This window comes from Miscanthus floridulus, chromosome 9, assembly GCF_019320115.1.
Source record: "Miscanthus floridulus cultivar M001 chromosome 9, ASM1932011v1, whole genome shotgun sequence".
NCBI classification, from domain to species: domain Eukaryota; kingdom Viridiplantae; phylum Streptophyta; class Magnoliopsida; order Poales; family Poaceae; genus Miscanthus; species Miscanthus floridulus.
In genome coordinates, this window is record NC_089588.1 from 87,178,748 (window position 1) to 87,250,836 (window position 72,089).

Here is a 72,089-nt window from a genome sequence, read left to right on the forward strand (position 1 = left end):
ATTTCAAAAGTTATTTGAATGAAACGTCTTTGGGACCTCGCGTTTCCTCAGCGTTTTTGTAGTGGTACCAAATTAAGCCTGACCTGGGTATCAAAATAATAGTATAGAATTGTTGTTGGCAAAATAATTTGATAAATAGAAGTATATATGTATAAGTCCATTAAGTTTTATGGATGCATTGAACGAAGTATGTGATGATATGGAAAGGTTAGAAAAAATGATCGATGTAGAAAGATATCAGAAATATACTTTAAAAATAAGGCCTCAAAAAATATATCATAAATTAAGTGTATTAATTAAGAAAACCTGTTCAACTGAGAATTGTTCTTGACAAAACAATTTGGTAAATAGATGTATATATGTCTCTTTCTCTTTATATAATTAATTAATACGTATGGTTTCAACCTTTCATTGGAAAGAATAATTAATCAATCGCTTTCTTTTCTTTTTATTCCACGCTGGCTTTAATTTGCAGTTCTGGCGGAAGACCGCTCAATCATCTGCTATTGCTGCCCCGAGGGCCAGTGGACTGCGGGCAAGTGTGATTTGCTAAGTGCGGTTGCAAAGTGCGATTGCAGCAGCCTGACTCTGTCTGTGGCTGCTTCTTAATTCGATCTCTCTACGTCTTTCAACTTGAGCAGCCTGACTACGGATATGTATGAATAAATGAGTCGGACTCATTAGCTCTTCCTTGAATAAATGAATGAATGACGAGCCTATGCATGTGTTTCAACTTCAACGATTGATGAATGAATGAATGAATAAAAGAAGGCAACGGCCCATGCATGTGTGAAAACTATGGTTTCCATAAAAAAATCATAATAAAGCCATAAGTACCACGATTTTACACTGCATTAGCTCTTCCATCTATGAGGCGTGGAAAGCGACTCGAGCAATGAGTTGTCAACTCATAGAGAACACAGAACTCCTATGCTATGCTAGAAACATGTGAAGAAGACACTATATCAGAGACAGACCACTATTGCATGTCTCTAATAACTAATTCACCGGTAGAGAATAGATCTTCCGTATTTACCTTTAGTCCCAGCCAGAATTGGGCCCGGGACTAAAGGGAGCATTAATCCCGGTTTGAGACACTAACCCGGACTAAAATCCCGAGCCCAACGGTTTTGCAGGAGGAGACTTTAGTCCCGGATGCACGTCTAATAGGATTCTACGAGGTTGTATGGGACGTGGCACCTGCTGGCTAGTTGTGTTCAAGCTCCTCCGTGTAGTCATTGTCCTCCTCAAGCTGCTCCTCCAGGGCTATCCTATAGATGATCACAAAGAAGCAACAGAAATCCAAAAGATCCAAACGTACAATACACAATCCTATGACGTAGAGCTCAATTTTAGAAAAATTTGGACACTGGTTTCATATCTTTTTGAGGTCCGATGAATTTACTACGAGTTTCCTAAGTTTAATTCATTTTCTAAAAAAGAAAAGGCAGGGGTGAACAAGGGGGTGACAAGTGTCAGGCGATGATTGGGCAGCTGTGCCGGAATCATTGACAAGTGGGGTCTAGGGGTCAACAAAGATTGATGTGTGGGACTAGGTCAATGGTCTGTGTTGAACGGTCAACAATCAACGTTGACCGGGCCCTCACTAGGCCTAGCGGGCCAGATCATGGGCCGCGCCAGCCCAGACACATGTCGGCTTATCATGAAGCCACATGGCGGACTAGGTATGATGTGGGCTACGTCTATCGGTGGACCAGGGCTTCACTGCATCGTGGTCCCATCTCTCAGTTTACGATGGACCAGATCTACGTGGGGGCTTGCGCGAGGGGTGCATGGTGGACCAGATCTCTCAGTTTACGATGGACAAGGCGCTCGGCTCCATGTTGGTGCTTTGACGCGAGTCCCCAATTGGACTTCACCGGTAATAAGAGCTCGGCGAGGCTACGTGGTGGTCGGCGTGGGCATCTATTGCCTCCTAGGGCTCCATGGTGCTCTAGCGGACATGACAAGGCCAAAAGTGGCAACTTGGTGCTCGACGCAACTGACCTGTGTGGAATACGGTGGGTCCGACGAGCATGGCGGCCTCCGCAGCGTGCGACTAGCGCTTGACAAGGCGTTCACGGCCTCTCGAAGCTTCAAGGCACTCTAGGGAACGTGGCTAAGGGAAAAGGTGGCGCTTTGGTGGTCTGTTGGCGTTGGTCATGGTGATGGAGGCGTGGCGGACACAGCGGCACGGTGGCTCGCATGGCCAGATCTCAAGGTTGCCCTTTAACACGCAAAAGATGTCATATGTGAGCTATGGAGGGCTACGACGGCGACCATTTGGCATGGTGGAGTCCGCATCGTGGTTGAGGCCACAGCGGTGCTCCGTGAGGTCTCGGCTCCGGTGATCTAGGGGCTATGGTTGGCTATCGGGCAAACCAACTTTGTGGCTAGATGCGTGGTGCTATGGTGGACACCATCAGCCCTTCCTTGACCATCGAGGTGGCCGGTATCAGTTGGAAAGCCTTCGAAACGGCGATGGCAAGGGGGCGTGATGGCTCCAGCAAGGCAGACAAGGCCGGTGGGTCCTGGGGTCTTTCCTCCTTCAATAGCTAGCACAAGATGTGTTGCTCACCGAGGGAATCTCGTCATGGTAGGCTCCTTATCCCTATTGGCTTGGTGTGGGTGGAACGACCTCGCCGTGGCTGTGCTTTGGCCATGGCGAGCGTCCTCAGGTGCTTGTGAAAGGCACTAATGTTTTCAGAGGCTCAGCAAGGTCATGGCTTGCTCAGGTATGCGCTGGTGAGAGTGCTGCACTATATGGTGGCCAAAGGCACTTCCTTTTGGCCTCCCAGGTTGGAAGATCACATCGGCGACCATGGAAAGCGCACGACGGTGAGCAGAGGGGCTGGCAAGGCTCAGCATGGGCTTGGGGCAGTAGGATGGCGTTGCAGTGGTGAGTCGGTGAAGTTGGGAGGCGAAGCAGTGCCGTGTCGAACCACTATGGCAATGAAGACGATTGAGGAAATGTCCTTGCCTTCGGCGGCGGCTCCACAACAGTGCTCTCTGGCCTCCTTCTCCTACCTTCTCGGCCCTTCTCTCGGACATGGTGAGTGATTGTGATGCCACCAGAGCGGCGGAGTGGGTTAGGTGTTTGTGGAGAATGGGGCTTGGCTTTTATAGCCATTGGCCGGCCACAGTGGGCGGTAGAAGGTGGGGAAGGGGCAAGGGCCACATGTAGGGTGATCTAAGGATCTAGGCTAGGGTTTTGGGGTGAGCGAGAAGCTCATGCAGGCACTGATGCTCCAAATTTCGAAAGGTGATGGTCAAGTGTGGTTGGAGAGGTGACGCCAACATCGCACGATGGGACCACGTGCGCGGACGTCAAGGCGGCAGCTAGCGCAGGCGAGGAAGGTGTCGTGGATCATGACCGTGGCATTCATCCGGTGGGGGTGTGCTAGGCCGGTGGGGTGCGGACGACTGAGATGGCCCTAGGCCTCAGTGCTCGCCAACGAGAAAAGCAGAGGGAAGAAGAAAAGCAGAGGTAGAGGGAAAATACAGAGGATGACTAGCGGGTCCTATGTAGCACCCAGTTTTAAGAACAAAACCATATACGCACTATATGTGAGCCCAGGAAGTCAAATATCACATATAGCTACAAATAAGGGTAATATCAAAAGACAATGCTCAATATATAACATACTTAGTATAAAGGATATAACCTTAGACAACCAACAATGGAAAGACAACTCTGATCTTCGGGTGAAGACTCCAATCTACAGGAACAACTAACTGGTTGATCACAAGCCTAATTCCTCCAAACTCTAGCAATCTGGTACCCATCCGGTGTTTTTTTCCAAATATGTGAAAAATAAAGCAAGCATAAGTACATATCGTACACAACAAATATAACATGGGGTTCATGAAGCTCAAAAGGTTGACACTGGTTTAACTACGATTAGCTTTTATTGAGTCATGATTTTAGCAATAGGGTGGCAACAAAGTTATCATAAGCCCATTAACACATGATCAGGTAAACATGAATAATGAATAACATAAATAGTATTCATTAGTGAGCATCTTTATCATCAGTATCATCAGTGTTCTTCATCATTAACCATTAATGATCATCTATTCCATAAATGTTCCAAGGCCGCTCATGGCCATCAGAACACCTGATATACCAGTTTTACACTCTGTAGAGGTTGTACACTTTCACTGTGAGTCATGATTTACCCTTTCGCCTGAGGTAGCTAATCTCTTGACCCACTTTCAAGAAAGGTCGGCAGGGTTCACTATGAAGCCTTTCAAAGGTTCATCTAACAAGTTAGGACCATTAGATTCACTCGGCAAACAGATGTAGGAACCCTCCTTCCCGATGGCATAATGACACGCAGCCTATACACAAGGGGACAGAGGTTGTCCTATACCTGATTTGGCAAGCCATTCTTACTCCAATAAAGGTAACATATAACAAAGTAGAAAAGGTCCTCATACTGAGGTAAAGCCAGAGCCATAGAGCCCTCATAGTTGTACTATAAGTCCTGGATGATCACTTACAGATAAATCCTTAGGAACAGGAATCTAGAGCACCATAAAAACAACCCAATGCTCTAGCCCCCTGATTCAATGTTGCTAAAAAATCATCTTTTAGTGTTTATTGCATATACCATTAGTCAAGTTACAAGATCATGGTTTCAGTTGAGCACTAGCATCATACTAACCAATGCAATACACCATAGGTGACAAGGAATCCAGGATATTAAATAGCTAGGAAAATTACTACAGTTGCCAAGGTAGACACATGCAATATGAATTAAATGATTAAAGGTGTATAGGACAAGGAAGATCCCATGCTATACTTGCCTTAAACTTAGATCCTTCTTTCAATCCAAATCTTTAAAGATCTGCTTCTTGATTCACCACGTATAGCTCACCGACTAGACAAGATCATAAAACACCACACATGCATCCATGCAATCATACACGAAGCAAACAATAGATCTAAATTAGAATAGTACACCAAACAAAATGAATCAGGTAAAAAGGTTTTAAAGATGTTCTACACGTTACTTCACTCTAATCGGAGCTATAACGAAAAAGTTATGAATTAAACAAGATTTCCTTTAATAAAATAATAGATTAAATCTAACCTTGAATTTCAAAAGTTAAAAATATATTTAACAGTAGGATGAACATGTAGATTACTCAATTACGAATCTAACGCAACTTGAATGGATCAAAACGGAGTGAAAACAAAGATTTTATGGCCTAAATAAGACTAGTGGCATAACTATAAATAGATGAAAGCGTATTTTCAATCTAATCGAAGAAACTACATTTTCAAAAGAATAAAACGTATTTTGAATCTAACAGAGGAATTTTACGCTTTCTGAAAAAGAAAACGTGTTCTGAATCTACTAGTAAGAAATTACGCTTTCGGAATAGGAAAACGTATTCTGGAAGTGCGCCATGGACTGCGGGTTATATTACGCGAAACTACCGGGGCTTTTTTGCAAATAAACCCGATGAAGGGGTACGAGCGATCTTGGACCATTGGATTGAATCTGGACAGCCCAGATTAGAAAGGAGCGGGATAGAGAGTCACCGACCAGATAGAAAAACCGATGCGGTGGAGCTCCATTACCGGCGGCGAGAAGCTCCCCGGAGCGCTTGGTTTGGGACCTAGGGGTCACGGTTGAACGAGCCGAGAGCACAGGGAATAAGAGGAGAAGACGACGAACTCACCTAGGGCCTTCTTGCGGTCAACGACGGGTCTACGGCGTCGGGTAGCGTGGCGGCGACGGCGACGGCGACAGCGACGGTGACAGAAGGAGGAGAAAAATCTAATTTACTACACAAGGGATTTCCCAAACTAGGGGCTCCCCTTACGGTAGTTTTGGTGTGCATTGCCCAAGGAGTTGGTACATATTTATAGAGAGAAAAACTCCCCACATCTACATCAACTAGCAATACGGTACTAATTGATGTTGCACCCTCCACATTTACTAATGGACCTAAATAATCATTAAAGCCCATTAGTAAATAAATTCAAGGGCCTTTAGGAGTTATTAGGATTATTGCACATGGGCTTTGAGAGTGGTTGGAAAATGAGATATATTATTTATTTTCGGAATTAATTAATTTCATGAATAAAATAATTCTAGAAAAGTCCAAAATTGGTATTTAAGTCACGAAAAATACTCCGAGACCTCTAAAAATTTGGGAAAATTCCCAGAGACACTTTGGAACATGATGAACCCAAATAAAGTATTTGGAGCAAATGAAAAGATTGTTGGGAACTTGAAACATAAAGATTAAGGTGAAGGAGGTAGGAATTAAATTCCAGAAAGAAGCTAGAAAATTCCTACAGATTGGTATTCGTCTCCTAAACGTATTTTTTAAAAAAAATCACATTTTGCACATAGAAACACAAGGTGCGACCGGCATAAATGCAACAAACATGTTTCTACCTTAAGATAAATTTTAATCTAATGAAAATTTATTATTTTCTCATATTTTTCATGAGCATAAAAATACAAAATTAAATCATTTTAGCTCTATTTCAAGAGAAGCAAATTTTAGGGTGTTACATCCCATGGGGTGACATGTCAACAACCAACAAAGGGAGGGTAATGGGGCGCGGTGGTGGCATATTCGGCATGGGAGCCTTCAACGGGGCGGGCGCGCGGGCGGGGATGGGCTGGCTGGCCAGCTGGGCCGGAAAACGGGAGCAGGGGCAACGCGGGTCAGCTGGGCTGGCTTGGGTCCGGGGCCTCTTTCCTCTTTCCCTTTTCTTTTATATTTCTATATCCTTTTCTATAACCTCCTCTATTCTTATTCCTATTCCTTAGCACTTATACTTGTATACATGTATACCTCCTCAGTGGGGTCCACCTAGGTCACCTTAGGTGTCTTTTGGGTCTAGCCAGGGCTAAGGCCCACACACACAAGCATTTATCTTAAACGTAGATCAAGTTTTAATTATCATCACATAAGATCAAGAGAAGCAACTCAAGAGTTGTGTTAATGCAAATGCTCACTCATCTAGATGTAGGTGCTAGTTGTGCAAATAGGGTGGCTTCCGAGCATGCATCACTTGTCACACAAGGGTTTTTGGAAAAAGTTTTTGAAAGTTGGTATTTCTGGGAATAGGTTTTTTCGGGTTGTTATAGCGAGCGAGCGACGACTACTCCGCTCGGCCTTGGCCAACGTCCAGGGTGGAAGCGCGCTGCAGTGCCGACCGTGGCACACTTGCTCTTCTACGCATGAAACGAGAGGGGCACGGGCCTAGGCGAACAGGCTAGACTAGCTGGTGGCGGCACCACACGGCAACCCGCATAGCCAAGGGCCAGGACGGGAACCAGGAGACTCGGCAGGCCGGCCGACAAAGGCACTGCATGACTAAGCGCCAACGACACCAGGCCGTGGCTGCAGCTCTTGGCAGGCCGTAGCTGGTGGTGATGTTTGAAATTCCAAGACCAGCAGCGTTTGACTCTATGCTCCCAGCAGCAGGCCCACACCCTAGGCCAGCTGTGGTGCATCCGCAAGAGATAAGGTGGTGGAGGTGATCGCCCAGACATCCGGCCGGTGGCGTTTTCACCCCTCCCCGACCGACGCCTGATGATGCCCTATGAGCAGAGACGCGGCGGATCCGGCACCGGCCAGTACGGCCACGACAGCAACATGCGTGGTGGCAGCGACGACGGAGCGACTCCCGCAAGGACATCGTTGAGGACGACGATGACAAGGCAACGACGGTGTGGTCTAGCAAAAATCTGTGAACAGCCGGAGGCTCAAGACGAGGGCAAAGAATACATTCCCCCATCTCCTCTCTCCATAATATGTTATGTTGTTTATGTGAAGGCCTATGAGGCACTCTTAAAACTTTAATTTATATAGAATTACTCTCTAAAAAAGAAACTTTAATGTTGAAATGAGGAAGGCAGCCAAAGTGGGCTCACTAAGATAATCATGAGCGGAGCCAGCTATCTGGCCGTACCTAAAGTACGTAGAAAATACTAAATATATGTAGTGTATATATATATGATATATGTCAAAAATACATGTGATCTGTTGTATCTGGTGGCCGGGTTGGTGATGGACCTATATAGCGATTAGCAAACCGAACAGAAAGAAGCTAATCTCCTCTAAAAAATAGAAGAAAGCTAGCTAGCTAATCTGTCCGGCAACTACTAGAATGATGTGTTCGACCAGGACATAAAGCCAATGCAAAATCGATCGACCACGGCTGTCGCCAACTCGCCGTGCATTAGGGAGTACAGTGCGTTTGGGCATGTTTCAAGGAACATAATGGGTGATGAATGGATGAATAGTAACAGGATATGCTATATTAAGCGGGATTTGCTTGTATGTGTTGAAGAGGAAAAACTCTAAAATTTCAATCCATAATATGTTATGTTGCTTATGTGAAGGACTATAAGGCCTTCTTGAAACTTTAATGTGTGTAGAATTACTCTCTAAAAAAGAAAACTTTAATGTAGAATTGAGGACGGCAGCCAAAATTGGCTCACCATGATAATCATGGGTGGAGGCAGCTATCCGGCTACCGTTGGCGACCGTCCTACCTAAAATATGTAGAAAATACTAAATATATGTCGTATATATACCACAACCAGAATTTAAAATTTCTCCTAGTGACGTGCGATGCTGTTCTATTGCATCTGGTGGCTGGGCTTGTTTAGTGACTAGTATGTTACGCGCTTCTTTGCGCGCGTCGCAAGTTAGGCGGAAGTGCATCCATCGAGCTGATATGTACATATGTTATATAGAGAAGCTGGAACGTTGGTTTGAATGACAACGTCAAGAATATTCACTTAATATTGTGCTAAACTGTTATACAACCGAGAAAGGTATCTAAATGGGAAAAGAAAGTTTCTATTTTTGCCGATGGTAAACACACGAGAACAGTATTGCTGGATTGCTTCGCGGATGTCTTCTGAAAATATATTGCAACTTTGCTTCCTTTCATCTTCAATATAAATGCGTATGCTAGCTGCATTTCCTCTCAACGTAGCATTATGACCTGCAGGGTACAGGATAGAAAGAGGAGAAAAGACAATTAGCTACACACAGAAGGCGCACATAAGCAACTCGTTTTATTTTGCACCACGCGAGGAATACACAATGCTCCCAAGGTGCCTAAACAAAATAAGCAATGGACTCCGAGACAGTTTGGCATCCTTCATGAAACCCCCTAGAGAATCACATAAGGTCATCGTTGGGGTTGATTATATATTGGAGCATCTCCGAGAGAGCTATCTAAAACCACACTAAAAATCCGAGACAGTTTGACATCCTTGCTTCCAATCTTTTCGCGCTCGATAAAATCCGAGGCAGAGGCAGAGCCCTCTTTTTTCTTTTCTTAGCAAACTGAAAAGATCGCAGAAAAATAGTTTGGCGCAAAGAGAAGAAAAAAGAAGAGGCAGGTGCTTTGATGACACACGAAACCTCTTTGGCATCAACACAACATTCTATACACATAAAACGTAAGCAGATGATTTCTCTATAGCCAAGGCGGCCATTGTCAAGTAGTCATAAATAGAGAATGTATGTATTAAAATACTAAATAAACAGGTTGACAATGAAGTACATAAATAGACTAAGAAACTTGCCTTGGGATGAGTACATGGCCGTATCATAGAAGAAGTGAGATATAGTTTGTAGCAATTCTTTGAAACCAAAGCTGGTGCAAAAATAATTAGCTACATGCTGGCAAGTATATATTTTCTTTGGTACACAGAAACAGAAGAGGGGACGAAGAAACAATAACAAAGAATTTTAGCTAATATGGGGACGACATTAGGAAATCAATTTAACAATTTGAACATATTAGTCATGCAAAGCAAGTACCTTTAGGTTTATACAGGTAAGATACACATGTTGCATACAGCGCGCGTTCATAAATACAGATAATTTTGTGTGATAGTAGAAGATGAAGATATATTTTAATTTATGGGCTCAAAAGCATCTAAGAGTTACATATAAATATATAAAGAGCTTTGTATATGCATTACAGATGGTGTGTACCACTTGGAGAATCCAAAAGTTGAGTACATTATGATACCAACACCTGCATTTACTGATGCAGCAGGGTACAAAGTGCAGTAGCTGTTAAATTCAAAGGGGGTGTGGAGCTGATTCCTGGTGTAGTACGGAAAGCACAAAGATATACATACACAAAATACACAAGAAGCTCTATTTATTCTGCATACAGCAACAACTTTTGATAAAGTCAGACATGTTACATACGCATACACGCCACACGCCGCGAGATTGAGATAGGATCCAGCTGGTCCTCCACTGAATTTGGAGTGCGCACATCTCTCCATGCCTGTGACAAGACACAGAATTAGGGACAACCTGTAGAATATAGGAAGAGTACCAAAACAATTAATTTTATTTGACATCTCCGATCTTGAACGAAAGCAGATAAATAGTATGTTGTTCTGATTGGAACATTATATGTCGAACGGTTATGTGAAAAGAAACCTATGTTCGTGTGTGTTCCCTAAACTCATAAGATATAGTTATGACAAAATAGGATAATGTAAGCCACTAATATATCCGCGAATTTACCTATGTTAGTCATACCTACAGCTGGGAATAGGGAAAAAATAAAATAGCACCTAGTTATGATAAAATAAACATTAATTAGACAGGTTATTGTAAACTATAAAAAATTGTGAACTTGTAGGAGGTTAAGGTCAGTGTCATAGGTATTATCAAATGCTGCAAGTTGACAGTAATTTGTGTATGGCATACATGTATTTGAAATCATAGATACGAATCTGGAAGGGATACCTACGTCATCACACGTGTGTAGATTTAGAGCTGCAACTATTAAGATTTTCTGTTTTTTGTTTCACGAGAGATCAATCTAGAAATAGCTAACAATTAAAAAGGAGGGTAAAAAAGATATTAGTAACAGACTAAGGAATTTAGCGGAACCAGTTAAGTAAAGCCTAAGGTGTGATCACACAATGGGTGGAGGCAGAGGATCTGTACCTTGGGCAATAAGCGCTACAAAGGTTGATGATTTTGCCATTTGATCGGAGCGCTGTCCTCAGTAAGTAGCTGTTGTTGCTCTTGGAATTTCCAGAGTTTGAAAAAGGGGTAGTAATCTGGAAACATTGATAATCGGGGGTGTAACAAAGTGTACGGTGAGATGTACTATGCGTAGTGTACGAAGAGGAAATCAGTGAATATGAGATTAGTTGTTAGTCATATAGTAGTTTCCAGGTAAGCAGCAACCAGTAAATGTAGTGTTTGACATGTAAGAAAAATATATATAACAATTGTTCTTGAGAGGTATCTACTTAGTCATTTAGCACAGATTTCTGAAGGACATAGATGGGTTGCTTCTAAATCATGCGCCTCTATAATGGTCATGGAACATCCACATAAGGATTCAGATAGTTTGCTGGTTCTGAGCTACGAAAATAAGCGGTACTTAAACAGGGGCATTCAAAGTTGTGGTGATAAGCACATTAAAAATACAGAAGAGAATTACTGTGCAAAGCTGCTAACCAAGTGGAAGCACATTTTCGAGTGTCCATTGTTATATACAGGCTGGAGGCAGTGTACAGAGCTGCTATATTTGTGAGTAAACTTACAGGGTTTTTTTTAAGCAGACAATGAACAGTATCGATGTTGAAATCCTTAGCTTGTGCACCCCCATAAGGTTACTTGGAGCTTTGTGTCCTTGCAAAATATGGGAATAGCATTTTTCCCCCATACGTCGATTTAAAAAAAACAAATTATTATGAAGATGCAAGGCGGTGACCAAGTACTGAGAGCTCTTTTTAGGTAAAAACACTTACCACAGATCCTTTATGAGCACCTCTCTAAGGGTAGTTAGCTTGTCCTTGCCTCTGGAAATTATATAGGAATTGGTGGCTGAATATCAATGATGAAACCAATGACATCTGCAAATATCTATGTTAAATAAAGAATCGATGGTGTGCATGTATAACGATAAATAAAAATAGGATGACAAATGGCATCACAGGATCAGCATACTTATCACAAGGGAGGATTGTGCATGCTGTATGTGAGTGCACCGAAATTGGCATGTCTGTGAACTGTGTTCCATGGAATTTTAGTGGTATCAGGTGCCTGCAATTAGAATAGCCATGTTTTGATTAGGAAGGAAAAGATGAGAAGAGGAAGCAGGCATAAACAGGTGCAGCTAATGCGAAAATATTTTTGAATTGGTAGCAGAGGCTATATCGAGTCACGGTCTCATCGCATTGCACAAGCGAGAGTAAGGCTTACCACTGACACAATTCCCCAGACCCCGCACAGAGCGGGAGCTCTCTACACTGGGTACACCCTTTTAGAAGAGGCTATATGAAATTTCTAGATCATGTTTGTGCTGTGATATAATAATTCAGGGCATAATTTCCAGAGGCTATATTTACAGGTTTCAGATTATAGCAGAGGCATAATTTTCAAAACCTCTATGCTACCCCAAAGCATACATGAAAATTTCCCCTGAACCTCTGTGCTACCCCAACCCTTCTTTCAATGGGGGCACCTATCATGATATATCAAATTTGCAAAACTATAAACTGTATATATTAAATAAATGTGGTGATAACAATTAATACTCAATTGAAGATGTTATAAAAGGAAAAGGGAAAAACACACATAGAATTCCCATGACTTAAATGGTCCCATTTTTTTATCCATAAAAAAATGGCAAACATCTTACTTTTGAGGATGACAGCTGCAGCTTCACCTGTTAGGATAGTAGGTGTATACTGCGTTTTGATTTTTTGCTTTAATTAGCATGATCTCTCCCTCAATGCAGAGAAATTAAGACTCGGCCATGACCTGCAACAAAGAAACTGTAACAGAGACACATGGTGTGGTAGAACAAAAGACAAATGGAACAAGGTCAAGTCATAGCACTGAAGAATCACAAGTGCCATGGGATACCGGTGGTTTGACATTTTTGCATCGACCTGAGGGCAAGTCAATTTTTATGGAGAGGAGAATGTGAGGAATCATCCTAGGTATGAACTGGAGTTGTGCCATGGGCCATGTTGCCTACTGGACCAACCAGCTGAAGGGCAACACCACAAGAAGAGCAACTGCATCAGAAAGGAAAATTCAATGAATTGAATACAGAGACATGTCTTGTTCATCTCCTCCTCCGGTTCCTCTCCTTCTAGCCCTTCTCCCTAGGTTCAGAGCTATCTTCCTTCCGCAATTCCGATTCTCCATTCCTCCATCCAAATTGCTTGCTAAACTCGAGACATCCCTCTTCCAAGAGGTTGTCTAATCCAGTTTGTACCCAAACTGTTATGCCATCAATGGAGGGGTACGCTAACACATAACTCCCAATCTCAGATCAGAATCACCCAATCCACGAATTAATCATAGGTTGAAGTGGTTAAAGGAGAAAAGAAGGAATGAAACGTACTATTCTTGGCCTGCAGCAAGCTCCTCCCTGTAGATCTGGAGCTCGGATGGAAGACGCTATCTGCTCATGCAGAGCAAACAGAAGTACAGAACCAGCCCATCAGCTACGAGACCGGAAAGCGAAACAGACAGCAAGAAACACCGGAGCAAAGAGGTCGTACCGGACAGGAAAGGACCATTCGCCGCAGAGGTGAGCCCAGCCACCACGGCGGTCGAGATGAAGAGGACCAAGAGCCGACGGCCGGCCACCGCCATGCGCCCAGACACAGCAAGCAAGAACTCGCCGCCGCTGTTGATGAGACACCGGGATGGCTGGCCTAGAGGAAATGGAGCTCGTGAGGCTGTCGGATCTAGGACGACGACGGCAGCGGCGGTGGCGGTGTCTATGACGACATGCGCACTACGACGTCTTGGCTGGCGGTGACTCCTTGCAGCTGGAATTAATTAGCGTGGTGGGGCGGAGTGGAGGAGCTGCACGGGTAGCTTGGAGACGCGAGACGCCAGAGCCGGGGACAGCCGAGAGACTCGACGCGGACGCGGTTTGTTTGGTGACGAGGATATCGATGGCGCAGCTAGGGTTTGGTCGGTCACGCCATCAAAAGGAAAGGAGAGAGAGAAAGGGGAGGGGAAAATGGAGGTGAGAGGCAGCCGAGGTTGGACGGAGGAGGAGGAGGCGAAGGAGGGCGGCGCCCGCCGCCGCACAGCAGTCGCATCCGGCGGCGCCGACATGCCGTTGTCGCCCCTCCGTGCGTCGGGACAGAGAGAGACCGATGGGGAGAGAGGAGGAAGCCAGGAGAAGAATCTGGAATGAGAAGCGGGAGCCAGCTATATATTTAGCGGTTGGGGTCCTGACGAGAAGCTGCAAAAGCTAGGCAGAGCAACTGTGACGACGAAGAGTTATAAGAAGTTGATTCTAACGGAAGCGGCTATAAGCAATCTTGGCCATACGATGACAGATCGGACGGTGGTGGGAATTTCGGCGACGTGGACGTCGCTCCTGTCGGAGGAGCATGTCCGCCTTGTTTGGGTAAATTAGCAAACCCAACGGAAAGAAGCTAAAAAACACTGTCCGACAACCACTAGAATGATATGTCCCAATCTTTTTTCTCGTAAAAGTGGGTTCTGAGGCAACAACAGGTGAAACAACTACTGCGGATACTATATTTGCGAGTTTATCATGGCGTACGCAAAAAGAACTCCTGAAGAGATCCTCAAAGTACGTTATATAAATATATTCATATATTCACAATTTCTTTTGTTGCTCATATACATAAGTAATCACGTGACCACAACACACACACAAACACACACACACACACACACACACACACATATATATATATATATATATATATATATATATATATATATATATATATATATATATATATATATATATATATTAATACTTTTCCTTTAACTTTTATTGAAGACTCTATGGTTGACGGAAAAAGTCATACAACGTGACCAACTGAAAGCAATTCAAGAGACCATAGCAGGATTTCTTAATGACCAGGTCCTCAACCCCGCCGGCGAGTTCTACAATGACATCAACGAAACATGGAAGCCAAACCAGATGGAGTGAATTTGTTATCCCAAAGATATGATAGAATATACAATGCAAGCTTTATTTGTAATATATATATATTATATGTACATAAAATAACGTACAATATATGTATATGCATGTAATATATATGTTAGTTTCATACTTTAGTTTGTACAAAATGTTCGAACATTATAAACATGTAGAATACGTATATTACTAGCAGCGTAGAATGCATATTCGAAAACCTATCCGAAAACCAAAACGAATCATCAATTGAAAATAGAAACAAAAAGAAAAAAAGGAAACCTTTAATCCCGATTGGTAATACCAACCGAGATTAAAGGGCCGCCCCACGTGGCCAGACTGGGAGGCCTCTTTAGTCCCAGTTGGTCTTACCAACCGGGACTAAAGGTGCACCTTTAGTCCTGAATTCGTGCTTCCGGTTGGGAAACCGAGACTGAAGAGGTTTCCCAACTAGGAGTAAAGCCCGTTTCTGTACTAGCGTTGCCAACAGAAACAAGCTAATCTGTCCGGCAACCACTAGAATCTAGAATTGAGGATGGCAGCCAAAGCAATGAAGGCTGTCACCAACTCGCCAAGCATTGGGGTACAGTGCGTTTGGGGATGTTTCAAGGAAGCTCTGCCTGGCATTGGATTGGAGCTATCAATAAGCAAGCCATGGCTCGCATTGGTTCTACCAAGCAAACGTATATAACCTTATGTATGGCGCCGTATTGGCTACCTATATATATGTAAAAAGGCACACCCTTGAGGTGGATATATCAGCCGCAGATCATATCGATCGAAAGCTCAGGCGCACACCATTCCGAGCGGTCAAGACCACGACGACATCGACATGGCTGGCAAGAGGGTGATCCTTGCGCTCTTCATCTGGGCCATGGCCCTGCTGCCTATTTTCATGCCTCACGGTACGTGAATCCACTCTGTGCGCGTATATGTATATATAGTCTTCTTCGCTGTGCTACGGCTGTGTGCACCAAATCTGATCATATCCGATCCCTAGTGTTGTTGTAGACGTACGCTGGAAGTTAGTATATATTTTGAATAGTGAATAGTAACTCAAATTTCAAAAGTTATTTGAATGAAACGTCTTTCGGACCTCGCGTTTCCTTAGCGTTTTTATAGTGGTACCAAATTAAACCTGACCTGGGTATCAAAATAATAGTATAGAATTGTTGTTGGCAAAACAATTTGATAAATAGATGTATATATGTATAAGTCCATTAAGTTTTATTGGTGCATTAAACGAAGTATGTGATGATATGGAAAGGTTAGAAAAAATGATCGATGTGTTGGTGTAATCCTGGTCACACTGATTGGGAACACCTGGAGCACCAACGTGGCATGGAGCAGTTGGTCAAGCAAGGCGCCAAGACTCAGTTTGAATCAAGGTGCAGCGGGAGGCTAGCGGTGACCGCGCCCACGACACTGCAGTTATCTGCATAGTGTGTTTTTAGTCATGTTCAAAGTGTGTTTAAGCAGTTGTTGCTTTTATAATCGTGTGCATTAGCTACGGTATAAGTAGCTGGGTCATTGAGGTGTCGAGTTATGCATTATAAGAAAGCCGGTTAGGTTCAGTGTTGAAAACCATTAAAAGCGAAAAGGGGCGCTGTCACCCTGGCGCCATCGTTGCGGTTGCCCATTTGTTCTTTGTGTTCATTGATTTCTTTCATTCGATCCAGCCACATACAGTGCGTGATTGATCCGAGACTATCATATGGTATCGGAGCCTTGATCACGCGTGGAGACACTCCAGATTAGGTCCATGTCGATCGTCGCTAGCGGGCAAGCGGCGGCGGGGATGGGGCGCGAGGCGGCGGGGGAAGCACGCCAGGTTTACCCAACCCTGACGAGCTCGAATTACACCAGTTGGTGCATTTGAGTTCAGGCGATCATGGAGGATTGGGAGGAGTGGGAGGTGGTTGAGCCAGATCTGGAAGCTGCGGCGTCGACCGCGGCAGAGAAGGTGAAGCTAGACGCGAAGGATCGGAAGGTGAAGGCGCACCTTCTTCAGTGCATTCCTGACGACATCTTGATGCAAGTTGCGAAGAAGAAGTCGGGGAAGGAGGGTGTGGGACTCCCTGAAGGCGCGTTTCGTCAGTGCAGATCGAGTCAGAGATGCTCGGCTGCAGACTTTGAAGAGCGAATTCGATGCAGTCGAGATGAAGGATGATGATCCACTGGATCAAGTTGTGGGGAGACTGACGGCACTGTCAGTCAAGAGTAGCAGCATGGGGGGGAACATCACCGACACAGATCTGGTGAAGAAACTATTTGACATCGTGCCTGATCGGTACCTCACCGTCGTGGCAGGAATCGAACAGTTCTTTGATCTGAAGACTCTTGCATTCGATGAAGCAGTAGGGCGCCTGAAGGCCTTCGAGAGCAGACGCGGCGGGGCAGCAGTGGTGCTCGTCCAGTGAAAGGCCAGGTCCTCCTAACTCAGGCTGAGTGGGAGGCGAGGCAGAAGCAATCTAATGGTGATTCCTTCGGGAAGGGGAAGAGAGGAGGAAAGCAGTTGGCATGGGCGAGGCCGTGGGCGCGGCGGAGGCAGTAGTGGCCATGGCGGGGCAGCTGATGCCGAGAAGGATGGCAATGGGAAGCATGACAAGAGTCACATCAAATGCTTCAAATGCCATGCCTATGGGCATTACGCCAATCGATGCCCGGGTGAGAAGAAGGAGGAAGCTCACCTTGTCAAGGTGGAGAGGGAGCCTGCAGTTCTGTTGGCAGAAACTGTATTGCCAGATCGGCTACAGTGTTCTTCAGAGGACAGGATTCAGAAATTGTTTCTGAATGAAGCCAAAGTATAGCCTGGACTTCATCTGACTGGTGGAGGTGATCCATCAAGCAATGAGTGGTACATGGATAATGGAGCAAGCAACCACATGACTGGTGATCACAAGAAATTCAGAGATCTAAACAGTGTTGTTTCTGGCAAGGTAAGATTTGGGGATGGTTCTACAGTAGAAATCATGGGTAAAGGTACTGTAGTGTTCCAAGGGAAGAAGGATGATCAATGGGTGTTATCTGATGTTTACTACATTCCAAAGTTAAGAAGCAATTTAATCAGTCTAGGTCAGTTAACTGAGTTAGGACATAGAGTTATGCTTGATGAAAATGTGCTAGAAGTTTCAGAGAAACATCCTGACAGATTGATCATGAGTGTACCTAGGACATAGAATAGACTTTACAAGATTGAGCTTGAAACTGTAGAACCTGAAAGCTTACTAGCATGCATTGATGATTTGGCTTGGCTCTGGCATGGGAGGTTAGGCCATGTGAATTTCAGATCTTTGAAATAGCTGGTTAGTAAGAAAATGGCAGTTGGGGTGCCTGAGATCAGTCATCCTGAACAAGTTTGTAGTGATTGCATTTCAGCAAAACAAACTAGGAGTCCATTTCCTAAGGCCTCACAGTGGCAGTCAACTGAGAAGCTTATGCTGGTTCATGTTGACATGTGTGGGCCTATATCACTAGAGACAGTAGGAGGAAACAAATATTTTATGCTATTGGTTGATGACCATTCTAGGTGGATGCAAGCTTACATGTTGTAGAGCAAGGATCAAGCTTGTGATGTATTTGTCAAGTATAAAGCAAAGGTAGAGAATTTCACTGGGTGCAAGGTGAAAGTTCTTAGATCTGACAGGGGTGGGGAATTTCTGTCAGGTGTCTTGGCAAAGGTTTGTGAACAAGCTGGGATCAAAAGGCAGCTCACAGCACCTTACACTCCTCAACAAAATGGAGTGGTGGAGAGGAGGAACAGGTCTGTGATGGAGATGGCTTGGGCTCTGCTTAAGAGCATGAAAATACGAGGAAGGTATTGGGGAGAAGCTGTCAGGCAAGCAGTTTATCTGCTGAATAGGTTGCCAACCAAGAAACTGGGTGACATGACTCCATATGAGGCTTGGACAGGGAGGAAGCCTAGTTTAGGTCATTTGAGAGTGTTTGGGTGTGTTGGTCACACAAAAATATCAACACCCCATCTGAAGAAACTTGATGGTAGAAGTAAGTAGTTGGTTTATTTGGGGTTGAAGAAGGAAGCAAAGCACACAGAATGTATGATCCTGAAAACAACAAGATTGTTGTCAATAGGGATGTTTTGTTTGAAGAAAAGAAAGTGTGGAACTGGGAATCAACTATGGGCCAAATGTGTCTAGTGAAGTCATAGTTGAAAATGATTTGAATATGACTATGTTGACTTTGGTGTCAATGATGCAGTAGCACAAGAAGAAGAGGCAGATGATGCAGCTGTCAGTGTTGACAGTGGAGCTGAATTACCACAGTCACCTGCACAGCAAGGAGAACAGATGGTTTAGGAGCCTGTTGATTTCAGTGATGGCATGGTGACACCACAACATAGTGCTGTTCATGGAGACAATTCCACTCCTACGTCAACTGATGATAGTGGTCCCATCAGATTCAGAAACTTAGAGGAAATATATGATGATACCTTAGAAATAGAGTTGATGGACTCTGATGTGGAAGCCTTGTTGGTGGAGACAGGAGAACCAACTAGATATGCAGAAGCTGCTGGTCTTCAAGAGTGGATTGAAGCAATGGATAGAGAAATGGAATCCAATTGAAAAGAATAGGACATGGGAACTGGTCAAGTTACCTGTGGGAAAGAAACCCATTGGCCTCAAGTGGGTTTATAAGTTGAAAGGAATTCGGATGGTGAGGTGGTGAAGTACAAGGCTAGGCTAGTGCAAAGGGTTATGTGCAAAAGTATGGCATTGACTTTGAGGAGGTGTTTGCTCCGGTTGCCAGACTAGATACAGTCAGAACTGTGCTTGCAATTTGCAGCTAACAATGGTTGGAAGATTCATCATCTTGATGTGAAATCTGCATTCTTACATGGAGATCTAGAGGAAGAAGTTTATGTGTCACAACCTGAAGGGTATGAGGTGAAAGGGAAAGGAAATGAGGTATTCAGGTTGAGCAAAGCTCTCTATGGTCTCAAGCAAGCTCCTAGGCTTGGAATGTCAAACTTGACAAAAGCCTAAGGAAGTTGAATTTCAGAAGATGTCTAAGTGAACAGGCAGTGTATACCAGGGGTACTGGTGTTGATGCAATCATTTTGGGTGTCTATGTAGATGACCTAATCGTGACTGGAGGAAATCCAGATGAGATCAACCTGTTCAAGAGATAGATGATGAATGAATTTGAAATGACTGATTTGGGGCTGCTAAGCTACTACCTTGGGATTGAGGTGGAGCAGAGGGAAGATTTCATCACTGTGAAACAGAGTGGATATGCTAGAAAGGTGTTGGATCAATTTGGTATGAGTGCTGTAACTCAACTAATTCCCAATGGAACCTGGATGCAAGCTTAATGTTGACAAAGGTGGACAACTAGTGGACTCAACAGAGTATAGAAGGATGATTGGGTGCCTAAGATACTTACTACACAGTAGGCCTGATCTGTCTTACTCTGTGGGAGGTTGCTAGCAGGTCATGGAAAAAACCCACAGTGATGCATGCCAAAGCTGTCAAATAGATCTTGAGATACTTGAAAGGCATAGTGGACTTTGGGTTGGTGTATGTCCAAGGTGGGAGTGCAGACAAGCTCATTGGTTACTCTGATAGTGATCATGGGGGTGATACAGTGGAGAGAAGAAGCACTGGAGGAATGGCATTCTATTTGAATGAGAACTTGATCACTTGGTGCTCTCAGAAACAAAAAACAGTGTCACTTTCTTCTTGTGAATCAGAGTTTATGGCAGCCACTACAGCAGCCAAGCAAGCACTATGGCTTAGAAACCTGATCAGTGAGATTACAAAGCAAGATCCTAAGCCTGTTACTTTATTTGTGGACAACAATTCAGCAATAGCCCTCATGGAAAATCCAGTGTTTCATGGGAGGAGTAAGCACATTGATTTGAAGTATCACTTCATTAGAGAATGTGTTGAAAGAGGGCAGATTGTGGTGAAGAGGGTGGGAACTGAGGAGCAGAAAGCAGACATTCTGACCAAGGCCATGCCCGCTGTGAAGCTGTCAGTCCATGAGCCATCTGATTGGGATCAGAAACCTCAGTGTGCCTCAGGCTTAGGGGGACTTGTTGGTGTAATCCCTGGTCACACTGATTGGGAACACCTGGAGCAGCGACGTGGATGGCGCAGTTGGTCAAGCAAGGTTGCCAAGACTCAGTTTGAATCAAGGTGCAGCGGGAGGCTAGCGGTGGACCGCGCCCACGGACACTGCAGTTATCTGCATAGTGTGTTTTTAGTCATGTTCAGAGTGTTGTTAAGTAGTTGTTGCTTTTATCAATCGTGTACATAGCTACGGTATAAGTAGCTAGGTTCATTGAGGTGGGAGTTATGCATTATAAGACAACTCAGTTAGGTTCAGTGTTGAAAACATTAAAAGCGAAAAGGGGCGCCGTCACCCTGGCCGCCATCGTGGCGGTTGCCCATCTGTTCTTTGTGTTCATTGATTTCTTTCATTCGATCCAGCCACATACAGTGCGTGATTGAGATCCGAGACTATCACGATGTAGAAAGATATCTTGAAAGATATCAGAAATATACTTTTAAAAATATGGCCTCAACAAATATATCAAAAATTAAGTGTATTAATTAAGAGAACCTGTTCAACTGAGAATTGTTCTTGACAAAACAAATTGGTAAATAGATGTATATATGTCTCTTTCTCTTTATATAATTTAATTAATATGTATGGTTTCAACCTTTCATTGGAAAGAATAATTAATCAATCGCTATCTTTTCTTTTTTATTTCACGCTTGGCTTTAATTTGCAGTAGTTCTGGCGGAAGACCGCTCACTCATCTCAAAATTCGGTGTTGTCTAGCTTACTGATGTTTATGATGTCTTTTTTTCGGAATTTACCGAAGGTAGTATTAGAAACAATTGATTGTGTCAGGTCTCGTTTCTATTGGCAAAATGACCATCATAAAAGGAAGTATAGATTATGTCAAATGAGAAATTATGTGTCAGCCTAAGGACCAGGGAGGTCTTGGATACAAAATTTAGAGGTCCAAACAAATGTTTGCTTAGTAAGTGGCTGTTTAAGTTATTAAATGAGGACGGATTATGGCAAGAGTTATTAAGAAATAAGTATATTAAGAATAAGACACTAGGAAGTTGTGAAAAGAAACCAAGGGACTCGCATTTCTGGAAAAGCCTCATGAATATTAAAGATACTTTCTTGAAGTTAGGACATTTTAATGTCCAAAGATGGGTCCACAGATTAGATTTTGGGTTGATACTTGGCTGGGCAATAAACATCTCAAGGATAAATTTCCGGCGTTGTTTAATATTGTAAGAAGAAAACAGGACCACTATGCTACAGTTTTGAGTTCCCCCGAAACTAAATATCTCTTTTCGTAGAAATTTGGTGGGTGTGAACTTATTAAACTGGAATAGAATAGCTTGCTTCTTTACAAACAAATTAACTTACTGCAGGAAAGGGATTGTGTTTGTATGGGGCTTCAAGGCTTCTGGATTTTTTTACAGTCAAGTCTATGTATGCTGCATTAATGAACAATGGGGGTGAGAGTATCACAAGATATTGACAAACGAAGCTCCCATGAAACTAAAAATTTGCATGGTGGTATTTAAAAGATGAGTGATTCTAACCAAAGATAACTTAGTTAGGAGAAATTGGGCTGGAGACAAGTCGTTGTTGTTTCTGCTATTTCTCAGAGTCAATTCACCATCTCTTTTTTTTATTGCTTTTATGCCAAATTTTTGTGGCGCTCTATACATATTCTTTTTTGGAATTTCACCTCCCACGAAACATAGATGATCTGTTTGTTAATTGGTCTAAATTGGGTAACAAAAGTATAACACATTGTTATTAACAGCAGCTGCAGTACTACTGTGGGCAATATGGCTAACAAGGAATGAGGTAGTTCTTGACAAATGCAAACCCAAATCTCTTTTGTAGGTACTGTTTCCAAGGGACACACGGCTACGTCAATGGGCCAACTTGCAGCGGCATGAAGATCTAAGATAAATGATCTCTGTGGCTCAACACTTGAGAAGTCGGCTCTACAATTCTTTGGTTCTAATGGATGGCTTTCACAAAGACATGTTGGTTTTTGTTTAGTCCAAGAACTTTTTACTTGTTCTGTTGGTTGCGAGACTGGTGGTTTTGCCTACAACCGTACTTTGTGAACGCGTCTGGAGTTTGTAATTAATAATTAGCCTAATTTCTATCCTTGGATAGATGAAGTCGGATATTTTATCCTTATCTAAAAAAATGTTAAAAGGCACACCCTTGAGGTGGATATATCAGCCGCAGATCATATCGATCGAAAGTCAGGCGCACGCCATTCCGAGCTGTCAAGACCACGACATCGACAGGCTGGCAAGATGGTGATCCTTGCGCTCTTCATCTGGGCCATGGCCCTGCTGCCTATTTTCATGCCTCACAGTACGTGAATCCACTCTGTGCGCGTATATGTATGTATAATCTTCTTCGCTGTGCTACGGATGTGTGCACAAATCTGATCATACTCCGATCCCTAGTGTTGTTGTAGACGTACGCTGGAAGTTAGTATATATTTCGAATAGGTGCCAATATTTTTGAATAGTGAATAGTAACTCAAATTTCAAAAGTATTTGAATGAAACGTCTTTGGGACCTCGCGGTTCCTCAGCGTTTTGTTAGTGGTACCAAATTAAGCCTGACCGGGTATCAAAATAATAGTATAGAATTGTTGTTGGCAAAATAATTTGATAAATAGAAGTATATATGTATAAGTCCATTAAGTTTTATGGATGCATTGAACGAAGTATGTGATGATATGGAAAGGTTAGAAAAAATGATCGATGTAGAAAGATATCAGAAATATACTTTAAAAATAAGGCCTCAAAAAATATATCATAAATTAAGTGTATTAATTAAGAAAACCTGTTCAACTGAGAATTGTTCTTGACAAAACAATTTGGTAAATAGATGTATATATGTCTCTTTCTCTTTATATAATTAATTAATACGTATGGTTTCAACCTTTCATTGGAAAGAATAATTAATCAATCGCTTTTTTTTTTTATTCCACGCTGGCTTTAATTTGCAGTTCTGGCGGAAGACCGCTCAATCATCTGCTATTGCTGCCCCGAGGGCCAGTGGACTGCGGGCAAGTGTGATTTGCTAAGTGCGGTTGCAAAGTGCGATTGCAGCAGCCTGACTCTGTCTGTGGCTGCTTCTTAATTCGATCTCTCTACGTCTTTCAACTTGAGCAGCCTGACTACGGATATGTATGAATAAATGAGTCGGACTCATTAGCTCTTCCTTGAATAAATGAATGAATGACGAGCCTATGCATGTGTTTCAACTTCAACGATTGATGAATGAATGAATGAATAAAAGAAGGCAACGGCCCATGCATGTGTGAAAACTATGGTTTCCATAAAAAAATCATAATAAAGCCATAAGTACCACGATTTTACACTGCATTAGCTCTTCCATCTATGAGGCGTGGAAAGCGACTCGAGCAATGAGTTGTCAACTCATAGAGAACACAGAACTCCTATGCTATGCTAGAAACATGTGAAGAAGACACTATATCAGAGACAGACCACTATTGCATGTCTCTAATAACTAATTCACCGGTAGAGAATAGATCTTCCGTATTTACCTTAGTCCCAGCCAGAAGGGGCCCGGGGAATAAAGGGAGCATTAATCCCGGTTTGAGACACTAACCCGGACTAAAATCCCGAGCCCAACGGTTTTGCAGGAGGAGACTTTAGTCCCGGATGCACGTCTAATAGGATTCTACGAGGTTGTATGGGACGTGGCACCTGCTGGCTAGTTGTGTTCAAGCTCCTCCGTGTAGTCATTGTCCTCCTCAAGCTGCTCCTCCAGGGCTATCCTATAGATGATCACAAAGAAGCAACAGAAATCCAAAAGATCCAAACGTACAATACACAATCCTATGACGTAGAGCTCAATTTTAGAAAAATTTGGACACTGGTTTCATATCTTTTTGAGGTCCGATGAATTTACTACGAGTTTCCTAAGTTTAATTCATTTTCTAAAAAAGAAAAGGCAGGGGTGAACAAGGGGGTGACAAGTGTCAGGCGATGATTGGGCAGCTGTGCCGGAATCATTGACAAGTGGGGTCTAGGGGTCAACAAAGATTGATGTGTGGGACTAGGTCAATGGTCTGTGTTGAACGGTCAACAATCAACGTTGACCGGGCCCTCACTAGGCCTAGCGGGCCAGATCATGGGCCGCGCCAGCCCAGACACATGTCGGCTTATCATGAAGCCACATGGCGGACTAGGTATGATGTGGGCTACGTCTATCGGTGGACCAGGGCTTCACTGCATCGTGGTCCCATCTCTCAGTTTACGATGGACCAGATCTACGTGGGGGCTTGCGCGAGGGGTGCATGGTGGACCAGATCTCTCAGTTTACGATGGACAAGGCGCTCGGCTCCATGTTGGTGCTTTGACGCGAGTCCCCAATTGGACTTCACCGGTAATAAGAGCTCGGCGAGGCTACGTGGTGGTCGGCGTGGGCATCTATTGCCTCCTAGGGCTCCATGGTGCTCTAGCGGACATGACAAGGCCAAAAGTGGCAACTTGGTGCTCGACGCAACTGACCTGTGTGGAATACGGTGGGTCCGACGAGCATGGCGGCCTCCGCAGCGTGCGACTAGCGCTTGACAAGGCGTTCACGGCCTCTCGAAGCTTCAAGGCACTCTAGGGAACGTGGCTAAGGGAAAAGGTGGCGCTTTGGTGGTCTGTTGGCGTTGGTCATGGTGATGGAGGCGTGGCGGACACAGCGGCACGGTGGCTCGCATGGCCAGATCTCAAGGTTGCCCTTTAACACGCAAAGATGTCATATGTGAGCTATGGAGGGCTACGACGGCGACCATTTGGCATGGTGGAGTCCGCATCGTGGTTGAGGCCACAGCGGTGCTCCGTGAGGTCTCGGCTCCGGTGATCTAGGGGCTATGGTTGGCTATCGGGCAAACCAACTTTGTGGCTAGATGCGTGGTGCTATGGTGGACACCATCAGCCCTTCCTTGACCATCGAGGTGGCCGGTATCAGTTGGAAAGCCTTCGAAACGGCGATGGCAAGGGGGCGTGATGGCTCCAGCAAGGCAGACAAGGCCGGTGGGTCCTGGGGTCTTTCCTCCTTCAATAGCTAGCACAAGATGTGTTGCTCACCGAGGAATCTCGTCATGGTAGGCTCCTTATCCCTATTGGCTTGGTGTGGGTGGAACGACCTCGCCGTGGCTGTGCTTTGGCCATGGCGAGCGTCCTCAGGTGCTTGTGAAAGGCACTAATGTTTTCAGAGGCTCAGCAAGGTCATGGCTTGCTCAGGTATGCGCTGGTGAGAGTGCTGCACTATATGGTGGCCAAAGGCACTTCCTTTTGGCCTCCCAGGTTGGAAGATCACATCGGCGACCATGGAAAGCGCACGACGGTGAGCAGAGGGGCTGGCAAGGCTCAGCATGGGCTTGGGGCAGTAGTAGGATGGCGTTGCAGTGGTGAGTCGGTGAAGTTGGGAGGCGAAGCAGTGCCGTGTCGAACCACTATGGCAATGAAGACGATTGAGGAAATGTCCTTGCCTTCGGCGGCGGCTCCACAACAGTGCTCTCTGGCCTCCTTCTCCTACCTTCTCGGCCCTTCTCTCGGACATGGTGAGTGATTGTGATGCCACCAGAGCGGCGGAGTGGGTTAGGTGTTTGTGGAGAATGGGGCTTGGCTTTTATAGCCATTGGCCGGCCACGTGGGCGGTAGAAGGTGGGGAAGGGGCAAGGGCCACATGTAGGGTGATCTAAGGATCTAGGCTAGGGTTTTGGGGTGAGCGAGAAGCTCATGCAGGCACTGATGCTCCAAATTTCGAAAGGTGATGGTCAAGTGTGGTTGGAGAGGTGACGCCAACATCGCACGATGGGACCACGTGCGCGGACGTCAAGGCGGCAGCTAGCGCAGGCGAGGAAGGTGTCGTGGATCATGACCGTGGCATTCATCCGGTGGGGGTGTGCTAGGCCGGTGGGGTGCGGACGACTGAGATGGCCCTAGGCCTCAGTGCTCGCCAACGAGAAAAGCAGAGGGAAGAAGAAAAGCAGAGGTAGAGGGAAAATACAGAGGATGACTAGCGGGTCCTATGTAGCACCCAGTTTTAAGAACAAAACCATATACGCACTATATGTGAGCCCAGGAAGTCAAATATCACATATAGCTACAAATAAGGGTAATATCAAAAGACAATGCTCAATATATAACATACTTAGTATAAAGGATATAACCTTAGACAACCAACAATGGAAAGACAACTCTGATCTTCGGGTGAAGACTCCAATCTACAGGAACAACTAACTGGTTGATCACAAGCCTAATTCCTCCAAACTCTAGCAATCTGGTACCCATCCGGTGTTTTTTTCCAAATATGTGAAAAATAAAGCAAGCATAAGTACATATCGTACACAACAAATATAACATGGGGTTCATGAAGCTCAAAAGGTTGACACTGGTTTAACTACGATTAGCTTTTATTGAGTCATGATTTTAGCAATAGGGTGGCAACAAAGTTATCATAAGCCCATTAACACATGATCAGGTAAACATGAATAATGAATAACATAAATAGTATTCATTAGTGAGCATCTTTATCATCAGTATCATCAGTGTTCTTCATCATTAACCATTAATGATCATCTATTCCATAAATGTTCCAAGGCCGCTCATGGCCATCAGAACACCTGATATACCAGTTTTACACTCTGTAGAGGTTGTACACTTTCACTGTGAGTCATGATTTACCCTTTCGCCTGAGGTAGCTAATCTCTTGACCCACTTTCAAGAAAGGTCGGCAGGGTTCACTATGAAGCCTTTCAAAGGTTCATCTAACAAGTTAGGACCATTAGATTCACTCGGCAAACAGATGTAGGAACCCTCCTTCCCGATGGCATAATGACACGCAGCCTATACACAAGGGGACAGAGGTTGTCCTATACCTGATTTGGCAAGCCATTCTTACTCCAATAAAGGTAACATATAACAAAGTAGAAAAGGTCCTCATACTGAGGTAAAGCCAGAGCCATAGAGCCCTCATAGTTGTACTATAAGTCCTGGATGATCACTTACAGATAAATCCTTAGGAACAGGAATCTAGAGCACCATAAAAACAACCCAATGCTCTAGCCCCCTGATTCAATGTTGCTAAAAAATCATCTTTTAGTGTTTATTGCATATACCATTAGTCAAGTTACAAGATCATGGTTTCAGTTGAGCACTAGCATCATACTAACCAATGCAATACACCATAGGTGACAAGGAATCCAGGATATTAAATAGCTAGGAAAATTACTACAGTTGCCAAGGTAGACACATGCAATATGAATTAAATGATTAAAGGTGTATAGGACAAGGAAGATCCCATGCTATACTTGCCTTAAACTTAGATCCTTCTTTCAATCCAAATCTTTAAAGATCTGCTTCTTGATTCACCACGTATAGCTCACCGACTAGACAAGATCATAAAACACCACACATGCATCCATGCAATCATACACGAAGCAAACAATAGATCTAAATTAGAATAGTACACCAAACAAAATGAATCAGGTAAAAAGGTTTTAAAGATGTTCTACACGTTACTTCACTCTAATCGGAGCTATAACGAAAAAGTTATGAATTAAACAAGATTTCCTTTAATAAAATAATAGATTAAATCTAACCTTGAATTTCAAAAGTTAAAAATATATTTAACAGTAGGATGAACATGTAGATTACTCAATTACGAATCTAACGCAACTTGAATGGATCAAAACGGAGTGAAAACAAAGATTTTATGGCCTAAATAAGACTAGTGGCATAACTATAAATAGATGAAAGCGTATTTTCAATCTAATCGAAGAAACTACATTTTCAAAAGAATAAAACGTATTTTGAATCTAACAGAGGAATTTTACGCTTTCTGAAAAAGAAAACGTGTTCTGAATCTACTAGTAAGAAATTACGCTTTCGGAATAGGAAAACGTATTCTGGAAGTGCGCCATGGACTGCGGGTTATATTACGCGAAACTACGGGGCTTTTTTGCAAATAAACCCGATGAAGGGGTACGAGCGATCTTGGACCATTGGATTGAATCTGGACAGCCCAGATTAGAAAGGAGCGGGATAGAGAGTCACCGACCAGATAGAAAAACCGATGCGGTGGAGCTCCATTACCGGCGGCGAGAAGCTCCCCGGAGCGCTTGGTTTGGGACCTAGGGGTCACGGTTGAACGAGCCGAGAGCACAGGGAATAAGAGGAGAAGACGACGAACTCACCTAGGGCCTTCTTGCGGTCAACGACGGGTCTACGGCGTCGGGTAGCGTGGCGGCGACGGCGACGGCGACAGCGACGGTGACAGAAGGAGGAGAAAAATCTAATTTACTACACAAGGGATTTCCCAAACTAGGGGCTCCCCTTACGGTAGTTTTGGTGTGCATTGCCCAAGGAGTTGGTACATATTTATAGAGAGAAAAACTCCCCACATCTACATCAACTAGCAATACGGTACTAATTGATGTTGCACCCTCCACATTTACTAATGGACCTAAATAATCATTAAAGCCCATTAGTAAATAAATTCAAGGGCCTTTAGGAGTTATTAGGATTATTGCACATGGGCTTTGAGAGTGGTTGGAAAATGAGATATATTATTTATTTTCGGAATTAATTAATTTCATGAATAAAATAATTCTAGAAAAGTCCAAAATTGGTATTTAAGTCACGAAAAATACTCCGAGACCTCTAAAAATTTGGGAAAATTCCCAGAGACACTTTGGAACATGATGAACCCAAATAAAGTATTTGGAGCAAATGAAAAGATTGTTGGGAACTTGAAACATAAAGATTAAGGTGAAGGAGGTAGGAATTAAATTCCAGAAAGAAGCTAGAAAATTCCTACAGATTGGTATTCGTCTCCTAAACGTATTTTTTAAAAAAAATCACATTTTGCACATAGAAACACAAGGTGCGACCGGCATAAATGCAACAAACATGTTTCTACCTTAAGATAAATTTTAATCTAATGAAAATTTATTATTTTCTCATATTTTTCATGAGCATAAAAATACAAAATTAAATCATTTTAGCTCTATTTCAAGAGAAGCAAATTTTAGGGTGTTACATCCCATGGGGTGACATGTCAACAACCAACAAAGGGAGGGTAATGGGGCGCGGTGGTGGCATATTCGGCATGGGAGCCTTCAACGGGGCGGGCGCGCGGGCGGGGATGGGCTGGCTGGCCAGCTGGGCCGGAAAACGGGAGCAGGGGCAACGCGGGTCAGCTGGGCTGGCTTGGGTCCGGGGCCTCTTTCCTCTTTCCCTTTTCTTTTATATTTCTATATCCTTTTCTATAACCTCCTCTATTCTTATTCCTATTCCTTAGCACTTATACTTGTATACATGTATACCTCCTCAGTGGGGTCCACCTAGGACCTTAGGTGTCTTTTGGGTCTAGCCAGGGCTAAGGCCCACACACACAAGCATTTATCTTAAACGTAGATCAAGTTTTAATTATCATCACATAAGATCAAGAGAAGCAACTCAAGAGTTGTGTTAATGCAAATGCTCACTCATCTAGATGTAGGTGCTAGTTGTGCAAATAGGGTGGCTTCCGAGCATGCATCACTTGTCACACAAGGGTTTTTGGAAAAAGTTTTTGAAAGTTGGTATTTCTGGGAATAGGTTTTTTCGGGTTGTTATAGCGAGCGAGCGACGACTACTCCGCTCGGCCTTGGCCAACGTCCAGGGTGGAAGCGCGCTGCAGTGCCGACCGTGGCACACTTGCTCTTCTACGCATGAAACGAGAGGGGCACGGGCCTAGGCGAACAGGCTAGACTAGCTGGTGGCGGCACCACACGGCAACCCGCATAGCCAAGGGCCAGGACGGGAACCAGGAGACTCGGCAGGCCGGCCGACAAAGGCACTGCATGACTAAGCGCCAACGACACCAGGCCGTGGCTGCAGCTCTTGGCAGGCCGTAGCTGGTGGTGATGTTTGAAATTCCAAGACCAGCAGCGTTTGACTCTATGCTCCAGCAGCAGGCCCACACCCTAGGCCAGCTGTGGTGCATCCGCAAGAGATAAGGTGGTGGAGGTGATCGCCCAGACATCCGGCCGGTGGCGTTTTCACCCTCCCCCGACCGACGCCTGATGATGCCCTATGAGCAGAGACGCGGCGGATCCGGCACCGGCCAGTACGGCCACGACAGCAACATGCGTGGTGGCAGCGACGACGGAGCGACTCCCGCAAGGACATCGTTGAGGACGACGATGACAAGGCAACGACGGTGTGGTCTAGCAAAAATCTGTGAACGCCGGAGGCTCAAGACGAGGGCAAAGAATACATTCCCCCATCTCCTCTCTCCATAATATGTTATGTGTTTATGTGAAGGCCTATGAGGCACTCTTAAAACTTTAATTTATATAGAATTACTCTCTAAAAAGAAACTTTAATGTGAAATGAGGAAGGCAGCCAAAGTGGGCTCACTAAGATAATCATGAGCGGAGCCAGCTATCTGGCCGTACCTAAAGTACGTAGAAAATACTAAATATAGGTAGTGTATATATATATGATATATGTCAAAAATACATGTGATCTGTTGTATCTGGTGGCCGGGTTGGTGATGGACCTATATAGCGATTAGCAAACCGAACAGAAAGAAGCTAATCTCCTCTAAAAAATAGAAGAAAGCTAGCTAGCTAATCTGTCCGGCAACTACTAGAATGATGTGTTCGCACCGGACATAAAGCCAATGCAAAATCGATCGACCACGGCTGTCGCCAACTCGCCGTGCATTAGGGAGTACAGTGCGTTTGGGCTGTTTCAAGGAACATAATGGGTGATGAATGGATGAATAGTAACAGGATATGCTATATTAAGCGGGATTTGCTTGTATGTGTTGAAGAGGAAAAACTCTAAAATTTCAATCCATAATATGTTATGTTGCTTATGTGAAGGACTATAAGGCCTTCTTGAAACTTTAATGTGTAGAATTACTCTCTAAAAAGAAAACTTTAATGTAGAATTGAGGACGGCAGCAAAATTGGCTCACCATGATAATCAGGGGTGGAGGCAGCTATCCGGCTACCGTTGGCGACCGTCCTCCTAAAATATGTAGAAAATACTAAATATATGTCGTATATATACCACAACCAGAATTTAAAATTTCTCCTAGTGACGTGCGATGCTGTTTCTATTGCATCTGGTGGCTGGGCTTGTTTAGTGACTAGTATGTTACGCGCGCCTTTGCGCGCGTCGCAAGTTAGGCGGAAGTGCATCCATCGAGCTGATATGTACATATGTTATATAGAGAAGCTGGAACGTTGGTTTGAATGACAACGTCAAGAATATTCACTTAATATTGTGCTAAACTGTTATACAACCGAGAAAGGTATCTAAATGGGAAAAGAAAGTTTCTACTTTTGCCGATGGTAAACACACGAGAACAGTATTGCTGGATTGCTTCGCGGATGTCTTCTGAAAATATATTGCAACTTTGCTTCCTTTCATCTTCAATATAAATGCGTATGCTAGCTGCATTTCCCCTCAACGTAGCATTATGACCTGCAGGGTACAGGATAGAAAGAGGAGGAAAAGACAATTAGCTACACACAGAAGGCGCACATAAGCAACTCGTTTTATTTTGCACCACGCGAGGAATACACAATGCTCCCAAGGTGCCTAAACAAAATAAGCAATGGACTCCGAGACAGTTTAACATCCTTCATGAAACCCCCTAGAGAATCACAGAAGGTCATCGTTGGGGTTGATTATATATTAGAGCATCTCCGAGAGAGCTATCTAAAACCACACTAAAAATCCGAGACAGTTTGACATCCTTGCTTCCAATCTTTTCGCGCTCGATAAAATCCGAGGCAGAGGCAGAGCCCTCTTTTTTCTTTTCTTAGCAAACTGAAAAGATCGTAGAAAAAATAGTTTGGCGCAAAGAGAAGAAAAAAGAAGAGGCAGGTGCTTTGATGACACACGAAACCTCTTTGGCATCAACACAACATTCTATACACATAAAACGTAAGCAGATGATTTCTCTATAGCCAAGGCGGCCATTGTCAAGTAGTCATAAATAGAGAATGTATGTATTAAAATACTAAATAAACAGGTTGAGAATGAAGTACATAAATAGACTAAGAAACTTGCCTTGGGATGAGTATATGGCCGTATCATAGAAGAAGTGAGATATAGTTTATAGCAATTCTTTGAAACCAAAGCTGGTGCAAAAATAATTAGCTACATGCTGGCAAGTATATATTTTCTTTGGTACACAAAAACAGAAGAGGGGACGAAGAAACAATAACAAAGAATTTTAGCTAATATGGGGACGACATTAGGAAATCAATTTAACAATTTGAACATATTATTCATGCAAAGCAAGTACCTTTAGGTTTATACAGGTAAGATACACATGTTGCATGCAGCGCGCGTTCATAAATATAGATAATTTTGTGTGATAGTAGAAGATGAAGATATATTTTAATTTATGGGCTCAAAAGCATCTAAGAGTTACATATAAATATATAAAGAGCTTTGCATATGCATTACAGATGGTGTGTACCACTTGGAGAATCCAAAAGCTGAGTACATTATGATACGAACACCTGCATTTACTGATGCAGCAGGGTACAAAGCGCAGTAGCTGTTAAATTCAAAGGGGGTGTGGAGCTGATTCCTGGTGTAGTATGGAAAGCACAAAGATATACATACACAAAATACACAAGAAGCTCTATTTATTCTGCATACAGCAACAACTTTTGATAAAGTCAGACATGTTACATACGCATACACGCCACACGCCGCGAGATTGAGATAGGATCCAGCTGGTCCTCCACTGAATTTGGAGTGTGCACATCTCTCCATGCCTGTGACAAGACACAGAATTAGGGACAACCTGTAGAATATAGGAAGAGTACCAAAACAATTAATTTTATTTGACATCTCCGATCTTGAACGAAAGCAGATAAATAGTATGTTGTTCTGATTGGAACATTATATGTCGAACGGTTATGTGAAAAGAAACCTATGTTCGTGTGTGTTCCCTAAACTCATAAGATATAGTTATGACAAAATAGGATAATGTAAGCCACTAATATATCCGCGAATTTACCTGTGTTAGTCATACCTACAGCTGGGAATAGGGAAAAAATAAAATAGCACCTAGTTATGATAAAATAAACATTAATTAGACAGGTTATTGTAAACTATAAAAAATTGTGAACTTGTAGGAGGTTAAGGTCAGTGTCATAGGTATTATCAAATGCTGCAAGTTGACAGTAATTTGTGTATGGCATACATGTATTTGAAATCATAGATACGAATCTGGAAGGGATACCTACGTCATCACACGTGTGTAGGTTTAGAGCTGCAACTATTAAGATTTTCTGTTTTTTTGTTTCACGAGAGATCAATCTAGAAATAGCTAGCAATTAAAAAAGGAGGGTAAAAAAGATATTAGTAACAGACTAAGGAATTTAGCGGAACCAGTTAGGTAAAGCCTAAGGTGTGATCACACAATGGGTGGAGGCAGAGGATCTGTACCTTGGGCAATAAGCGCTACAAAGGTTGATGATTTTGCCATTTGATCGGAGCGCTGTCCTCAGTAAGTAGCTGTTGTTGCTCTTGGAATTTCCAGAGCTTGAAAAAAGGAGTAAGTAATCTGGAAACATTGATAATCGGGGGTGTAACAAAGTGTACGTTGAGATGTACTATGCGTAGTGTACGAAGAGGAAATCGGTGAATATGAGATTAGTTGTTAGTCATATAGTAGTTTCCAGGTAAGCAGCAACCAGTAAATGTAGTGTTTGACATGTAAGAAAAATATATATAACAATTGTTCTTGAGAGGTATCTACTTAGTCATTTAGCACAGATTTCTGAAGGACATAGATGGGTTGCTTCTAAATCATGCGCCTCTATAATGGTCATGGAACATCCACATAAGGATTCAGATAGTTTGCTGGTTCTGAGCTACGAAAATAAGCGGGTACTTAAACAGGGGCATTCCAAGTTGTGGTGATAAGCACATTAAAAATACAGAAGAGAATTACTGTGCAAAGCTGCTAACCAAGTGGAAGCACATTTTCGAGTGTCCATTGTTATATACAGGCTGGAGGCAGTGTACAGAGCTGCTATATTTGTGAGTAAACTTACAGGGTTTTTTTTAAGCAGACAACGAACAGTATCAATGTTGAAATCCTTAGCTTGTGCACCCCCATAAGGTTACTTGGAGCTTTGTGTCCTTGCAAAATATGGGAATAGCATTTTTCCCCCATACGTCGATTTAAAAAAAAAACAAATTATTATGAAGATGCAAGGCGGTGACCAAGTACCGAGAGCTCTTTTTAGGTAAAAACACTTACCACAGATCCTTTATGAGCACCTCTCTAAGGGTAGTTAGCTTGTCCTTGCCTCTGGAAATTATATAGGAATTGGTGGCTGAATATCAATGATGAAACCAATGACATCTGCAAATATCTATGTTAAATAAAGAATCGGTGGTGTGCATGTATAATGATAAATAAAAATAGGATGACAAATGGCATCACAGGAACATACTTATCACAAGGGAGGATTGTGCATGCTGTATGTGAGTGCACCGAAATTGGCATGTCTGTGAACTGTGTTCCATGGAATTTTAGTGGTATCAGGTGCCTGCAATTAGAATAGGCATGTTTTGATTAGGAAGGAAAAGATGAGAAGAGGAAGCAGGCATAAACAGGTGCAGCTAATGCGTAAATATTTTTGAATTGGTAGCAGAGGCTATATCGAGTCGTGGTCTCATCGCATTGCACAAGCGAGGGTAAGGCTTACCACTGACACAATTCCCCAGACCCCGCACAGAGCGGGAGCTCTCTACACTGGGTACACCCTTTTAGAAGAGGCTATATGAAATTTCTAGATCATGTTTGTGCTGTGATATAATAATTCAGGGCATAATTTCCAGAGGCTATATTTACAAGTTTCAGATTATAGTAGAGGCATAATTTTCAAAACCTCTATGCTACCCCAAAGCATACATGAAAATTTCCCCTGAACCTCTATGCTACCCCAACCCTTCTTTCAATGGGGGCACCTATCATGATATATCAAATTTGCAAAACTATAAACCGTATATATTAAATAAATGCGGTGATAACAATTAATACTCAATTGAAGATGTTATAAAAGGAAAAAGGGAAAAACACACATAGAATTCCCATGACTTAAATGGTCCCATTTTTTTTATCCATAAAAAATGGCAAACATCTTACTTTTGAGGATGACAGCTGCAGCTTCACCTGTTAGGATAGTAGGTGTATACTGCGTTTTGATTTTTTGCTTTAATTAGCATGATCTCTCCCTCAATGCAGAGAAATTAAGACTCGGCCATGACCTGCAACAAAGAAACTGTAACAGAGACACATGGTGTGGTAGAACAAAAGACAAATGGAACAAGGTCAAGTCATAGCACTGAAGAATCACAAGTGCCATGGGATACCGGTGGTTTGACATTTTTGCATCGACCTGAGGCAAGTCAATTTTTATGGAGAGGAGAATGTGAGGAATCATCCTAGGTATGAACTGGAGTTGTGCCATGGGCCATGTTGCCTACTGGACCAACCAGCTGAAGGGCAACACCACAAGAAGAGCAGCTGCATCAGAAAGGAAAATTCAATGAATTGAATACAGAGACATGTCTTGTTCATCTCCTCCTCCGGTTCCTCTCCTTCTAGCCCTTCTCCCTAGGTTCAGAGCTATCTTCCTTCCGCAATTCCGATTCTCCATTCCTCCATCCAAATTGCTTGCTAAACTCGAGACATCCCTCTTCCAAGAGGTTGTCTAATCCAGTTTGTACCCAAACTGTTATGCCATCAATGGAGGGGTACGCTAACACATAACTCCCAATCTCAGATCAGAATCACCCAATCCACGAATTAATCACAGGTTGAAGTGGTTAAAGGAGAAAAGAAGGAATGAAACGTACTATTCTTGGCCTGCAGCAAGCTCCTCCCTGTAGATCTGGAGCTCGGATGGAAGACGCTATCTGCTCATGCAGAGCAAACAGAAGTACAGAACCAGCCCATCAGCTACGAGACCGGAAAGCGAAACAGACAGCAAGAAACACCGGAGCAAAGAGGTCGTACCGGATAGGAAAGGACCATTCGCCGCAGAGGTGAGCCCAGCCACCACGGCGGTCGAGATGAAGAGGACCAAGAGCCGACGGCCGGCCATCGCCATGCGCCCGGACACAGCAAGCAAGAACTCACCGCCGCTGTTGATGAGACACCGGGATGGCTGGTCTAGAGGAAATGGAGCTCGTGAGGCTGTCGGATCTAGGACGACGACGGCAGCGGCGGCGGTGGTGTCTACGACGACATGCGCACTACGACGTCTTGGCTGGCGGTGACTCCTTGCAGCTGGAATTAATTAGCGTGGCGGGGCAGAGTGGAGGAGCTGCACGGGTAGCTTGGAGACGCGAGACGCCAGAGCCGGGGACAGCCGAGAGACTCGACGCGGACGCGGTTTGTTTGGTGACGAGGATATCGATGGCACAGCTAGGGTTTGGTCGGTCACGCCATCAAAAGGAAAGGAGAGAGAGAAAGGGGAGGGGAAAACGGAGGTGAGAGGCAGCCGAGGTTGGACGGAGGAGGAGGAGGAGGCGAAGGAGGGCGGCGCCCGCCGCCGCACAGCAGTCGCATCCGGCGGCGCCGACATGCCGTTGTCGCCCCTCCGTGCGTCGGGACAGAGAGAGACCGATGGGGAGAGAGGAGGAAGCCAGGAGAAGAATCTGGAATGAGAAGCGGGAGCCAGCTATATATTTAGCGGTTAGGGTCCTGACGAGAAGCTGCAGAAGCTAGGCAGAGCAACTGTGACGACGAAGAGTTATAAGAAGCTGATTCTAACGGAAGCGGCTATAAGCAATCTTGGCCATACGATGACAGATCGGACGGTGGTGGGAATTTCGGCGACGTGGACGTCGCTCCTGTCGGAGGAGCATGTCCGCCTTGTTTGGGTAAATTAGCAAACCCACGGAAAGAAGCTAAAAAACCACTGTCCGCCAACCAACTAGAATGATATGTCCCAATCTTTTTTCTCGTAAAAGTGGGTTCTGGAGGCCAAACACCAGGGGAACAAACTACTGCGGATACTATATTTGCGAGTTTATCATGGCGTACGCAAAAAGAAAACTCCTGAGAGATCCTCGAAAGTACGTTATATAAATATATTCATATATTCACAATTTCTTTTGTTGCCTCATATACATAAGTAATCACGTGACCACAAACACACCACACAAACACACACACACAACCACACACCCACCCACACACATATAATATATATATATATATATATATATATATATATATATATATATATATATATATATATATATATATTAATACTTTTACCTTTAACTTTTATTGAAGACTCTATGGTTGACGGAAAAAGTCATACAACGTGACCAACTGAAAGCAATTCAAGAGACCATAGCAGGATTTCTTAATGACCAGGTCCTCAACCCCCGCCGGCGAGTTCTACAATGACATCAACGAAACATGGAAGCCAAACCAGATGGAGTGAATTTGTTTATCCCAAAGATATGATAGAATATACAATGCAAGCTTTATTTGTAATATATATATTATATGTACATAAAATAACGTACAATATATGTATATGCATGTAATATATATGTTAGTTTCATACTTTAGTTTGTACAAAATGTTCGAACATTATAAACATGTAGAATACGTTATATTACTAGCAGCGTAGAATGCATATTCGAAAACCTATCCGAAAACCAAAACGAATCATCAATTGAAAATAGAAACAAAAAGAAAAAAAGGAAACCTTTATCCCGATTGGTAATACCAACCGAGATTAAAGGGCCGCCCCACGTGGCCAGACTGGGAGGCCTCTTTAGTCCAGTTGGTCTTACCAACCGGGACTAAAGGTGCACCTTTAGTCCTGAATTCGTGCTTCCGGTTGGGAAACCGAGACTGAAGAGGTTTCCCAACTAGGAGTAAAGCCCGTTTCTGTACTAGCGGTTGCCAACAGAAACAAGCTAATCTGTCCGGCAACCACTAGAATCTAGAATTGAGGATGGCAGCCAAAGCAATGAAGTCTGTCACCAACTCGCCAAGCATTGGGGTAACAGTGCGTTGGGGAATGTTTCAAGGAAGCTCTGCCTGGCATTGGATTGGAGCTATCAATAAGCAAGCCATGGCTCGCATTGGTTTCTACCAAGCAAACGTATATAACCTTATGTATGGCGCGCGTATTGGCTACCTATATATATGTAAAAAGGCACACCCTTGAGGTGGATATATCAGCCGCAGATCATATCGATCGAAAGCTCAGGCGCACACCATTCCGAGCGGTCAAGACCACGACGACATCGACATGGCTGGCAAGAGGGTGATCCTTGCGCTCTTCATCTGGGCCATGGCCCTGCTGCCTATTTTCATGCCTCACGGTACGTGAATCCACTCTGTGCGCGTATATGTATATATAGTCTTCTTCGCTGTGCTACGGCTGTGTGCACCAAATCTGATCATATCCTATCCCTAGTGTTGTTGTAGACGTACGCTGGAAGTTAGTATATATTTTGAATAGTGAATAGTAACTCAAATTTCAAAAGTTATTGAATGAAACGTCTTTCGGACCTCGCGTTTTCCTTAGCGTTTTTATAGTGGTACCAATTAAACCTGACCTGGGTATCAAAATAAAGTATAGAATTGTTGTTGGCAAACAATTTGATAAATAGATGTATATATGTATAAGTCCATTAAGTTTTATGGTGCATTAAACGAAGTATGTGATGATATGGAAAGGTTAGAAAAAATGATCGATGTGTGGTGTAATCCTGGTCACACTGATGGGAACACCTGGAGCACCAACGTGGCATGGAGCAGTTTGGTCAAGCAAGGCGCCAAGACTCAGTTTGAATCAAGGTGCAGCGGGAGGCTAGCGGTGACCGCGCCCCACGACACTGCAGTTATCTGCATAGTGTGTTTTTAGTCATGTTCAAAGTGTGTTTAAGCAGTTGTTGCTTTTATAATCGTGTGCATTAGCTACGGTATAAGTAGCTGGTCATTGAGGTGTCGAGTTATGCATTATAAGAAAGCGGTTAGGTTCAGTGTTGAAAACCATTAAAAGCGAAAAGGGGCGCTGTCACCCTGCGCCACTCGTTGCGGTTGCCCATTTGTTCTTTGTGTTCATTGATTTCTTTTCATTCGATCCAGCCACATACAGTGCGTGATTGATCCGAGACTATCATATGGTATCGGAGCCTTGATCACGCGTGGAGACACTCCAGATTAGGTCCATGTCGATCGTCGCTAGCGGCAGCGGGCGGCGGGGATGGGGCGCGAGGCGGCGGGGAAGCACGCCAGGGTTTAACCCAACCCTGACGCGCTCGAATTACACAGTTGGTGCATTTGAGTTCAGGCGATCATGGAGGATTGGGAGGAGTGGGAGGTGGTTGAGCCAGATCTGGAAGCTGCGGCGTCGACCGCGGCAGAGAAGGTGAAGCTAGACGCGAAGGATCGGACAGTGTGAAGGCGCAACCTTCTTCAGTGCATTCCTGACGACATCTTGATGCAAGTTGCGAAGAAGAAGTCGGGGGAAGGAGGTGTGGGACTCCCTGAAGGCGCGTTTCGTCAGTGCAGATCGAGTCAGAGATGCTCGGCTGCAGACTTTGAAGAGCGAATTCGATGCAGTCGAGATGAAGGATGATGATCCACTGATCAAGTTGTGGGGAGACTGACGGGCCACTGTCAGTCAAGAGTAGCAGCATGGGGGGAACATCACCGACACAGATCTGGTGAAGAAACTATTTGACATCGTGCCTGATCGGTACCTCACCGTCCGTGGCAGGAATCGAACAGTTCTTTGATCTGAAGACTCTTGCATTCGATGAAGCAGTAGGGCGCCTGAAGGCCTTCGAAGAGCAGACGCGGCGGCGGGCAGCAGTGGTGCTCGTCCAGTGAAAGGCCAGGTCCTCCTAACTCAGGCTGAGTGGGAGGCGAGGCAGAAGCAATCTAATGGTGATTCCTTCGGGAAGGGGAAGAGAGGAGAAAGCAGTTGGCATGGGCGAGGCCGTGGGCGCGGCGGAGGCAGTAGTGGCCATGGCGTGGGCAGCTGATGCCGAGAAGGATGGCAATGGGAAGCATGACAAGAGTTCACATCAAATGCTTCAAATGCCATGCCTATGGGCATTACGCCAATCGATGCCCGGGTGAGAAGAAGGAGGAAGCTCACCTTGTCAAGGTGGAGAGGGAGCCTGCAGTTCTGTTGGCAGAAACTGTATTGCCAGATCGGCTACAGTGTTCTTCAGAGGACAGGATTCAGAAATTGTTTCGAATGAAGCCAAAGTATAGCCTGGACTTCATCTGACTGGTGGAGGTGATCCATCAAGCAATGAGTGGTACATGGATAATGGAGCAAGCAACCACATGACTGGTGATCACAAGAAATTCAGAGATCTAAACAGTGTTGTTTCTGGCAAGGTAAGATTTGGGGATGGTTCTACAGTAGAAATCATGGGTAAAGGTACTGTAGTGTTCCAAGGGAAGAAGGATGATCAATGGGTGTTATCTGATGTTTACTACATTCCAAAGTTAAGAAGCAATTTAATCAGTCTAGGTCAGTTAACTGAGTTAGGACATAGAGTTATGCTTGATGAAAATGTGCTAGAAGTTTCAGAGAAACATCCTGACAGATTGATCATGAGTGTACCTAGGACATAGAATAGACTTTACAAGATTGAGCTTGAAACTGTAGAACCTGAAAGCTTACTAGCATGCATTGATGATTTGGCTTGGCTCTGGCATGGGAGGTTAGGCCATGTGAATTTCAGATCTTTGAAATAGCTGGTTAGTAAGAAAATGGCAGTTGGGGTGCCTGAGATCAGTCATCCTGAACAAGTTTGTAGTGATTGCATTTCAGCAAAACAAACTAGGAGTCCATTTCCTAAGGCCTCACAGTGGCAGTCAACTGAGAAGCTTATGCTGGTTCATGTTGACATGTGTGGGCCTATATCACTAGAGACAGTAGGAGGAAACAAATATTTTATGCTATTGGTTGATGACCATTCTAGGTGGATGCAAGCTTACATGTTGTAGAGCAAGGATCAAGCTTGTGATTGTATTTGTCAAGTATAAAGCAAAGGTAGAGAATTTCACTGGGTGCAAGGTGAAAGTTCTTAGATCTGACAGGGGTGGGGAATTTCTGTCAGGTGTCTTGGCAAAGGTTTGTGAACAAGCTGGGATCAAAAGGCAGCTCACAGCACCTTACACTCCTCAACAAAATGGAGTGGTGGAGAGGAGGAACAGGTCTGTGATGGAGATGGCTTGGGCTCTGCTTAAGAGCATGAAAATACGAGGAAGGTATTGGGGAGAAGCTGTCAGGCAAGCAGTTTATCTGCTGAATAGGTTGCCAACCAAGAAACTGGGTGACATGACTCCATATGAGGCTTGGACAGGGAGGAAGCCTAGTTTAGGTCATTTGAGAGTGTTTTGGGGTGTTGGTCACACAAAAATATCAACACCCCATCTGAAGAAACTTGATGGTAGAAGTAAGTAGTTGGTTTATTTTGGGGTTGAAGAAGGAAGCAAAGCACACAGAATGTATGATCCTGAAAACAACAAGATTGTTGTCAATAGGGATGTTTTGTTGAAGAAAAGAAAGTGTGGAACTGGGAATCAACTATGGGCCAAAATGTGTCTAGTGAAGTCATAGTTGAAAATGATTTTGAATATGACTATGTTGACTTTGGTGTCAATGATGCAGTAGCACAAGAAGAAGAGGCAGATGATGCAGCTGTCAGTGTTGACAGTGGAGCTGAATTACCACAGTCACCTGCACAGCAAGGAGAACAGATTGTTTAGGAGCCTGTTGATTTCAGTGATGGCATGGTGACACCACAACATAGTGCTGTTCATGGAGACAATTCCACTCCTACGTCAACTGATGATAGTGGTCCCATCAGATTCAGAAACTTAGAGGAAATATATGATGATACCTTAGAAATAGAGTTGATGGACTCTGATGTGGAAGCCTTGTTGGTGGAGACAGGAGAACCAACTAGATATGCAGAAGCTGCTGGTCTTCAAGAGTGGATTGAAGCAATGGATAGAGAAATGGAATCCATTGAAAAGAATAGGACATGGGAACTGGTCAAGTTACCTGTGGGAAAGAAACCCATTGGCCTCAAGTGGGTTTATAAGTTGAAAAGGAATTCGGATGGTGAGGTGGTGAAGTACAAGGCTAGGCTAGTTGCAAAGGGTTATGTGCAAAAGTATGGCATTGACTTTGAGGAGGTGTTTGCTCCGGTTGCCAGACTAGATACAGTCAGAACTGTGCTTGCATTTGCAGCTAACAATGGTTTGGAAGATTCATCATCTTGATGTGAAATCTGCATTCTTACATGGAGATCTAGAGGAAGAAGTTTATGTGTCACAACCTGAAGGGTATGAGGTGAAAGGGAAAGAAAATGAGGTATTCAGGTTGAGCAAAGCTCTCTATGGTCTCAAGCAAGCTCCTAGGGCTTGGAATGTCAAACTTGACAAAAGCCTAAGGAAGTTGAATTTCAGAAGATGTCTAAGTGAACAGGCAGTGTATACCAGGGGTACTGGTGTTGATGCAATCATTTTGGGTGTCTATGTAGATGACCTAATCGTGACTGGAGGAAATCCAGATGAGATCAACCTGTTCAAGAGATAGATGATGAATGAATTTGAAATGACTGATTTGGGGCTGCTAAGCTACTACCTTGGGATTGAGGTGGAGCAGAGGGAAGATTTCATCACTGTGAAACAGAGTGGATATGCTAGAAAGGTGTTGGATCAATTTGGTATGAGTGACTGTAACTCAACTAAATTCCCAATGGAACCTGGATGCAAGCTTAATGTTGACAAAGGTGGACAACTAGTGGACTCAACAGAGTATAGAAGGATGATTGGGTGCCTAAGATACTTACTACACAGTAGGCCTGATCTGTCTTACTCTGTGGGAGTTGCTAGCAGGTTCATGGAAAAAACCCACAGTGATGCATGCCAAAGCTGTCAAATAGATCTTGAGATACTTGAAAGGCATAGTGGACTTTGGGTTGGTGTATGTCCAAGGTGGGAGTGCAGACAAGCTCATTGGTTACTCTGATAGTGATCATGGGGGTGATACAGTGGAGAGAAGAAGCACTGGAGGAATGGCATTCTATTTGAATGAGAACTTGATCACTTGGTGCTCTCAGAAACAAAAAACAGTGTCACTTTCTTCTTGTGAATCAGAGTTTATGGCAGCCACTACAGCAGCCAAGCAAGCACTATGGCTTAGAAACCTGATCAGTGAGATTACAAAGCAAGATCCTAAGCCTGTTACTTTATTTGTGGACAACAATTCAGCAATAGCCCTCATGAAAATCCAGTGTTTCATGGGAGGAGTAAGCACATTGATTTGAAGTATCACTTCATTAGAGAATGTGTTGAAAGAGGGCAGATTGTGGTGAAGAGGGTGGGAACTGAGGAGCAGAAAGCAGACATTCTGACCAAGGCCATGCCCGCTGTGAAGCTGTCAGTCATGAGCCATCTGATTGGGATCAGAAACCTCAGTGTGCCTCAGGCTTAGGGGGGACTTGTTGGTGTAATCCTGGTCACACTGATTGGGAACACCTGGAGCAGCGACGTGGCATGGAGCAGTTGGTCAAGCAAGGTGCCAAGACTCAGTTTGAATCAAGGTGCAGCGGGAGGCTAGCGGTGACCGCGCCCACGACACTGCAGTTATCTGCATAGTGTGTTTTTAGTCATGTTCAGAGTGTGTTTAAGTAGTTGTTGCTTTTATAATCGTGTACATTAGCTACGGTATAAGTAGCTAGGTCATTGAGGTGGGAGTTATGCATTATAAGAAACTCAGTTAGGTTCAGTGTTGAAAACCATTAAAAGCGAAAAGGGGCGCCGTCACCCTGGCGCCATCGTGGCGGTTGCCCATCTGTTCTTTGTGTTCATTGATTTCTTTCATTCGATCCAGCCACATACAGTGCGTGATTGAGATCCGAGACTATCACGATGTAGAAAGATATCTTGAAAGATATCAGAAATATACTTTAAAAATATGGCCTCAACAAATATATCAAAAATTAAGTGTATTAATTAAGAGAACCTGTTCAACTGAGAATTGTTCTTGACAAAACAAATTGGTAAATAGATGTATATATGTCTCTTTCTCTTTATATAATTAATTAATATGTATGGTTTCAACCTTTCATTGGAAAGAATAATTAATCAATCGCTATCTTTTCTTTTTATTTCACGCTGGCTTTAATTTGCAGTTCTGGCGGAAGACCGCTCAATCATCTCAAAATTCGGTGTTGTCTAGCTTACTGATGTTTATGATGTCTTTTTTTCGAATTACCGAAAGGAGTATTAGAAACAATTGATTGTTTCAGGTCTCGTTTCTATTGGCAAAATGACCATCATAAAAGGAAGTATAGATTAGTCAAATGAGAAATTATGTGTCAGCCTAAGGACCAGGGAGGTCTTGGATACAAAATTTAGAGGTCCAAAACAAATGTTTGCTTAGTAAGTGGCTGTTTAAGTTATTAAATGAGGACGGATTATGGCAAGAGTTATTAAGAAATAAGTATATTAAGAATAAGACACTAGGAAGTTGTGAAAAGAAACCAAGGGACTCGCATTTCTGGAAAAGCCTCATGAATATTAAAGATACTTTCTTGAAGTTAGGACATTTTAATGTCAAAGATGGGTCACAGATTAGATTTTGGGTTGATACTTGGCTGGGCAATAAACATCTCAAGGATAAATTTCCGGCGTTGTTTAATATTGTAAGAAGAAAACAGGACACTATTGCTACAGTTTTGAGTTCCCCCGAACTAAATATCTCTTTTCGTAGAAATTTGGTGGGTGTGAACTTATTAAACTGGAATAGAATAGCTGCTTCTTTACAACAAATTAACTTACTGCAGGAAAGGGATGTGTTTGTATGGGGCTTCAAGGCTTCTGGATTTTTTACAGTCAAGTCTATGTATGCTGCATTAATGAACAATGGGGTGAGAGTATCACAAGATATTTGACAAACGAAGCTCCCCATGAAACTAAAAATTTGCATGTGGTATTTAAAAAGATGAGTGATTCTAACCAAAGATAACTTAGTTAGGAGAAATTGGGCTGGAGACAAGTCGTGTTGTTTCTGCTATTTCTCAGAGTCAATTCACCATCTCTTTTTTTATTGCTTTTATGCCAAATTTTTGTGGCGCTCTATACATATTCTTTTTGGAATTTCACCTCCCACGAACATAGATGATCTGTTTGTTAATTGGTCTAAATTGGGTAACAAAAAGTATAACACATTGTTATTAACAGCAGCTGCAGTACTACTGTGGGCAATATGGCTAACAAGGAATGAGGTAGTTCTTGACAAATGCAAACCCAAATCTCTTTTGTAGGTACTGTTCCAAGGGACACACTGGCTACGTCAATGGGCCAACTTGCAGCGGCATGAAGATCTAAAAGATCAAATGATCTCTGTGGCTCAACACCTTGAGAAGTCGGCTCTACAATTCTTTGGTTCTAATGGATGGCTTTCACAAAGACATGTTGGTTTTGTTTAGTCAAGAACTTTTTACTTGTTCTGTTGGTTGCGAGACTGGTGGTTTTGCCTACAACCGTACTTTGTGAACGCGTCTGGAGTTTGTAATAATTAGCCTAATTCTATCCTTGGATAGATGAAGTCGGATATTTTATCCTTTATCTAAAAAAAATGTAAAAAGGCACACCCTTGAGGTGGATATATCAGCCGCAGATCATATCGATCGAAAGTTCAGGCGCACGCCATTCCGAGCTGTCAAGACCACGACATCGACATGGCTGGCAAGATGGTGATCCTTGCGCTCTTCATCTGGGCCATGGCCCTGCTGCCTATTTTCATGCCTCACAGTACGTGAATCCACTCTGTGCGCGTATATGTATGTATAATCTTCTTCGCTGTGCTACGGCTGTGTGCACCAAATCTGATCCTATCCGATCCCTAGTGTTGTTGTAGACGTACGCTGGAAGTTAGTATATATTTCGAATAGTGTGCCACATATTGTGAATAGTGAATAGTAACTCAAATTTCAAAAGTTATTTGAATGAAACGTCTTTGGGACCTCGCGTTTCCTCAGCGTTTTTGTAGTGGTACCAAATTAAGCCTGACCTGGGTATCAAAATAATAGTATAGAATTGTTGTTGGCAAAATAATTTGATAAATAGAAGTATATATGTATAAGTCCATTAGTTTTATGGATGCATTGAACGAAGTATGTGATGATATGGAAAGGTTAGAAAAAAATGATCGATGTAGAAAGATATCAGAAATATACTTTAAAAATAAGGCCTCAAAAAATATATCATAAATTAAGTGTATTAATTAAGAAAACCTGTTCAACTGAGAATTGTTCTTGACAAAACAATTTGGTAAATAGATGTATATATGTCTCTTTCTCTTTATATAATTAATTAATACGTATGGTTTCAACCTTTCATTGGAAAGAATAATTAATCAATCGCTTTCTTTTCTTTTTATTCCACGCTGGCTTTAATTTGCAGTTCTGGCGGAAGACCGCTCAATCATCTGCTATTGCTGCCCCGAGGGCCAGTGGACTGCGGGCAAGTGTGATTTGCTAAGTGCGGTTGCAAAGTGCGATTGCAGCAGCCTGACTCTGTCTGTGGCTGCTTCTTAATTCGATCTCTCTACGTCTTTCAACTTGAGCAGCCTGACTACGGATATGTATGAATAAATGAGTCGGACTCATTAGCTCTTCCTTGAATAAATGAATGAATGACGAGCCTATGCATGTGTTTCAACTTCAACGATTGATGAATGAATGAATGAATAAAAGAAGGCAACGGCCCATGCATGTGTGAAAACTATGGTTTCCATAAAAAAAATCATAATAAAGCCATAAGTACCACGATTTTACACTGCATTAGCTCTTCCATCTATGAGGCGTGGAAAGCGACTCGAGCAATGAGTTGTCAACTCATAGAGAACACAGAACTCCTATGCTATGCTAGAAACATGTGAAGAAGACACTATATCAGAGACAGACCACTATTGCATGTCTCTAATAACTAATTCACCGGTAGAGAATAGATCTTCCGTATTTACCTTTAGTCCCAGCCAGAATTGGGCCCGGGACTAAAGGGAGCATTAATCCCGGTTTGAGACACTAACCCGGACTAAAATCCCGAGCCCAACGGTTTTGCAGGAGGAGACTTTAGTCCCGGATGCACGTCTAATAGGATTCTACGAGGTTGTATGGGACGTGGCACCTGCTGGCTAGTTGTGTTCAAGCTCCTCCGTGTAGTCATTGTCCTCCTCAAGCTGCTCCTCCAGGGCTATCCTATAGATGATCACAAAGAAGCAACAGAAATCCAAAAGATCCAAACGTACAATACACAATCCTATGACGTAGAGCTCAATTTTAGAAAAATTTGGACACTGGTTTCATATCTTTTTGAGGTCCGATGAATTTACTACGAGTTTCCTAAGTTTAATTCATTTTCTAAAAAAGAAAAGGCAGGGGTGAACAAGGGGGGTGACAAGTGTCAGGCGATGATTGGGCAGCTGTGCCGGAATCATTGACAAGTGGGGTCTAGGGGTCAACAAAGATTGATGTGTGGGACTAGGTCAATGGTCTGTGTTGAACGGTCAACAATCAACGTTGACCGGGCCCTCACTAGGCCTAGCGGGCCAGATCATGGGCCGCGCCAGCCCAGACACATGTCGGCTTATCATGAAGCCACATGGCGGACTAGGTATGATGTGGGCTACGTCTATCGGTGGACCAGGGCTTCACTGCATCGTGGTCCCATCTCTCAGTTTACGATGGACCAGATCTACGTGGGGGCTTGCGCGAGGGGTGCATGGTGGACCAGATCTCTCAGTTTACGATGGACAAGGCGCTCGGCTCCATGTTGGTGCTTTGACGCGAGTCCCCAATTGGACTTCACCGGTAATAAGAGCTCGGCGAGGCTACGTGGTGGTCGGCGTGGGCATCTATTGCCTCCTAGGGCTCCATGGTGCTCTAGCGGACATGACAAGGCCAAAAGTGGCAACTTGGTGCTCGACGCAACTGACCTGTGTGGAATACGGTGGGTCCGACGAGCATGGCGGCCTCCGCAGCGTGCGACTAGCGCTTGACAAGGCGTTCACGGCCTCTCGAAGCTTCAAGGCACTCTAGGGAACGTGGCTAAGGGAAAAGGTGGCGCTTTGGTGGTCTGTTGGCGTTGGTCATGGTGATGGAGGCGTGGCGGACACAGCGGCACGGTGGCTCGCATGGCCAGATCTCAAGGTTGCCCTTTAACACGCAAAAGATGTCATATGTGAGCTATGGAGGGCTACGACGGCGACCATTTGGCATGGTGGAGTCCGCATCGTGGTTGAGGCCACAGCGGTGCTCCGTGAGGTCTCGGCTCCGGTGATCTAGGGGCTATGGTTGGCTATCGGGCAAACCAACTTTGTGGCTAGATGCGTGGTGCTATGGTGGACACCATCAGCCCTTCCTTGACCATCGAGGTGGCCGGTATCAGTTGGAAAGCCTTCGAAACGGCGATGGCAAGGGGGCGTGATGGCTCCAGCAAGGCAGACAAGGCCGGTGGGTCCTGGGGTCTTTCCTCCTTCAATAGCTAGCACAAGATGTGTTGCTCACCGAGGGAATCTCGTCATGGTAGGCTCCTTATCCCTATTGGCTTGGTGTGGGTGGAACGACCTCGCCGTGGCTGTGCTTTGGCCATGGCGAGCGTCCTCAGGTGCTTGTGAAAGGCACTAATGTTTTCAGAGGCTCAGCAAGGTCATGGCTTGCTCAGGTATGCGCTGGTGAGAGTGCTGCACTATATGGTGGCCAAAGGCACTTCCTTTTGGCCTCCCAGGTTGGAAGATCACATCGGCGACCATGGAAAGCGCACGACGGTGAGCAGAGGGGCTGGCAAGGCTCAGCATGGGCTTGGGGCAGTAGGATGGCGTTGCAGTGGTGAGTCGGTGAAGTTGGGAGGCGAAGCAGTGCCGTGTCGAACCACTATGGCAATGAAGACGATTGAGGAAATGTCCTTGCCTTCGGCGGCGGCTCCACAACAGTGCTCTCTGGCCTCCTTCTCCTACCTTCTCGGCCCTTCTCTCGGACATGGTGAGTGATTGTGATGCCACCAGAGCGGCGGAGTGGGTTAGGTGTTTGTGGAGAATGGGGCTTGGCTTTTATAGCCATTGGCCGGCCACAGTGGGCGGTAGAAGGTGGGGAAGGGGCAAGGGCCACATGTAGGGTGATCTAAGGATCTAGGCTAGGGTTTTGGGGTGAGCGAGAAGCTCATGCAGGCACTGATGCTCCAAATTTCGAAGGTGATGGTCAAGTGTGGTTGGAGAGGTGACGCCAACATCGCACGATGGGACCACGTGCGCGGACGTCAAGGCGGCAGCTAGCGCAGGCGAGGAAGGTGTCGTGGATCATGACCGTGGCATTCATCCGGTGGGGGTGTGCTAGGCCGGTGGGGTGCGGACGACTGAGATGGCCCTAGGCCTCAGTGCTCGCCAACGAGAAAAGCAGAGGGAAGAAGAAAAGCAGAGGTAGAGGGAAAATACAGAGGATGACTAGCGGGTCCTATGTAGCACCCAGTTTTAAGAACAAAACCATATACGCACTATATGTGAGCCCAGGAAGTCAAATATCACATATAGCTACAAATAAGGGTAATATCAAAAGACAATGCTCAATATATAACATACTTAGTATAAAGGATATAACCTTAGACAACCAACAATGGAAAGACAACTCTGATCTTCGGGTGAAGACTCCAATCTACAGGAACAACTAACTGGTTGATCACAAGCCTAATTCCTCCAAACTCTAGCAATCTGGTACCCATCCGGTGTTTTTTTCCAAATATGTGAAAAATAAAGCAAGCATAAGTACATATCGTACACAACAAATATAACATGGGGTTCATGAAGCTCAAAAGGTTGACACTGGTTTAACTACGATTAGCTTTTATTGAGTCATGATTTTAGCAATAGGGTGGCAACAAAGTTATCATAAGCCCATTAACACATGATCAGGTAAACATGAATAATGAATAACATAAATAGTATTCATTAGTGAGCATCTTTATCATCAGTATCATCAGTGTTCTTCATCATTAACCATTAATGATCATCTATTCCATAAATGTTCCAAGGCCGCTCATGGCCATCAGAACACCTGATATACCAGTTTTACACTCTGTAGAGGTTGTACACTTTCACTGTGAGTCATGATTTACCCTTTCGCCTGAGGTAGCTAATCTCTTGACCCACTTTCAAGAAAGGTCGGCAGGGTTCACTATGAAGCCTTTCAAAGGTTCATCTAACAAGTTAGGACCATTAGATTCACTCGGCAAACAGATGTAGGAACCCTCCTTCCCGATGGCATAATGACACGCAGCCTATACACAAGGGGACAGAGGTTGTCCTATACCTGATTTGGCAAGCCATTCTTACTCCAATAAAGGTAACATATAACAAAGTAGAAAAGGTCCTCATACTGAGGTAAAGCCAGAGCCATAGAGCCCTCATAGTTGTACTATAAGTCCTGGATGATCACTTACAGATAAATCCTTAGGAACAGGAATCTAGAGCACCATAAAAACAACCCAATGCTCTAGCCCCCTGATTCAATGTTGCTAAAAAATCATCTTTTAGTGTTTATTGCATATACCATTAGTCAAGTTACAAGATCATGGTTTCAGTTGAGCACTAGCATCATACTAACCAATGCAATACACCATAGGTGACAAGGAATCCAGGATATTAAATAGCTAGGAAAATTACTACAGTTGCCAAGGTAGACACATGCAATATGAATTAAATGATTAAAGGTGTATAGGACAAGGAAGATCCCATGCTATACTTGCCTTAAACTTAGATCCTTCTTTCAATCCAAATCTTTAAAGATCTGCTTCTTGATTCACCACGTATAGCTCACCGACTAGACAAGATCATAAAACACCACACATGCATCCATGCAATCATACACGAAGCAAACAATAGATCTAAATTAGAATAGTACACCAAACAAAATGAATCAGGTAAAAAGGTTTTAAAGATGTTCTACACGTTACTTCACTCTAATCGGAGCTATAACGAAAAAGTTATGAATTAAACAAGATTTCCTTTAATAAAATAATAGATTAAATCTAACCTTGAATTTCAAAAGTTAAAAATATATTTAACAGTAGGATGAACATGTAGATTACTCAATTACGAATCTAACGCAACTTGAATGGATCAAAACGGAGTGAAAACAAAGATTTTATGGCCTAAATAAGACTAGTGGCATAACTATAAATAGATGAAAGCGTATTTTCAATCTAATCGAAGAAACTACATTTTCAAAAGAATAAAACGTATTTTGAATCTAACAGAGGAATTTTACGCTTTCTGAAAAAGAAAACGTGTTCTGAATCTACTAGTAAGAAATTACGCTTTCGGAATAGGAAAACGTATTCTGGAAGTGCGCCATGGACTGCGGGTTATATTACGCGAAACTACCGGGGCTTTTTTGCAAATAAACCCGATGAAGGGGTACGAGCGATCTTGGACCATTGGATTGAATCTGGACAGCCCAGATTAGAAAGGAGCGGGATAGAGAGTCACCGACCAGATAGAAAAACCGATGCGGTGGAGCTCCATTACCGGCGGCGAGAAGCTCCCCGGAGCGCTTGGTTTGGGACCTAGGGGTCACGGTTGAACGAGCCGAGAGCACAGGGAATAAGAGGAGAAGACGACGAACTCACCTAGGGCCTTCTTGCGGTCAACGACGGGTCTACGGCGTCGGGTAGCGTGGCGGCGACGGCGACGGCGACAGCGACGGTGACAGAAGGAGGAGAAAAATCTAATTTACTACACAAGGGATTTCCCAAACTAGGGGCTCCCCTTACGGTAGTTTTGGTGTGCATTGCCCAAGGAGTTGGTACATATTTATAGAGAGAAAAACTCCCCACATCTACATCAACTAGCAATACGGTACTAATTGATGTTGCACCCTCCACATTTACTAATGGACCTAAATAATCATTAAAGCCCATTAGTAAATAAATTCAAGGGCCTTTAGGAGTTATTAGGATTATTGCACATGGGCTTTGAGAGTGGTTGGAAAATGAGATATATTATTTATTTTCGGAATTAATTAATTTCATGAATAAAATAATTCTAGAAAAGTCCAAAATTGGTATTTAAGTCACGAAAAATACTCCGAGACCTCTAAAAATTTGGGAAAATTCCCAGAGACACTTTGGAACATGATGAACCCAAATAAAGTATTTGGAGCAAATGAAAAGATTGTTGGGAACTTGAAACATAAAGATTAAGGTGAAGGAGGTAGGAATTAAATTCCAGAAAGAAGCTAGAAAATTCCTACAGATTGGTATTCGTCTCCTAAACGTATTTTTTAAAAAAAATCACATTTTGCACATAGAAACACAAGGTGCGACCGGCATAAATGCAACAAACATGTTTCTACCTTAAGATAAATTTTAATCTAATGAAAATTTATTATTTTCTCATATTTTTCATGAGCATAAAAATACAAAATTAAATCATTTTAGCTCTATTTCAAGAGAAGCAAATTTTAGGGTGTTACATCCCATGGGGTGACATGTCAACAACCAACAAAGGGAGGGTAATGGGGCGCGGTGGTGGCATATTCGGCATGGGAGCCTTCAACGGGGCGGGCGCGCGGGCGGGGATGGGCTGGCTGGCCAGCTGGGCCGGAAAACGGGAGCAGGGGCAACGCGGGTCAGCTGGGCTGGCTTGGGTCCGGGGCCTCTTTCCTCTTTCCCTTTTCTTTTATATTTCTATATCCTTTTCTATAACCTCCTCTATTCTTATTCCTATTCCTTAGCACTTATACTTGTATACATGTATACCTCCTCAGTGGGGTCCACCTAGGTCACCTTAGGTGTCTTTTGGGTCTAGCCAGGGCTAAGGCCCACACACACAAGCATTTATCTTAAACGTAGATCAAGTTTTAATTATCATCACATAAGATCAAGAGAAGCAACTCAAGAGTTGTGTTAATGCAAATGCTCACTCATCTAGATGTAGGTGCTAGTTGTGCAAATAGGGTGGCTTCCGAGCATGCATCACTTGTCACACAAGGGTTTTTGGAAAAAGTTTTTGAAAGTTGGTATTTCTGGGAATAGGTTTTTTCGGGTTGTTATAGCGAGCGAGCGACGACTACTCCGCTCGGCCTTGGCCAACGTCCAGGGTGGAAGCGCGCTGCAGTGCCGACCGTGGCACACTTGCTCTTCTACGCATGAAACGAGAGGGGCACGGGCCTAGGCGAACAGGCTAGACTAGCTGGTGGCGGCACCACACGGCAACCCGCATAGCCAAGGGCCAGGACGGGAACCAGGAGACTCGGCAGGCCGGCCGACAAAGGCACTGCATGACTAAGCGCCAACGACACCAGGCCGTGGCTGCAGCTCTTGGCAGGCCGTAGCTGGTGGTGATGTTTGAAATTCCAAGACCAGCAGCGTTTGACTCTATGCTCCCAGCAGCAGGCCCACACCCTAGGCCAGCTGTGGTGCATCCGCAAGAGATAAGGTGGTGGAGGTGATCGCCCAGACATCCGGCCGGTGGCGTTTTCACCCCTCCCCGACCGACGCCTGATGATGCCCTATGAGCAGAGACGCGGCGGATCCGGCACCGGCCAGTACGGCCACGACAGCAACATGCGTGGTGGCAGCGACGACGGAGCGACTCCCGCAAGGACATCGTTGAGGACGACGATGACAAGGCAACGACGGTGTGGTCTAGCAAAAATCTTTGAACAGCCGGAGGCTCAAGATGAGGGCAAAGAATACATTCCCCCATCTCCTCTCTCCATAATATGTTATGTTGTTTATGTGAAGGACTATGAGGCACTCTTGAAACTTTAATTTATATAGAATTACTCTCTAAAAAAGAAACTTTAATGTTGAAATGAGGATGGCAGCCAAAGTGGGCTCACAAAGATAATCATGAGCGGAGCCAGCTATCTGGCTAGCTTTGGCGACCGCCGTACCTAAAGTACGTAGAAAATACTAAATATATGTAGTGTATATATATATATATATATATATATATATATATATATATATATATATATATATATATATATATATATATATATATAGAACTACTATCATGTAGCTGGCTACAGAATAACTTATTTTGTAGCCACTTTGAGTTACGATAATTACTATGTTATTTTACGAGATTATAGTAACTCCTTACTAAGTGGTTTAATATAACGTTATGGTAAATATCCCCATGTGTTATAGTAACCCAACTATCGTAAATATGTATTTATATTATGGTAAATTAGTATATAAAATTATAGTAAATGAAGGTGGCTACAGAATAACTTATTTTGTAGCCGGCTACTGAATAGCCTCTCCCTATATATATATATATATATATATATATATATATATATATATATATATATATATATATATATGTCAAAAATACATGTGATCTGTTGTATTGTATCTGGTGGCCGGGCTGGTGATGGACCTATATAGCGATGAGCAAACCGAACAGAAAGAAGCTAATCTCCTCTAAAAAAAATAGAAAAAAGCTAGCTAGCTAATCTGTCCGGCAACTACTAGAATGACGTGTTCGGCCAGGACAGTAAAGCCAATGCAAAATCGATCGACCACGGCTGTCGCCAACTCGCCGTGCATTAGGGAGTACAGTGCGTTTGGGCATGTTTCAAGGAACATAATGGGTGATGAATGGATGAATAGTAACAGGATATGCTATATTAAGCGGGATTTGCTTGTATGTGTTGAAGAGGAAAAACTCTAGAATTTCAATCCATAATATGTTATGTTGTTTATGTGAAGGACTATGAGGCCTTCTTGAAACTTTAATGTGTGTAGAATTACTCTCTAAAAAAGGAAACTTTAATGTAGAATTGAGGATGGCAGCCAAAATTGGCTCACCATGATAATCATGGGTGGAGGCAGCTATCCGTCCTACCTAAAATATGTAGAAAATACTAAATATATGTTGTATATATACCACAACCAGAATTTAAAATTTCTCCAGGTGATGTGCGATGCTGTTCTATTGTATCTGGTGCCTGGGCTGGTGATGGGCTTGTATAGTGATTAGCAAACCCAACGGAAAGAAGCTAAAAAACACTGTCCGACAACCACTAGAATGATACGTCCGGTTCTTTGCCAACAGAAACAAGCTAATCTGTCCGGCAACCACTAGAATCTAGAATTGAGGATGGCAGCCAAAGCAATGAAGGCTGTCACCAACTCGCCAAGCATTGGGGTACAGTGCGTTTGGGGATGTTTCAAGGAAGCTCTGCCTGGCATTGGATTGGAGCTATCAATAAGCAAGCCATGGCTCGCATTGGTTCTACCAAGCAAACGTATATAACCTTATGTATGGCGCCGTATTGGCTACCTATATATATGTAAAAAGGCACACCCTTGAGGTGGATATATCAGCCGCAGATCATATCGATCGAAAGCTCAGGCGCACGCCATTCCGAGCGGTCAAAACCACGACGACATCGACATGGCCGGCAAGAGGGTGATCCTTGCGCTCTTCATCTGGGCCATGGCCCTGCTGCTAATTTTCATGCCTCACGGTACGTGAATCCACTCTGTGCGCGTATATGTATGTATAATCTTCTTCGCTGTGCTACGGCTGTGTGCACCAAATCTGATCCTATCCGATCCCTAGTGTTGTTGTAGACGTACGCTGGAAGTTAGTATATATTTTGAATAGTGTGCCACATATTGTGAATAGTGAATAGTAACTCAAATTTCAAAAGTTATTTGAATGAAACGTCTTTCGGACCTCGCGTTTCCTTAGCTTTTTTATAGTGGTACCAAATTAAACCTGACCTGGGTATCAAAATAATAGTAAACAATTGTTGTTGGCAAAACAATTTGATATATATATATATATATATATATATATATATATATATATATATATATATATATATCAAAGTATTTTGGCAACAACATTTCTTTACTATATATATAGACGTACGGTTCTGTAGCTAGCCGTAGAATAAGTTATTCTGTGGCCACTTCGAGTTACAATAATTATTATACTAATTTACGAGATTATGTTAACTTTCTCATAAGTGATTTACTATAGCTTTATGGTAAGTATCGTCTTGAATTATAGTAACCCATGTATCATAAATGTGTATTGTCATTATCGTAAATTGGTACAAACATTATCGTAAATCAAGGTGGCCATAGAATAAGATATTCTGTGGCCAGCTACAGAATATCCTTACCGTATATATAGACGTATATATACTAATTTACGAGATTATGTTAACTCTCTCATAAATGATTTACTATAGCATTATGGTAAGTATCGTCTTGAATTATAGTAACCCATGTATCGTAAATGTGTATTGTCATTATCGTAAATTGGTATAAACATTATCGTAAATCAAGGTGGCCACAGAATAGTCTTACCGTATATATATATATATATATATATATATATATATATATATATATATATATATATATATATATATATATATATATATATTCTGCAGCTGGCCACAGGCCACCTTGATTTACAATAATGTTTGTACCAATTTACGATAATGACAATACACATTTAAGATACATGTGTTACTATAATTCAAGACGATACTTACCATAATGCTATAGTAAATCACTTATGAGAGAGTTAACATAATCTCGTAAATTAGTATAGTAATTATCGTAACTCGAAGTGGTCACAGAATAACTTATTCTGCGGCCAGCTACAGAACAATATGTGTGTGTGTGTATATATATATATATATATATATATATATATATATATATATATATATATATATATATATATATATATATGTATGTATGTATGTATGTATGTATGTATGTATGTATAAGTCCATTAAGTTTTATGGATGCATTAAAGGAAGTATGTGATGATATTGAAATGTTAGAAGAAATGATCGATGTAGAAAGATATCTTGAAAGATATCAGAAATATACTTCAAAAATAAGGCCTCAACAAATATATCAAAAATTAAGTGTATTAATTAAGAGAACCTGTTCTGCTGAGAATTGTTCTTGGCAAAACAATTTGATAAATAGATGTATATATGTCTCTTTCTCTTTATATAATTAATTAATACATATGCTTTCAACCTTTCATTGGAAAGAATAATTAATCAATCGCTTCCTTTTCTTTTTTTCACGCTGGCTTTAATTTGCAGTTCTGGCGGTAGACAGCTCCACCATCTGCTATTGCTGCCCTGAGGACACGTGCACATTGTGCGATTGCAGCACCGTCATCAACGGTTAATATCCTAGCTACGTATACGGGCGTACGGCCGGACTCTGTCTGTGGCTGCTTCTTAATTCTCTCTACGTGTTTCAACTTGAGCAGCCTGACTACGGATATGTATGAATAAATGAGTCGGACTCATTAGCTCTTCCATGAATAAATGAATGAATGAATGACGAGCCTATGCATGTGTTTCAACTTCAACGATTGATGAATGAATGAATGAATAAAAGAAGGCAACGGCCCATGTATGTGTGAAAACTGAAAACTATGGTTTCCATAAAAAAAATCATAATAAAGCGATAAGTACCACGATTTTACACTACATTACTACTACAAAACATACATATTGTAACATATTCTTGTAAGACATTCATCAACGTGTTCCAAAGAAATTCTGTAGTAACACAAAACAATGTGTTTCAAACTATATTTGTAACACAATGTGTTTGTTTTATAAAAATGTGTTACTAACCGTGATTATAGTAACACAAAATTAATGTTCCCAGTAAAATGTTACAAAGTGGAACATTTAAAATGTGTGAGAAATACATACCCTATAGTAAAACAAAATAATGTTACAACTAAAGTGTTACAAAGAAACAAATGCATGTTGACCTATAAATTTGTGGCGGATAAGATCACACTAGGTATCATCCTGGCCGATTGACAATCACATCATCATCCTAAATGACACCTAAGCAACAAGTAGGCATTTAAAAAGGTTGTGCCCATACTAAAGTCTACTTTCAAACTATTTGGATCAACTCAAGACGCTATAGATGTTGTGACATTAAAAGTAAAACATGTACGACGGGGAAACAAAACTGAAAAATAAAAAACTACTTAAATTTAAATGGGAGAATATTACAATTCTTATAATGCTATCGGTCGAACCCACTACTTATCTCAACTCTACAATCATATAAAGTGGTGTAGAATTTGAATTTTTTGGTTATTAAGAAAGCCGATCATATTACAACTCATTTTCACATGATTTTGCTTCCTATATACTCAAAATCCAAGTGAAAACATTTCTCCGTTTCGAATCTAACAAAAAACCTTGCAAAGAAATCAATTCCCTTTGCTTATTTCGAGCACTGAGAAAAGAATAAATTATCTTATCTTTTTAACTCAGTCGCAATCCCACCTCTAACATTTATTCTTGTATAACAACAATCCTACCTTGAATTTCAAATGAAATATTCTTCATCCACATACTTTTCTGATATACTAGATCAACCAACCTAACTTGGTTATTTAAATAAAAAAGATATGATAAATACCAGCAGGCATGGTCGCCAAAAAAAAGTAGATAAATCAAATAAGTAATCGTCATACAAAAAATTGACTAATGACCTATACTTTAAGAACACTATTTGAAGCAATTTTTAAAAACTGCCTTCATAACAGAGTTAGATGATATGGAAACCACATCCAAGGTGTTTTCAAGGAGATATCTAGAATAGGACCAACCATCATCATGATCATTTTACATATAACATATGAAATTCACAGAGAGTTTGACAATTAAAAATCAGCCATATATGCTCTCCAACTTCTTGACCATGCATCCATCATACTCTGGCCATGTAACAAGCTGACTCAGGGTGCCACAAACAATAGTAACCTGCAATGCCAGAAAAAGAAAAATAATCTAAGAATGTGGCTATACTATGTTTGGAAAATGATATAGGATCTAAAACCAAGACAATTTCGATATATGTTGCATCAGACTTATTTTGAATAATTATGTTAATATAGTTGCAATGACTGACCTGAATTGAAGCTAGAGTCTGTATCAACACTGGAAAATTGCCTCTAATGCTTCTTTTGTCCAGCCATATGCCCATTCAAACCTATAATAAAGAAACATGGTTAAGGATCAAATAACCTACAAATTGTAAGTTCTCATGTACATACTTGGCCTGCACGAAACCTCTATACCTACTACATATGGAGAAGCCATTCCAGAACCAATCTTACAAGCAGTTATGTTCTGGTCTGGTCTCCTACATGGTTGTTCCATAGGTGGTATACTGTGCGGACCTCTATCCTACAAGGATGTTGCAAGTTGTGCAGGTCAGTCTGCTTCCTATTTCTTTAACTAGCAATTGATACACAAGATTTCATAGCCAAGCAAAGGTTGAATTAGTTTCGTTTACCAGCCTGCTAGACATTCACACCTTCCTAGCAAGAGAATTTAATTGCATTGAACTACTAAAGTGCATTATTAAATTAAGCTATGAACTTAGCTACACATTTGAGATTAGCATGTACTTGGTCTCTTAGAAACAAGATAGCACATAAGGGTAGTTCTGAACTTACTAAATTGTAGAGTAGCTTCTGAATTTAGCATAGTTTTGTCAGAAGTAGAGCATGCCATGGTCTGCAGCTAAGCAACAACAGATCGTAACACTAACAAATCAATCAGTTCGAGATCAAGATTTGTCAGCTACACAATTTTCACACAACAAATTATTCAGAGCAATTTTTACCAAAATAATTATTCAGAGTAAGCAATCATCATCAAAGGAAGTAATTGTAAATTAAGGGCACAAGGTCTCTTTGTAGTCTTGTACAGTCCAGAAATGAATCAACGTAAGCCATTAGCCTAATTCGGTATTAGTAAGCTACTGTGTCTATTTATGTAGCATGAACTATGTATCAGTTTGGGAAAAAAACTCTGTACCTTTTCCAAGAAAAATAGCAAGGTTGTGTTACACTACAAAAAATGTTTATGCATCAGATGCGTTGTCTGAACTAAAGAGGTCTATTGTACTAACAAAGTTAAATAGCGAAGTAGCTGCTACAGCATAAGGTATAGGCAGCACAAAGTGAAATAACATTATGTGAATGTGAATGATGTGTCATGGTGATGTTGGCAATGACCAGGCTGCTGCTAACACATAAATCCTCTGAATGTGCTTGGAGTTTTGCTATATCTAGTTTATCTGAAAGGATATAGAACTATGCTCCCAGACTATCATGTTTTATGTTTTGCCTCATGCTTGCTATTTTGCGAACTGATGTTTGCAACTAACTTTAATGTGACTATCTACCTTATAAAAAAATTATATATCCCCCCTAAACCCAAATGTACCTTGATGAGCAGATGAAAGGCGAGTGCACAGTAGTTCAACACCTGTTAAAAGGAGTGTAGTAGCACGGCAGATTGGCAGGTAATACCAGCAGCTCTTTAAACCTGAAAGACAGATAAAAGGGAACATGTTAGAACCAATTATCGCAAGAAGATACTAAAGCACCATTTGTCAAAAATTTGTCGATCTTTACCTAGAATATGTATTAATAAGATATTATTCATCCTGGGAAGGGTGCAGACTCATTGATCCAATCTAAACTGTATGTGTTGAAAATATTGTGCAGGGAGACGTGCCACTGTGCCAGTGTAGACTAAATTTGACACTGCATCTATTAACAAGTAAAATTGGAGAATAAAAATAAGTCAGCAGGTCTAAACTAACGAGAAAATAAGAATCCATACACCAAAACACCTAAACTAACGAGAAAGTCAGAATCTTTGACCTAGTCTTCCATGCTTCATACAAATGCTTTTAATTCTAATGAGGACACGGTAACTAACAAAACTCCAAATAGATCAAAAGGCTAGTATCTACAGGGTTAGTTAGTTGTAGTGTACCTTGTGTGCATTTCCTCGAGCAGTTGTTGGGTGTCGTCAATGTAAATGTTGCCCGAAGCTGCCGATGCCCTGTCCGGCCACCTTGCCGCAGGCGCAGGGTGACTAGCCGGCCACGCCTGCTAGCACCCCAGGACGGGACATTGCTAATCTGGAGGAGCCGCAGTAGAACAAAAACTCACCGTTGCTTGTCAAGCCTTCACGCCATGGGCAGGACCTCGAATCAGAATTGGTGGAACTACCGTGCGCTTGACCGTGACAGCAGGAGATGCCGCGTCTGGAGTAGCCGCAGCCTGTACGCCGTAGCCGATCGAGGCGCCGCCGGGCGGGTGGGGTTTGGGTGTCACGAGTCGAGGACTATACGTTCATGAGACTTTTCCCTACGTGCCCTTATAAAAGATCGTAATCCCCTCTGTGCCCCTGGAAAAATTCAGCGGTCTTCAATGCCACTACTTCAACTTTTTCGGGTCCTCCATGCCACTTCCGTCAGTTCAGGCTCTAACGCCGTCAAACTACAGGTGTGAAAAGACGAAAATGCCCTTAAGTTCAAATATGTTATTAATTTTTTTTGAGCATCTTAACGACTTCAAATGAAAAAACTCAAAACTAGAAAGTTGTAGATCTCGTCGAGATCTATAATTTTCATATAAAAATTATTTTCATTTAATTTCGCAAAAAAAATATGATTTGATATGATTAATATATCTTAGAAAAATCATCATAGTTTTTTTGTGAAATTAAATGAAAATAATTTTTATATGAAAATTACAGATCTCGACGAGATCTACAACTTTCTAGTTTTGAGTTTTTTCATTTGAAGTCGTTAAGATGCTCAAAAAAAATTAATAACATATTTGAACTTAAGGGTATTTTCGTCTTTTCACACCAGCAGTTTGACGGCGTTAGAGCCTGAACTAACGGAAGTGGCATGGAGGACCCGAAAAAGTTGAAGTAGTGGCGCTGAAGACCGCTGAATTTTTCCAGGGGCACAGAGGGGATTACGATCTTTTATAAGGGCACACAGGGAAAAGTCTCTACGTTCATAGTGTCGCGGATTCTTGAGAATTTTTTATGCGGCAACTAGAGAAGTGAATGGGATTGGGCTTTAGGACCAGGCGGGGACGGGAATAGGGGGTGGGCGCAGTTGCACGCGCAGCGGTGCAGGATGCTTTTCGTTTTCACGCGCGCGTGGTGGCGCGCGCTGGCAGGCCGGCAGGCCGGCGGGGAGGGGCCTCAAAATTTTGCTGCTCATCTCACACGGACGAAGGATGAGGTTTCACTTTCGGATCTGAATAAAATTCGGGTATCTGAATCTTAAAAAAGCACATTTTTACCAGATTTTTATTTCTTTTCATGAAGAAACGTATGAATTTTTCTATAGAAATTTACATGTGATCTTGAAATTTATTTGTGTATTCATATGTAGTTTCTTGTAATTTAAAAATCTTTTTGTAGTAAATGCGCACTTGAAACTTTGATTAATTTCAACAAATTGGCAGCAATATATTTCAAATCAGCATATGTTTTCACAAACTTGCTAACAAGAAAAGAGATGTGTCGGTGTTTCGAGGAAGCACCGGCTAGTAAATTTATATATTGCGCGTCTGACCCGGATGGTGTGCTAAGAGGACACAAAGATTATATTGGTTCGGGCCGAATGTCCCTACGTCCAGTTTTGAGCTACTCGTGTTAATAGCACTGAGTTTGTAGTAGGGGGTTACAAACTGGCGAGAGAGGGAGGTGGCTCCCAAGTCTTTAGTGTGGTGCGGTGTGTTTGTTCGATGAATCGATGTGTAATTAGTCGATCACCGAGTAGAACGTCATGCTTTCCCTTTTATAGGTCAAGGAAAAGCAGAGATTATCATCGAAGGGAAGAGGAGAAAAAGAAAGAGAAATAAGGCTTTCGGAGGTGCACCGTCCTCCTCTTTGCGTGGGTTCCGTTGACCCTATAGATCGTGGTGGTAGCGACGTCGTACCGGGATCCTATTGGCCGCTGCAGTTTACGTGCGAGCGTCGCGCACGCCTTTCTTGTCTTCTGTTCCATCTGAGCAGACGGAATGGTCAAAGGGTCCCCTGACAGAAGCTGTGCGGGGGGTTAGCGATACAGTGCTAGTCAACTGACACCGATTGACTGACGTTGGACGGTGGTCAGGCAGAGAGTTGGCAGCACAGTGCCGGCCGGTTGACGCGATGGGCGACGCGAGTTTCCCAGAATGGCCCAATACAACCACTAGTCGCATCAGGACACGTCCGAGATGTGCTCCCAGGCGTGCGCTTCCATGCCGTAGTGGTTGACGCAGTGCGAGCCCTACCCTGGGACCACTGCTTTGGTCCGGTAGCAGATCCGATCCCCTAAGGATCGGGCAAGGCGGGAATCTATCCCTGGGAGCCGGGCGAGACGGAATCGGACCCCTGGGGGTCGGACGAGGTGGGGTCCTCACCATGGGACCGGACGAGGTGTGTCCCGGCTCCTGGGGTCGGACGATGTGGAAACATCATCCTCGGCGTTGGACAAGACGTGGCCCGACCCTCGGGGGTCGGACGAGGCGGAAACCTCATCCTCGGAGTTGGACGAGACGTGGCTCGGCCCCTAGGGGTCGGACAAGGCGGAAACATTGTCCTCAGAGCCGAACGAGGCCGTAGTTGCGTCTTTAACCATCGGATGAGGCGACGTGATGCTTTTTAGTCCTTTGGCTCAGATACCCGGGTATAGATATCCGACAGTAGCCCCCGAGCCTTCGGAGAAGTAAGACACTCCTACAAAGTCTTTTTCGCGATTTGTTGCTCCTGTGGCCGTTGTGCCATGGAGGCAGGTCGTTATTGGAACTTCGACGTTTTTCCCCTTGGTTCGTTATACTGCGTAGGGTAACCGAGTAGGATTTAGATACCAAGCCTCAACGTGGGAGATTGGCAAAAGTGGACATTGGTGATCAGCCCCTGGGGAGGAGACGCGCCGGTAAATCATTTTCCACTAGGTGCGCGCGAGCGCACCTGGTGGGTGTAGCCCCCGAGCCTTTGGAGGAGTGAGACACTCCTACAAAGGCTTTTTGCGGTCCGTTGCCTGAGGGCGCACGGGATTACTATTTGTTATTGTCGTTTTGCAGGATGGCAAGTTGCGTATGACGCTCACCATTTTTCTGCGACCACGTGTTCGGTCTCCTTGCGATGCCGAGCACCTGAGCCCCCGCACGTAGCAGGGGCCCGGTCAGGGGGTCGGTTCGTCTTGTGATCGTCACTCCTCATGCGTTCATTCGCTAAAACGAATGGGCTGAGCCAGGCCATGCTTTCCTCGCTGGATGGAGCATGGTGCTCAGTGAGTTGTTAACGGGCTTGTTCGAGTGGAGCCCCGACATCCCCTTCACGGGGCCTGGTTCGAGGTCAGCTGGTGACTGACTCTAGATTCTTGGTGGCTAGTTCATATAGTTCCCGGATCCATTCGACCGGTCCGAGGGCTCGTTGCCTTTCTTTTAGGGAAAACCCATGGACCTTGGATCATCCAATACTCAAAACGAGGGTCGGGACGCCCGTGGCACTTCGCGTGCTTTGGGTACTGGCCGCTAGCGGGCCCATCCTTAACCTGCCCTCACTCTAAGGTGCCCTAGAGCAGCCATGATCCCACTAGTGGGCCAAGCTTTGAACTCCTTGGTGTTAACGGGTCGTAGGAGCGCTTTTAGCTCAGTATCCCTTTTACCCGCGGTGGCCCGTGGCTTTGAAGTTGAACTGTCGCTCGGCGGATCCTTCACAAGGAAGATTGGGATAGGCATGTGCTCGTCTCTCGAGGCGGCCAGGCGACTGAAGCTACGAGAAATAATGGGGGCTCGGGTCCCGAAGGAAATGGATCTGGTGGGGCATGTGGCGCGTTAATTTAGGCGGATGGTTCGCCCCTTGCCCGTTCCGCCCTTACCTTATAAACGAAGCGGTTTCTCCCCAGCCTCTATACGCGCAGCCGCATCCTTTGCCCTTCCAATCTCTCTGCCTTTTGCTCCCCAGTCCTAGTCTTTGTTACCCTATTTCCACTCCGCCGCCGGCGAAGTTCTCGCTCTCCATCCTTATGTCGCCGCTGAATCTTCTGCATTGCCATCCTCGTTCCTCGATGGAGCCGTGGCCTTGCTCCAATGTTCTCCGCGTGTGCATGGAGGGTCTAGTCAAGAAGGGCCTTCTCTACACAAGGACCACGGTGAATGAGTGGATCGTACCTTGAGGCAAGGACGTGCCATCGCAGCATGATGGCTACGTCATCTCCTTCATCCCCTTCCACAAAGGGGGGTTTGTGACTCCTCCCCACTGATTCCTCTGAGGGCTACTGCACCACTACAGGCTAGAGCTATAGCATCTGAATCCCAATGGGATTCAGCACATCTCGGCCTTCATCATGTTGTGCGAGGGGTATCTAGGGATCGAGCCCCACTTCGAGCTATAGAAGTACTTCTTCATCGTCGAGCTGTAGAAGAAGAAGGAGAAGAAGAAGCCGGACCTAGCGGTGTCGATGGGGTGCACGAGCATCCGTCTGCGGGGCAGTCGGGCATCAGAGTATATGTCCATCCCCTTGTCAAAGTCCAACAAGGGGTGGCACAAGCTCTAGTTCTACCTGAAGAATGACGACGCCGCCCCCTGCCGCCTGATCGAGGAGGTGCTGGGGGCATGGAGATACGGGCCCATCGAGAAGGAGCAGAAGAGGCTCGGTGGCCTGCTCAAGGCCCTCACAACTCTGAAGCGCCGCGGCCTTCGCGGGACTGGCATCATTGGAGCACACCACATCAAGAGGCTGGCACCGCTGATGGCGCGCGCCTTTTCGATGTATAAGATGACGCTAGATTCTACACCCAAAGGGATGGTGATGGTCACTGACGAGGCCCTCAGCGTTGGCAAAGTGGCACAACGCCTCAAGGAGGCGATGGAGGTCTCGACGGATCCATCGGTGGATCTCGCCCTAGTGTACCCGGTCCCAGGGCATCCCGCAAAGCGGTCGGATGCGGGTTTTGTCAAACTGGTAAGCCTTCTTCGAGTTTCTTTTGTTGGCCGACCCTCCTCTGTTCTCAAATTCTAACCACCGGAATTTACAGCCCGGCCACATCGCCCATGATTCTGATCCACCACTGCCAGAGGTCGTGACACGAAGGGCAGTGAACTGTGCCGTGGCTGAGGCAGTGAAGGCGAGGAAGGATCGGAAGAAGGCGAGGAAGGAGCGAGGGAGGCTCCAGCGTGGTGGGCATCGGCAAGGCTCGGAGGAGAGCGATGACAACAAGGAGGAGGAAGAGGAGGACCTCAACATTCTGTGGGGCATGCTGGCGCTCGAGGACGAGCAGGTCGACGTGGGCTAGGTCGACTTCACCCTGATTCCGCAGCACGCCTCGACGTGAACCAAGGAGGGTGTGCCTCCAAGATCGGCGGGAGAGGACGCGCCCCTGAGGTTGGCGGAGCAAGTCCACCCTGCTCCGACTGACCCCGATGTGCCTCCTAGATCGGTGGGGGAGGAAGCACCCCTGAGGTTGGTGGAGCAAGCCTGCCCCGCTCCGACCAACCCTACTAAGGGATCAAAGCGGCCAATCGCCAATGTGGCAGAGTCAAAGTAGAGTGGCCAGCCCCCGAAACGATCTCGAGTAATGGCGTCGAGGTGAGTTAATGACTTCTTCATCCTTTCGCTGTGTTCCTGGACTTCATTGTGTGACATTGGTGCTTTCCATAGGATCGGCCCCTGCAGACCCCTAACGTTGGCACCGTAGAAGATCCTGGTGTGTCGGCCAACCCCCTAGGAGCCGACTAGTGTGGTGCCAGGGGCATGCCGTGATGGCGCCGAGGTGGATACGGCGTGCCTGAGGAAGCGGGGGAGGCAGAGGCTTCGACTATCCCAGGGGAGGCGCTTGTGGAATCGGTGCCCACACTGGTCGATGCGCCCAAGGTGGGGCAGATAGGAGGAGGCGTGACCGATGCGTCCCCTACGGGAGCAGCGATGGCTCGGACTTCGAAGCCCGAGCTGCTAGCCTCCTCAGCCATCGGAGGGTCCATGCCTGAGGGAGCGCTGGTGACGGAGGGGGTGCCATCGGCCCTCGTCAAGCTAACACTGATGGTTACCATGGCTGACCCCTCAGTTGGGGCTGGGTCCTCTTGATCCCTTGTCTGGCTAGGCAACGATCTGCTCGTGTGGGGAAGAGGCCAGCTCTGATGGGCTAGGCGGCTGGTCCCAAGCGACTCGGTGTTCACCCTCGATGACCCGGCAGAGGAGGAGGACTAGACAAGCATACGCTCAGGACTGGAGTCCGTAGTCCACTCCCTAATCGACGTGTTGGGGTTGCTGAAGGATGACATCACCCTAGCCGGCCAGGTTTGCCTTGTCTTCATGTTTCCTACTTTTGAGCTTTGTTTATATGATTCTAACCTGACTTTTTCATAGTCCCTTGCGATGCATAGCCGAGAGAAGTCACTATTCCTCCGTCGCGAGAGGGAGGTTTGGGGGCTTGCTGTGGAAGTGCCATGGCTACAGGAGGAAGTGGTGAGCCTCCAGACGAAGGAACAGGAAGCCTGTCAACACGCCGACGAGACCGAGGACAAGCTAAAGGCTGTGGTCACCAAGGCCAGGGAAGATGCCATGGAGCTTGGACGACTCCACCCGACCCTTGTCTCTGCTCGGCGCGTGCTCAAAAATGAGCAGAAGTCGAAGGAAGAAGCCGAGGGCCTAGCCACCGCCTTGGCTGGGGATGTTGGCATGCTCCAAAGGGAGAAGACGGTCCTCGAGGAGCAAGTGAATGGTGAGGCTTTGGTTACCTTTTTGGTTGTCGTTCAAAGTCAATTTTCTGACACTCTTTGGTGTTTGGCTTGGGCAGCCCTTCAGAGGCAACTCTCTGAGGTGCGGGGTCAACTCTAGTCAGAGAGCGACGACCACGAGGCCCTACATGCTGCCGTCCGGTTGGTCTTTGATGACCTCAGGGTTGCCCCGGCCATGGAGATGTGCTCGCTCGTAGTCCGGGTTACCTAGATCCCGGACCGGGCACTCGCGCTCGCAAGGGAGGCCCTACACACCGGCGTCCATTGCGTGTTCATCGTCGCCCGCTCCCACTACATCAACATCGACCTGCTGGTGATCAGTGAGGGCTTCACGCCTGGCTACACTGATGCCGAGCTGGACGAAGTTGAGGCGGAAGCGGAGCTCCCGGCACGGGGCCTGGTGGAGAAGTTCGAAGAAGACATCCTGCCCAAGAATGTTTAATTAGACAGGCGAGTCTGGAGTGGTCTATCTGTAAAGACTTTTATTATGGCTGGAAATGTTGTTTGGCCCCTCTCTCTCTATATATATAAAGTTCATTGCGATCTGACCCTTGTTTTATGTTAAGGCATTAGAAACTTAGGTTGCGAGCAACTAAGTAATGATCATGCTAGTGAGCAAGCGATGTCGTAGCCATCGGGGTGTAGGCTTTTTGCATTCCAACCAGTTTTACTCATCGTTAGTTTTTGGCTATTCTTATTTCTAAGTCTCGTCATAAAAAAGAAGGGTTGGATGAGGAAATGTTACTGAGTATATGTACTCCTATCAGCCCCCAAGTAAAACCTGACCCCGAGTAGTTCCCGGGGTTGGGTATTACTGCAGTCCGATCAGATCAGAAGCGAACCCGATAGGAGGTAACATTTTTTGGTTTTTGCAGAAACATCACTTAGTTTGATTGGAACTTGGAAGACTAAGGGTAGAAATGACATAGTTGTTTGATGTTCTAGGCATTGGCAATGGCTTTGCCATCCTCAGTCTTGAGCTTGTAGGTGCCAAGTTAGAGTTCCTCTACGATGATGTACGGTCCTTCCCATGGCGCTAAAAGCTTGTGGCGATTTTTGTTGCTCTAGATGCGGTGAAGGACTAAATCACCTACACCGAAGGCGCGACCCCACACGCGTCGGCTATGGTGCCATCGCAGCACCTGCTGGTATTTGGTCGAACGGAGCAGGGTGATGTCACGCGATTCGTCAAGTAGGTCCATGGCGTTTTCCAAAGATGCTTCGTTTCCCTACTCGTTGTAGGCCTTGACCCTCGACGCTCCGTAGTTGAGGTTGGTTGGGAGGATGGCTTTGGAGCCATATACCATGAAAAACGGCATGTAACCGATTCCCCGGCTGCTGGACATCCTTAGGCTCTAGAGTACCGCGGGAAGCTCGGCGACCCATTGTCCGCCAAACTTGTTCAAACAGTTGAAGATCCTAGGCTTGAGGCCTTGTAGGACCATGCTATTTGTGCACTTGACCTGCCCGTTTGTGTGGGGGTGTGCCACAGTAGCCCAATCAACGCGGATGTGATGGTCATTGTAGAACCGAAGGAATCTCTTCCCCATGAACTGTGTGCCGTTGTCGGTTATGATGGAGTTCGGGACTCTGAATTGGTGGATGATGCCCGTGAAGAACAACACGGCCTGCTCGGATTTGATCATGGTGATCGATCGAGCCTCTATCCACTTCATGAACTTGTCCACGGCGACAAGCAAGTGCGTGAAGCCCTCGGGTGCCCTCTTGAGGGGCCCTACCAGGTCGAGGCCCTAGACCATGAATGACCACGTGATGGGGATTGTCTAGAGCACTTGAGACAGTAGGTGAGTTTGCCGAGCATAGTACTGGCATCCTTTGTAGGTGCGTACAACCTGCTCGGCGTCGGCCACCGTGGTTGGCCAGTAGAAACCTTGCCGGAATGCATTTCTGACCAAGGTTCTAGGTGCGGCATGATGTCCGTAGACCCCTCCATGGATGTCTTCTAGCAGGTCCTTCCCCTGCTCGGTCGGGATGTAGTGCTGCAGGATTCCGGTGGGGCTACGCTTGTAGAGCTCCCCTTCGATGACGATGAAGGACTTGGCGCAACGCATGAGCCGTCAGGCCTCCGTCTTGTCGGTAGGGAGCACCCTGTGGAGGAGGCAATCAAGATAAGGCGTTCTCCAGTCGGTTAGGGGGTCAGCCTCCACCACTGGGTCTTCGACGAGCTCCATGACCTTTGGGTCAGATGGAACTGAGGGTCGGTCAGCCCCTGAGCCTAGAACTGGTGGCTCATTGCTGGTCTATTCTAGTTCCTCATATCAGACCAAGGGTTTGTGTAGGTCGCTAGCAAAGATGTCGGTGGGGACTGGCTCTTAGCTCGATGCCATCTTCGCTAATGTGTCAGCTACTTCATTGAGCCGCCTTGGGATATGGTTGAGTTTGAGGCCGTCGAACTAGTCCTCCAACTGCCGGACTTCATGACAATACACGGCCATCTTGGCATTGTGATAGCTCGACTCCTTCATGACTTGGTCGATGACCAGTTGCGAGTTGCCTCGGACGTCGAGCCATCGGATGCCTAACTCAATGGTGATGCGCAAGCCATTGATAAGTGCCTCATACTCAGCCACATTGTTTGAAACTGGGAAGTGGATGCGAATTGTGTACCTCATGGGCACCTTGAGGGGGGGGGACAAAAACTAGCTCGACGCCGGTGCCCTTCTTCATCAGTGATCCATTGAAGTACATCATCTAGTACTCCTAATCAACGACCATCGGTGGCATCTGGATCTTGGTCCATTCGGACACAAAGTCAGCCAGTACCTGAGACTTGATGGTCGTTCATGGGGCATACATGAGGCCCTAATCCATCAGCTTGAGCGCCCATTTGTGATTCTCCCCATGGCCTCCTGGTTCTAGATAACCTCACTGAGGGGGAAGGATGACACGACGGTCACTTGGTGTGAGTCGAAGTAGTGGCACAACTTCCTCTTAGTGATCAGGATGGCGTAAAGGAGCTTCTAGATCTAGGGGTAGCGTGTCTTGGAGTCAGACAAGACTTCTCTAATGAAGTACATAGGGTGCTGTACCTTGAGGGCATGTCCCTCTTCTCCCCGCTCTACAACCAAGGCTGCACTGACCACCTGAGTCATAGCTGCAACATAGAGTAGGAGTGGCTCTCCCTCAGCCAGTAGGACTAGAATTGGGGCCTTCATCAGGAGCACTTCGAGTTTGTCAAGCGCCTCCTGAGCCTTAGGCATCCATGCGAATCGGTCGATTTTCTTCAAGAGCCGGTAAAGGGGGAGCCCCCGCTCGCCGAGGCTTGAAATGAAGCGACTAAGCGTTGCGAGGCACCCGGTAATCTTCTAAACTCCCTTTAGGCTCGGAATCGGGCCCATCTTCATGATGGCTGAG

At 44.3% G+C, this 72,089-nt stretch overlaps 3 long non-coding RNA genes across 12 annotated transcripts; all 3 read right to left on the minus strand.

Annotated features, from left to right (window-relative positions):
- Positions 1-10,077: 10,077 nt before the first annotated feature.
- LOC136483903 (uncharacterized) lies at positions 10,078-36,457 on the minus strand. 8 transcript variants are annotated; one of them, XR_010765695.1, is made up of 8 exons: positions 13,554-14,191; positions 13,394-13,453; positions 12,680-13,061; positions 11,986-12,081; positions 11,787-11,891; positions 11,580-11,667; positions 10,972-11,087; positions 10,078-10,297 (listed from the first exon to the last, which is right to left on the minus strand). It is a non-coding gene; the product is annotated as an uncharacterized lncRNA (long non-coding RNA). The 8 variants fall into 8 exon arrangements; XR_010765699.1 differs by having other exon boundaries at positions 11,580-11,891; positions 12,680-12,801; positions 13,554-14,194; XR_010765692.1 differs by having other exon boundaries at positions 11,580-11,891; positions 13,554-14,193.
- LOC136483904 (uncharacterized) lies at positions 33,539-34,586 on the minus strand. The gene is made up of 2 exons (XR_010765700.1): positions 34,491-34,586; positions 33,539-33,814 (listed from the first exon to the last, which is right to left on the minus strand). It is a non-coding gene; the product is annotated as an uncharacterized lncRNA (long non-coding RNA).
- A 23,210-nt stretch (positions 36,458-59,667) lies between the features above and the next one.
- LOC136482323 (uncharacterized) lies at positions 59,668-62,313 on the minus strand. Of its 3 annotated transcripts, none has more exons than XR_010765035.1 (5): positions 61,956-62,313; positions 61,398-61,499; positions 60,623-60,683; positions 60,073-60,153; positions 59,668-59,924 (listed from the first exon to the last, which is right to left on the minus strand). It is a non-coding gene; the product is annotated as an uncharacterized lncRNA (long non-coding RNA). The 3 variants fall into 3 exon arrangements; XR_010765034.1 differs by having other exon boundaries at positions 60,623-60,712; XR_010765033.1 differs by having other exon boundaries at positions 60,623-61,499.
- Between the last annotated feature and the right edge of the window lie 9,776 nt (positions 62,314-72,089).